The 72,089-nt window shown below is 42.9% G+C and overlaps 3 protein-coding genes across 5 annotated transcripts in view; 2 read left to right on the top strand and 1 right to left on the bottom strand.

Annotated features, from left to right (window-relative positions):
• The window catches only part of LOC109894218 (protein FAM193A-like), a 46,776-nt gene extending 30,068 nt beyond the window's left edge, over positions 1 to 16,708 (top strand). For 2 of the 3 annotated variants that reach the window (XM_031828513.1, XM_031828511.1), the window contains 8 exons: positions 1,538 to 1,754; positions 2,557 to 2,880; positions 5,468 to 5,768; positions 11,379 to 11,565; positions 11,905 to 12,282; positions 12,628 to 13,495; positions 13,679 to 13,760; positions 15,706 to 16,708. In XM_031828513.1, the coding sequence (XP_031684373.1) occupies positions 1,538 to 1,754; positions 2,557 to 2,880; positions 5,468 to 5,768; positions 11,379 to 11,565; positions 11,905 to 12,282; positions 12,628 to 13,495; positions 13,679 to 13,760; positions 15,706 to 15,799 (2,451 nt within the window). In that variant the 3' untranslated portion in view covers positions 15,800 to 16,708. The remainder of the gene's footprint in view (positions 1 to 1,537; positions 1,755 to 2,556; positions 2,881 to 5,467; positions 5,769 to 11,378; positions 11,566 to 11,904; positions 12,283 to 12,627; positions 13,496 to 13,678; positions 13,761 to 15,705) is intronic. The other variant, XM_031828512.1, reaches the window with a different exon arrangement.
• Positions 16,709 to 23,077: 6,369 nt separating this feature from the next.
• Positions 23,078 to 32,539, bottom strand: LOC109894217 (TNFAIP3-interacting protein 2). The gene is made up of 6 exons (XM_020487518.2): positions 31,804 to 32,539; positions 30,821 to 31,126; positions 28,727 to 28,816; positions 27,798 to 28,127; positions 27,354 to 27,476; positions 23,078 to 24,850 (listed from the first exon to the last, which is right to left on the bottom strand). The coding sequence occupies exons 1-6, from the start codon at positions 32,143 to 32,145 to the stop codon at positions 24,557 to 24,559; spliced, it is 1,485 nt and encodes a 494-aa protein (XP_020343107.1). The 5' UTR covers positions 32,146 to 32,539; the 3' UTR covers positions 23,078 to 24,556.
• Positions 32,540 to 50,285: 17,746 nt separating this feature from the next.
• LOC109893863 (glycoprotein hormones alpha chain 2-like) lies at positions 50,286 to 52,132 on the top strand. Its single transcript, XM_020487065.2, has 3 exons — positions 50,286 to 50,376; positions 51,483 to 51,658; positions 51,858 to 52,132. The coding sequence occupies exons 1-3, from the start codon at positions 50,286 to 50,288 to the stop codon at positions 51,924 to 51,926; spliced, it is 336 nt and encodes a 111-aa protein (XP_020342654.2). The 3' UTR covers positions 51,927 to 52,132.
• Positions 52,133 to 72,089: the final 19,957 nt, after the last annotated feature.

The raw sequence follows: 72,089 nt of genomic DNA, 5'->3' as shown, positions 1-72,089 counted from the left end.
ATTTCTTTTAGCTAAATATGCAGGTTTAAAAATACATGTATATACTTCTGTGTATTGATTTTAAGAAAGGCATTGATGTTTATGGTTATAGGTACACATTGGAGCAACGATACGCATTTCATCGATTATATGCAACGCAGGACACGCTAGATTAACTAGTAATATCATGAACCATGTGTAGTTAACTAGTGATTATGATTGTTTTTTATAAGATAAGTTTAATGCTAGCTAGCAACTTACCTTGGCTTACTGCATTCGCGTAACAGGCAGTCTCCTCGTGGAGTGCATTGAGAGGCAGGTGGTTAGAGCGTTGGACTAGTTAACTGTAAGGTTGCAAGATTGAATCCCCCGAGCTAACAAGGTGAAAATCTGTTGTTCTGCCCCTGAACGAGGCAGTTAGCCCACCGTTCCAAGGCAGTCATTGAAAATAAGAATGTGTTCTTAACTGACTTGCCTAGATAAATAAAGATTAAATAAAGGTGTTAAAAATATTTTTTTAAACGGACAAATCGGTGTCCCGAAATACCGATTTCCGATTGTTATGAAAACTTGAAATTTGCCGTAATTAATCGGCCATTCCGATTAATCGGTCGACCTCTAATATCTACTATGAGGGATTGCAGCTTGGTTGTGCCAAGTGTTGTTGTAAAAAGCTGTCACTATTGAAAAAATCCTGTGAGCCTAAGGGTCCAAGGAAATATAGTTGATTGTGTCCTTATTGCATTTATTGGCATTACTTTGGCAGTTTTTTTCACAGACACAGAATTAATATGGGCTGAGGGTCCAAGCACCAAAGGCCACTTTCCCGGACCCAGATTAAGCGTACTCCTGGACTAAAAAGCAAGATCAATGGAAAATGCTTTTTAGTCTAGGACTATCAATCAATCACATTTATTTGGCTAGGAAAAACTCTCTCAATAGGCAGAACCCTAGAGAGGAGCTAGGCTGGAGTCATCAGGCACACAGAACCACTGATAAGACAGGATAAATACACCAGGTAGGATAAACTGAACCAAGCCCCCTGGCACAGACTATTCCACCATAGATACTGCACCCGTCCTAGGGTCGGCATGGTGGCGCACTAGTAAGCCAGTGACTCAGCCCGCGTAATTTGGGCAGAGGCAGAGAATCCCAGTGGAAAAAACCTTGAAATCAGCCCTAGCCTTAACAGGAAGCCAATACTGGAGTAATATGATAAAATGTTTTGATTCTAGCCAAGATTCTAGCAGCCGTGTTTGGCATTAACTGAAGTTTATTTAGTGCTTTATCCGGGTAGCCGGGGAGTAGAGCATTGCAGTAGTCTAATCTAGAAGTGACAAAAGCATGGATGAACCTTTCTGCATAATTTTTGGACAAAAAGTTGTCGATTCTTTTTAAGAAGATGGAGAAAAGCTGTTCTTCTTTAAAATATTCTTAATATGTTCTTCAGAAGAGAGGTCAGGGTCCAGAGTAACGCCAAGGTCCTTCAGTTTTATGAGACAACTGTACAACCATCAAGATTGTAAGATCAAACGGAACTATTCTATCCTGTTCCTAGCCTCTCCCCCCTTCCCCCACATCGAGCCACACAGGGCCCAAGCAGCAGGCCTTCAGCCCCTCCCTACCGGACCACGTCTACCAGAACTGCTTTGGTGGAGGCGCTGGCGACTGGAACAGCTCGCTGCAGTGCCTCTCGCTCAAGTTCGAGAACATCTGCGATGCTGCCATGATGAAGAATTGGAACCCATCAGTGCTGCTGCAGGAGCCCCTGCCAGGTGAGAACATACCTCTTCATCTAGCCCATGGACGACCAACCTTCCTCCTGGAGAGCTGGTGTAGGGTGAAACCGCTCTTTGACGCTGGTACTGGGTCTGTTTAGCATTTTCCGCACTAATGGTTACAGTTAAGATTGGGGGAGGGAAAGCTGATCCTAGATCTGTGTGGGAACTTTACCACGGAGCTAGCTACCCTACTGCAGACTTTCACTACAAAACCTAATATAGCCCGCCTGATTCTACTAACCAGCTGCTCACACGGAATAATTCATCTTAATTAGCTAAATCAGGTGTGGTACAATGGGGGTGGAGCAAAAGCCTGCATAGTTCTCCAAGAGAAGGATGATTCTGCCATCCCTGATGTAGGCTAAAGGAGGAGGGGCTTATTTTATTTCAGCTCCCAGCTCCATTGCCTTCAACTACATGCCTGATCTTGTTGTAAGAGTCCCATTCCACTCCCATTTCAGCCTCCTTCCCCCAGCTCCTCCTCCTTCTGACTTGGTCTCTGTAGTTTACACAAGGATGGATCCCGACAAGGTTCAGTGTTCATTCTACTATAGTAGAATTGTTCCACCCTCGTGCTATAGAATTCAATGTACTCTTGAACTTTGTGTACAGTGACAGCCATCCTTATTGTTTGTCCGATGTTCTTTCTCACCCGTCTAAATCTTTAGACTTACACAGGATCTTACACATGTTTTGTGCCAGGCCATCCTTGTAAATAAGAATTTGTTCTTCATTTACTTGCCTGGTTAAATAAAGGTGAAATAAATACAAATAAAATGTTTGTCTTCATCTCCAGGGGACATGCTGGGATCACCCCACCACCCCAGCGTGCCCCTCCCCTCCTCGGGCTATGGGGACCATGCCCACACCGCCTCGGCCGAGTCCACCCCCCTTCACCTCCCCCCTCCCTTGCCGTCGGAGCAGCAACAGCCCCTGCCCAGGGAGAGGAAGAACACCGCCAAGAAGAAGTGTCTCTACAATTTCCAAGATGCCTTCCTGGAGGCCAACAAAGTGGTGATGGCCACCTCTGCCTCCACCGCCTCAGTCTCCTGCACGGCAACCACTGTCCAGTCAAGTAATAATCACATCCAAGTTTCATCTAAAAGACCCAACTCCTTAGGTAAAACTGAAGAGGAGGTGGAGCGCAGCTTTGGGCTAGCCCGATGGCACACTGCTACACTCCAATATCCATACTAACACACCACCACATGCATACGTTTGGTTAATTCTAAAGGCGTCAGCATGCTTCATAACCGAACTAGTGTGCTTGCGTACTCCCTTAAAAGATCTTCGCTTGAAATATTTGATAAAAGCAGCAGTAGTACTGTTTGTCCATTTTGAGACGCTGTAGTCAGAATTCATCTAAGAACTCAAGAAATCCGTCCATTCATTTTGACGTTTTTGACGAAAATCTTAGTCGTGCAATTTTACATTTAACTAAGATGTTTGGTGCAGCATTTCTCAATTAAAAAGTATGTTGTAGAAGGACAACAAAGACTTGAAGAATACCTACTGTTGACCAATCACCAACAAAGGGGCGTAGACTTCGGCTACCGACTTCGTTTTGCCTCAACAACAAAAAATAATAGTGCCCGAACAAACAGTCCAAAACAAACAATAATATCACAATGTCTTCATAATACACTCTTGCATGCAGAAGCTTTAAGAAGTATGTTAGTGTGGGTATTGGAGCAGAGCCATATCTGCATAGTCTAAAGTCACTTCATCTCCATGTCTTGTTGATCTGTACATAGTGGGGCAAAAAAGTATTTAGTCAGCCACCAATTGTGCATGTTCTCCCACTTGAAAAGATGAGAGGCCTGTAATTTTCATCATATGTACACTTTAACTATGACAGACAAAATGAGAAAAAAAAATCATGAAAATCACATTGTAGGATTTTTTATGAATTTATTAGCAAATTATGGTGGAAAATAATTATTTGGTCACCTACAAACAAGCAAGATTTCTGGCTCTCACAAACCTGTAACTTCTTCTTTAAGAGGTTCCTCTGTCCTCCACTCGTTACCTGTATTAATGGCACCTGTTTGAACTTATCAGTATAAAAGACACCTGTCCACAACCTCAAACAGTCACACTCCAAACTCCACAATGGCCAAGACCAAAGAGCTGTCAAAGGACACCAGAAACAAAATTGTAGACCTGCACCAGGCTGGGAAGACTGAATCTGCAATAGGTAAGCAGCTTGGTTTGAAGAAATCAACTGTGGGAGCAATTATTAGGAAATGGAAGACATACAAGACCACTGATAATCTCCCTTGATCTGGGGCTCCACGCAAGATCTCACCCCGTGGGGTCAAAATGATCACAAGAACGGTGAGCAAAAATCCCAGAACCACACGGGGGGACCTAGTGAATGACCTGCAGAGAGCTGGGACCAAATTTACAAAGCCTACCATCAGTAACACACTACACCGCCAGGGACTCAAATCCTGCAGTGCCAGACGTTTCCCCTTGCTTAATCCAGTACATGTCCAGGCCCGTCTGAAGTTTGCTAGAGAGCATTTGGATGATCCAGAAGAAGATTGGGAGAATGTCATATGGTCAGATGAAACCAAAATATAACTTTTTGGTAAAAACTCAACTCGCCGTGTTTGGAGGACAAAGAATGCTTAGTTGCATCCAAAGAACACCATACCTACTGTGAAACCTGGGGGTGGAAACATCATGCTTTGGGGCTGTTTTTCTGCAAAGGGACCAGGACGACTGATCCGTGTAAAGGAAAGAATGAATGGGGCCATGTATCGTGAGATTTTGAGTGAAAACCTCCTTCCATCAGCAAGGGCATTGAAAATGAAACGTGGCTGGGTCTTTCAGCATGACAATGATCCCAAACACACCGCCCGGGCAACGAAGGAGTGGCTTCGTAAGAAGCATTTCAAGGTCCTGGAGTGGCCTAGCCAGTCTCCAGATCTCAACCCCATAGAAAATCTTTGGAGGGAGTTGAAAGTCTGTGTTGCCCAGCAACAGCCCCAAAACATCACTGCTCTAGAGGAGATCTGCATGGAGGAATGGGCCAAAATACCAGCAACAGTGTGTGAAAACCTTGTGAAGACTTACAGAAAACGTTTGACCTCTGTCATTGCCAACAAAGGGTATATAACAAAGTATTGAGAAACTTTTGTTATTGACCAAATACTTATTTTCCACCATAATTTGCAAATAAATTAATTGAAAATCCTACAATGTGATTTTCTGGATATTTTTTTCTAATTTTGTCTGTCATAGTTGAAGTGTACCTATGATGAAAATTACAGGCCTCATCTTTTTAAGTGGGAAAAAATTCACATTTGGTGGCTGACTAAATACTTTTTTGCCCCATTGTATGTGACAAAGTGGGGGGAGGGGTGCTTACGGCTAGCAGTCACTAGCCCCAAGGCTGCGTTTCAATGGCCTGAATTAGTTTCTTCTCATTGACATCTCCTTGATCTGTACTGATGTCACAGGAAAGCTGCCTGAGAAAGGGAAAGTGTTTGCAGTATTGATTGTAATTTAACATGTTCCAAATACACAATAGACACGCAGAGGTCAGAATATACCTGATGACACAAAAACATGGGTGTGACTTAGTGTTGATAGATTGTAAATGTATTTCCTCCATTGAGGCATTTGAGATGACTTCATGTAAATTGTCTCCGATCTTCACTGACCAGCTGCTGAATGTGCATCATTTCTGTCTCTGCCAGGTGACGTATTTCACAATATAGGTAAAGAGGACCATAGGCAACAACCTGGCCCTATCGCCCCTAGGAACGGCCCCACGGCCTCCCTCCCTCCCCTCTCATCTGGCCCAGCCCTGCCACCTGCGCCTGGTAGCACCGCCCAGCACCACTACCCCAGCATGGGCTCGCAGCCCTTCCTAACGACGGCCACCCCAACCCCAGGCTTCATGGAGGCCCACCACCAGGGCATGTGCCTGTCCCCAGCCGAGCCGCCTGCCGCTGCCCCAGCCGACGGGGCCATTAGCGCCCCGCCCAGCGTGTGCAGGTCATTCCCTTGTTTAAGTTTCCTTTTATCACAAATCTAAGATCAGATTAACCTACTCCTGATACTAACATTGACCATTAGAGTGATGAGAAAATATCAAGGCCTGAGCATACTGCAAGCTTTATTTTCAAAGCCTTTTACATTTTAATTCAGCTCGTGTCATGCTTTTTGCGACCTGCAGAAAACGACTTGGAAGACGATGACCAAAAAATGTATAATCCTCAAAGGTTTCAGCGAGAAAGCTATGCTACTGTCAATAGAGCTCTGTGCTTTTTAAATTGGAATTATTAGGTTACAAAATCTGACGTTTTGGATATAATGATATTGTAATGACCCTGGGTTTATAAGCGCGGATATCGACTCTGCCGCTCGAGTGTGCTTTTGCGGCACAGTTGATGGCGCACTAGACTTCGGGCTAGAAGGTCGAGGGTTCGAGACCTGCTGTTTCATTACATTGGTGTCGGAAGTGGGATCGGACCTTGCATCCACGACTGCGTGTGTTTGGCCGGTGAGCACGTTCCTATAAGACGTTGAGTCTCAAGCTATCGTGAGGATGCGCTCTTTGAAAGGAGGGATTCGTGTAACGACACTGGGTTTATAAGCGTGGATATCGACTCTGCTGCTCGAGCATGCTTTTGCGGCACAGTCGATAGCGCTCTGGACTTCGGGCAAGAACCCTCGACCTGCTTCCTGCTGTTTCATTACAATATGTTAGAGAAAAAACCCACAGAACGATTCAGAACAGGAAGAATCATATTTGTCTTGGTAAACTGTAAAGAAGGCAAATGTCACCACGAAAGTGCGTTTTCACCTACTCTGGGCAGAGTAGGTGGATACCCTAGCCTGTGTCAGTGGTTAGGCATTGGCATGTCAGTCTTTTTTTTTTTTCATTAACTTCTCTGGGATATGCGTCCCACCTCGCCAACAGCCAGTGAAATTGCAGGGCGCCAAATTCAAAACTATCCCATAATTAAAATTCCTCAAACATACAAGTATTATACACTTCTTGTAAATCCAGCCACAGTGTCCGATTTCAAATAGGCTTTACGGCACACTTAACGATTGTTAGGGCAGCACCTAGTCACAGAAAACCATACAGCCATTTTCCAGCCAAGGAGAGGGCTCACAAAAGTCAGAAATAGCGATTTTAAATTAATCACTAACCTTTTGATCTTCATCGGAATGCACTCCCAGTAATCCCAGTTCGACAATAAATGTTTGTTTTGTTCGATAAAGTCCATCATTTATGTCCAAATACCTCCTTTTTGTTTGCACGTTTAGCCCAGTAATCCAAATGCTCAATGCGCGATCGCTTAGTTCAGACAGAATGTCAAAAAAGTTATATTACAGTTCGTAGAAACATGTCAAACGATGTGTAGAGTCAATCTTTAGGATGTTTTTATCATAAATCTTCAATAATGTTTCAACCGGACAATACCTTTGTCTTTAGAAATGAAAAGGAACGCAGCTACCCCTCATGGCCAAGCGCATGATTTAGCTCATGGCATTCTGCAAGACACCTGACTCAAACAGCTCTTATTCTCTCCCCCTTCAGAGTAGAAGCCTGAAACAAGGTTCTAAAGACTGCTGACATCTAGTGGACGCCTTAGGAAGTGCAACTTGACCCCATAGACACTGTATATTCAATAGGCAATGACTTGAAAAACTACAAACCTCAGATTTCCCACTTCCTGGTTGGATTCTTTCTCAGGTTTTTGCCTGCCATATGAGTTCTGTTATACTGACAGACATCATTCAAACAGTTTTAGAAACTTCAGAGTGTTTTCTATCCAAATCTCTAATTTATATGCATATTTTAGCTTTTGGGCCTGAGTAGCAGGCAGTTTACTCTGGGCACCTTATTATCCAAGCTACTTAATACTGCCCCCCAGTCCCAAAGACTAATATTGCCCATTTAATTAAAGTCTGATCCTGTATCAGTTGATAAGGCAAAACTTCTGCCTACTTACCGCTTCATGGCTATTGGAGAGCATTAAATTGTAACCACCCACTGATGCTTTGAGTGGGCTTCTACACAGCTAGGTCTTACTCATAACCAGAACATTGGAAGCCCATCGCTCCCTTCTATACTTCATAAAATGGATGAGCTACATGCCAACGTCAAGTTCCAATGGGCGTACTGAGAGGCCAACCTGATCTGTCTTAATGAAACATGGTTAGATGACACGTCAATGACTCAGAACTGAGCTTTGCTGGATTCGGAGCACCATACAGGCATGACCTAGACATGGGAAAAGCGCAGAGGTGGTACATTTCTATGGCAACGAGTCATTCAGAACTAACTTGCTCCGGGTCAGGCTAACTCCATTTACCTTGAATGAAGTGTCTGAGCTGTGGTTTGAGGACCAATGAAATCATAATCCCTCCCTCTCTGAAAGATTGTCATCATCCCCTTTAATTGAAGAAGATGACTGAGTAAATATTGTATTTATTATTTTGTTAACTATAGTAATGTTAGAATACCTAGCACATTATACATTTATTAATGACAAAATGCCTTTGAAACTTCACACACCTTTGTATGACCTAGGCTAATATAATTATTTTAGGAGTGGGGGGGGGGCTGCTGTTGCATTGATCAGCACACCAAAGACAACATTAAAGCTACGTAATATTTTTTTAATTTTTTTATTTATCTGTTATTTTACCAGGTAAATTGACTGAGAACACATTCTCATTTACAGCAACGACCTGGGGATTAGTTACAGGGGAGAGGAGGGGGATGAATAAGCCAATTGTAAACTGGGGATTATTAGGTGACCATGATGGTTTGAGGGCCAGATTAAAAGAGACCGCACTTCTAACGGCCTATTTCACACCATAGCCTGCTGAATTTGCAAGATAACTCTAAATTAATTTTGATTTGGGCACAAATAAAAATGTGGCACTGAATCGCCCATCGCTTTTTAGATTTTTCAGCATTGTCTTAATCACAAATTCGGTGTTCGACTCGCCACGTGCTACATCCCTCATAGAGTTTAGCGGCAGGCAACCGAGCAATATCCACTGTCGTAGTACGAATGAAGTCTCAGCTGGAGTGTGAAGCTAACTGACATTGGCTAGCTTTATAAAAGCCTGAGTAGATCTAGCTTGCATTGTAGTATATTGTACCACTCTGGAATCGCACTGCTCATCAGATGTGGCGCTACTATCCTTCTTCTTCAGACCAAAGTACCTGCCCTGTGAATTCGATCAGTTCTTTATCATTCTTGTCTATGTACTACCCACAGCCAATGTTACTTGCACTGCAGATGTTATCTCTTCTTGCGTGCAGCGCATAGTCAAAATCACCCGGACTCCCTGATTTTAGTAAAACTGGGTGTTTTCAACAGCTCTACTCTCAAAAAGACTATTCCTTCTTATCAGCAATATGTTACATGTGCAACATGGGGTAGTAAAACACCAGTCTATTCAGAAGGCTCCTCTACTCACTGCGGCTCATAATGCAGTCCACCTCATACCAGCCTACCAAACTAAACTACAGAGAGGGAATGGTCTATAAATCTATAAGTCAAACAGTGGAAGGAAACATCCAGGACAGTGCTGCGAGACTGCTTTGACAGCACAGATTTGGACTGTTCTCAGAAAATGTCACACTGGATGAGACTTTAGAGGCTTTGTCTGATTTATATAAGATACAGTGGTCTCTTCAAAAAGTGTTTTCAAATAATATTTCCTGCATTACAAAGGAACCGGAAATGACATTAAATGAGAAAATAAATAGCATTTTCCTCTGGTAATAGGGATGGAATCCAAGCGTATTCAGCTGAAGCTGAACAGACCAATAAAATAAGCAAAAAGGGTTACAAAGAAAAGGGTGAAGGATTAGATTAGATGGAAAGATGAGGGGTACTTGGAAGGGCCTAAAACCCTCTCTGGACTACCAACTAACCACACTGAGCTCAATGTCCAATCATAGAGTTTTCCAAGAGTCTGAACACTTTTTATTCTAGGTTAGATAGTCTGGACTTCAGTACTGAGGAGGATGAGCTGTTGTGTTAATTTTTATCTTTAGCACAAGGGAAGCTCATTTGGTTATAGAGGAAGCATATGTTGATAGGGAGTTAAATCAAATGTGAGTAAACAAAACTGCCCCAGATAACATCAGCAACTGAATTCCTGCCACAAGGAATTGTCAGGTGTGTTCTGTGAGCTGTTCAATCGCTCACTGAGGGGGAGCATACAGTACCAGCCCTGTGGAAACCATCTATCGTACTCCCAGTGCCCAAGAAGATCCGCTCTGCTGTCCTCAGCGATTTCCAACACCTGTCATAATGAAAAATGTGTTTGGTTCTCTCCCACATACAAACCCCCTTCAATTTGCCTATAAGCAATGGGGTGGATGATGTTCTTGTGTTCCTACTGTACTACACCTTGCTAAGTCCTATGCCTGGACAGTGTTTCTGGCCTTTTCCAGTGTTTTTAGCACTGTACAGCCATATCTAATGGGTCAGAAACTTTTGAATATGAACCTAAAAAAGTCCTAAAGTCCTAAACTCATTCTGTGGATTTTATATTTTTTGTCAAATAGACCACCGTTGGTGAGATTCAACTGTGAGTGCAGCATAGGGCTCAATCATCTCTCCTGTCCTGGTTACACTATACGGATGACTGTAGGAGCACCTGCCCTGAGCAGTACATAAAATACTCAGATGACACTGCTAATCTTTGCACATCTGATTCTGATGACCTGATTCAGTCCACAGTGGACAAGTTTGACCTCTGGTGCTGAAATCCAAAGACCTAATCATGGACTTTAGGAAGCGGCCGTCTAGCTGATCATGCCGTCGAGCTCCAAGTCAATCACCATCAGTACAATAGTTAACAACAAGCTGAACTTAGGAGCCAACTTTGGGACAGTGTTATCTAAATACCGATCCAGACTGTACTTCCTTCGTAAACTTAGAAGGCCTGATGTAAATCTGTTTGTCCTTTTACAGATTGTTTTATTGAGCCTGTCTTAACATTTAGTGTAGTAGCCTGGTTTGGCTCCCTCACATGGGCAAGTCAGAATACCCTAGAGAGTTGTGCAGGTCAATGGTAAGATTGTCGGGAGAAGGCAAAAGGCTTGCCTATATTTACAAAGAGCGCACACATAAGAATGGTAAAGAAATCATTTTGGATCTTACACATCCACTGGACAACCAATATGCACTACTGCCATCAGGGAACCGGCTCAGGACTTTTACCTCTTAAAACCAAGAGCGCTACTAACAGTTTGTATCGGTATCAGTACGGTGTTTAAGTGAAAAATGTATTTGTGTGACTTACAGTATATTTATCTTGTATAGCACAGCTCTTTAATGAAGTAGATATTTGTGCCCGACATTTATCTTGCTTATACCTTGTAAGCATTTGTATCAGTCGTGTGTGAATGTTGCTCGTTATGTTTACTATAGATCTTTGTCTTATCCGACTTGTCAGAAATGAGGTTCCTTCTGGTAAAAAAAATACATTCAATTGGAAGCACTTTATTTGACAGTACAGAATGTTCCTATATTTATTGGGTGAAATTCACCTACCGGGGCTTCAACTGCTACATATTGGCATGACATTGACATTTTGACCTTGGCGTTTGACCCCGTCTAGTGACCCCGAGTGTGAGGGCCACCGTTGTGAGGGAAACGGGGCGTACGACCACCAGGGCTACGACGGGGAGGAGAGCCAGGATGAGGACAGCTGCTCGGAGCACAGCTCCTCCACCTCCACCTCCACCAACCAGAAGGAAGGGAAGTACTGCGACTGCTGCTACTGCGAGTTCTTTGGCCACGGCGGGGTGAGACATGCACACATACGCATATACTCATGTACTAATATGAGTATATTACTATGTATCAACTTGCAGAAAAGTCAGAAACAGAAGTCTGTAATAGTATTTACTGATATAGACTGACATTATGTAGAATACAGTATGTAAATCTTTACTAGAATGGCCTGCTGGACACTGTCTAGAGAGCTGGCACTTTCAATAGAACTTTTGATTAGGTCCCTGACACATTTGACATTGTATGGGGGTAACTCACCTCAGATAGTTTTGAGGGCTCTGATATTCAAACACAATTCAACTCGAAACTACCAGAATAATCTAACACTATTTCCTTGTTTCCTCCCCTAGCCCCCGGCGGCGCCCACCAGCCGCAACTACGCGGAAATGCGCGAGAAGCTGCGCCTCCGTCTGACCAAGCGGAAGGAGGAGCAGCCCAAGAGGGAGGAGCAGCCAGCCGTGGTGGAGCGTGACAGCGCTGCCGATGGCATGGAGGACCCCCGGCGCGTGGAGGACCCCCGGCGGGTGGAGGACCCCCGGCGGGTGGAGGACCCCCGGCGGGTGGAGGACCCCCGGCGGGTGGAGGACCCCCGGCGGGTGGAGGACCCCCGGCGGGTGGAGGACCATCGGCTGGTGGAGGACCTGCTGCAGTTCATCAACAGTGCCAGCGACAACAAGCCTGCCTCCAGCTCCAAGGCCGCCAAGCGGGCCCGCCACAAACAGAAGAAGGTAGTGATTTAAAGAGTTTTACAACATATTGAAGGTGTTTCAAGTGTTACCCCTTGTTGTTTAGACGACAGTGTTGTGTTTAAAGTGTCACTTTAAAGTAACAGTTCACCCCAGGCATTTTAACCTCCAAAAGTGGTCTATAGTTGCACTGATAATCCACACATGATATGTTTTAGTATTTGATTTTGGGCTGAACTAACCCTTCAAGGTTTAATTTTAACATTGGTGCAAAGGAATTAGTTGAAAAGGGGAGTTGGTTCACACCATCGTTTTTTTGTTATTAAATGAAGCAAAGGACCAACTGGATATGAACTGTGTGTGTGTGTGTGTCTGTCTGTGTGTCAGATGGAGGAGAAGGTGCGTCTGGAGGCGGAGGTCCGCGAGCAGCAGGAGCGGCGGCGTCAGGAGGAGGAGGCTATCCAACGGGAACTCCTCCGGCTGCAAGAGTTGCAGCACCTCCGCGCCGCCAAGAAGAAAAAGGATAAGGCCAAGGAGCTCGCCACCCCGCTCCCTGCCCCCGTACCTCAGAACAACCCCCAGCCCCTCAAACAGACGGCCCAGAACGTCCTGGAGAACCTCCGCAACGGCAAGAGCCAGCTCCTGCACAGCCTCATGCGCCTCCCTGGCCACAAGGATCCCCGAGTGGAGCACCGACCCCAGCCCCGGCCTCCCCCCTCACAGCACAGCCCAAAGAGCAGCAGGGAGAAAGCCCTTACTCCGGCCCTTTTCACCCAAAATGCCCCCAACTCCCCAGTCCAGTTTCTTCTCAACGGCTCCTCCGCCGCACGCCAACCGACGGAGGCCAATGGCAAAGCCAAGCCAAAACAGCAGCAGCCAATCGGGCAATCCGCCAGCGAGACAATGATGGTCAAGAAAATGCCAGAGGCGACCACCACCAACGGTACACCACAACTACCACCAGACGTCAAAGTGACCCGACCCAGGCCTCCCGCAGAAGATCCGGTCGCCCCTCTGGCACCGGGACCCAGGAAGGAGGAGAGGAGCAACGGGAAAAGGCAGCACCATCAGCAGTCGGCGAGCCAGGCGAAAGAGGAGAGGAGCGGACCCTTGAAGGAGCCCTCCCTACCCCCTGCCTCACAGACGGAGCAGCCCCAGCAGAACGGCAAACTCCTCAGCGCAGAATCCCCCCAGCCCAAGGCCAAGTCCAAGAAGAACAAGAAAAAGAAGGCTGACAAGATGAACAACTCAATAGGTCAGCATGCTATGCTCTGCTAGGTTATGTTGTGCAGTTTTATTTATCCCTGTAGGATGGTTAGTTTCAGGGCTGCAGAAGTGCAGCATACAACATCCAGACATATTGAGACGGGGACAATGTGAAACATACATTTACAATCGTTAACTTGGCATTTTGTGACCGAGTGTTCTTTTATTGCAGATGACGTTTTCTTGCCCAAAGACATTGATCTGGACAGTACTGACATGGACGAGACTGAGAGGGAGGTAGAGTATTTCAAAAGGTACGGGCCTAATTCTATTCACTCAAATGACTCTTGCTTTGCATTGACTCCATAAAGCTTTGTTTAAAGATAAAAATGCTTAAATGATCCGTCCGAAAGCTTAGCTGCAAAGTATTGCAATTGAATCTGGCATGAAGTGAAGCTGGATGGTTTATAAACTCAGCAAAAAAAATAAACGTCCTCACTGTCAACTGTGTTTATTTTCAGCAAACTTAACATGTATAAATAGTTGTATGAACATAAGATTCAACAACTGAGACAAACTGAACAAGTTCCACAGATGTGACTAACAGAAATGGAATAATGTGTCCCTGAACAAAGGGGGGGGGTCAAAATCAAAATTAAGTCAGTATCTGGTGTGGCTACCAGCTGCATTAAGTACTGCAGTGCATCTCCTTGTGGACTGCACCAGATTTGCCAGTTCTTGCTGTGAGATGTTATCCTATTCTTCCACCAAGGCACCTGCAAGTTCCCGGACATTTCTGGGGGGAATGGCCCTAGCCCTCACCCTCCAATCCAACAGGTCCCAGACGTGCTCAATGGGATTGAGATCCGGGCTATTCGCTGGCCATGGCAGAACACTGACATTCCTGTCTTGCAGGAAATCACACACAAGAACGGGCAGTATGGCTGGTGGCATTGTCATGCTGTCAGGATGAGCCTGCAGGAAGGGTACCACATGAGGGAGGAGGATGTCTTCCCTGTAACGCACAGCGTTGCGATTGCCTGCAATGCCGACAAGCTCAGTCTGATGATGCTGTGACACACCGCCTCAGACCATGACGGACCCTCCACCTCTATATCAATCCTGCTCCAGAGTACAGGCCTCGGTGTAACTCTCATTATAAAAACGAATCCGACCACCTCTGGTGAGACGAAAATCGTCAGTGAAGAGCACTCTTTGCCAGTACTGTCTGGTTGAGCGACGGTGGGTTTGTGGCTATAGGCAATGTTGTTACGGTGATGTCTGGTGAGGACCTGCCTTACAACAGACCTACAAGCCCTCAGTCCAGCCTCTCTCAGCCTATTACGGACAGTCTGAGCACTGATAGAGAGATTGTGCGTTCCTGATGTAATTTGGGCAGTTGTTGCCATCCTATACCTGTCCCGCAGGTGTGATGTTCCGATGTACCGATCCTGTGCAGGTGTTGTTACACGTGGTCTGCCACTACGATCATCTGTCCGTCTTGTCTCCCTGTATTGCTGTCTTCGTCGTCTCACAGTACGGACATTGCAATTTATTGCCCTGGCCACATCTGCAGTCCTCATGCCTCCTTGCAGCATGCCTAAGGCACGTTCACACAGATGAGCAGGGGCCCTGGGCATGTTTCTTTTGGTGTTTTTCAGAGTCAGTAGAAAGGCCTCTTTATAGTGTCCTAAGTTTTCATAACTGTGACCTTAATTACCTACCGTCTATAAGTGGTTAGTGTCTTAACTACCGTTCCACAGGTGCATGTTCATTAATTGTTTATGGTTCATTGAACGAGCATGGGAAACAGTGTTTAAACCCTTTACAATGAAGATCTGGGAAGTTCTTAGGATTTTTACGAATTGTCCTTGAAAGACAGGGTCAGGATGAGCCTGCAGGGTCCTGAAAAGGGGATGTTTTTTTGTTGTCGCTGAGTTTATGCATAATCTATTATGTGAATCAATTTGTCATTAAATCCCCCCAAAATGTTAAAAGAAATTACTTGTATTCCTAAGCTTATGCTTGTGGGCGTGGAGAGAAAGTGTGCACTTTTTCACCACTTCCCATAAATACAAAAGCATTAGATTGGTGGAGTCCTTTCAAATCAGTGAAGGGAAGTGAACAAATGCACACTTCAGGAGGAAGGAGAGATAATTGGTAGTTAGCTTGAGCTTACTTCCCTCCTCCAAATGCCCCTAGTGGAAAATGTTGCTTAGAGTAGATCTTTAACTCCCCATCGCTCTCCCTCCACCCCAGGTTCTGCTTGGATTCCGCCAGGCAGACCCGACAACGGCTGTCCATCAACTGGTCCAACTTTAGCTTGAAGAAAGCAACGTTCGCCGCCCACTGATGGGACCTCCCGTAGGGCAAAGAGACTGTGGCAGGAAGCAATCAGCCCCCCCCCCCATGCAAACTGCTATCACAGACCCCGTCATCACCTAGCCCTGCTGTGCCCACCCACGCTGCCTTGTTCCTTGTTGCTGTGCGGTTCTACCATGAACCCATCCTCTGGTCTGATCCTCAAGCAGAACTCTTGAGAGAATTGTTTTTTTTTGTTTTTTCAATGAAATGACACAAGAAAAATGACAAAATGCTACTTTCTACTTTTGTTTTTTTATTGCTTGTTTGTGTGCTTTTAGTCTGAGGGGCATTTCTCTTGACTTAAAGCCATGTTCTGAAATTAATTTTCTTTTTTTCTTTTTTGGGCTGATTCATAGTCAAAAGATGCTTACTATGTATGCTTTCTGAAATCAGACACACATGGAAACTTTTTTTGAGAAAAAGAGATATATCTAATGAATTAAACTAAAGCCTCTCAATCAGTTACTGTGGCTTACTATCCCCTTGTTACCCACGATTCCTCGCACGGCATCTCATTCAGTTAACTGACAAGGGAATGGGCATGGTCTGCCGCACTCTCCCTTGCCCCTACAACCTTCAATTCACTGAGAGGAACATGGCTTAATACTTGACAACGTTCTTTTTTTTGTTTTTTCAGTTCCATTTAACAAAACCGATAAGTAAAAGTGTACCTGTTTTTTTTTTTTCTTCTTTTTTCCCAATTTTTGACTTGTATCCAGCTTCTATCACAGTACTTTCAGAATGAAATTGAAGAATAGAACAATGCACACTATCAATCTGTTATAGTGTATATTGTATTAACACTGAAGCCAAACTGGCTACCTTTTAACATATTGTTAAGTAATATTAAAATCTTATCTTTCTTTTTTGAAAGATGGAATACAGTAGTATGGCAGGATGTGTGTCTTGTCTGTGCTTATTTCCTTGGTGGTGCATCTTTAATGCAGTGTGTGTGTGTGTGGGGGGTATATATTTAGTATAGTTTAATTTATTAATTTATAGTTTTTTTATTTTACATTTTCCCCAAATGTATAGGGGAGATCCATTCTCACCTTCGTACCTAGATGGTCCTCCTTTGGTGGAGATTGTAAATCATGTCCATCCGCACATTATACACTGAATTAGATTCTAGAGAGCTGTAGGCTAAGAAGATACTGTCGCACTATCATCCCCTCGATACTGAGTGACTTTAACTGTTCACCATTACCGTCCTCCTTAAGGTGATTCATATTTACTGGTTGTGCTCTCAGGGAATGTTTGGCATTTAAAGACATCACTGATGCTTCTCCATTTGGGGTGTGCAGCCACACTAGACAACGGGACAGTGAGTCACGTGGAGTACTGTGTGCTTTCCTGGATCTCTACCACTGATTGTATCAATCGGTAGTGGAGCTATGACTCAGTCCTGTGGGACCCCATATTCTCGTAGCAGTGACTGAAAAGGTAAGGGGCTGACTTGACTATCATGACAGTCAGTGGTGAAATGTGAGTTATTTGCCCTCAGTCCTCTAGAAGAACATAAGTCGCTCTGGCTCTTCGATACTCACAGGACTCACGTGGTTGATGATGGTGTTATAAAATGTACGGTTTTCCCTTGGAGGGTAAATGGTTGATGTGTGTTTGTGGAATGACGTGGTAGTCTGGTAGAAATGAAGGTCCTAGATGCCCACATACCAAACTAATGTATGACACTGTTAGCGTTGTCTGACCCTCTTATTATATTCTTATTAAATTATATTTACTCTAAATGTAATCTGTGTGAACGTGCCTTCAGAAAGTATTCACACCCTTGACTTTTTATACATTTCATCCTGAATTTAAAATGGATTAAATTTAAAGGAATTGTCACTGGCCTACACAAAATATCCCATAATGTCAAAGTGGAATAGTTTTTTGAAATTGATTACAAATTAATTAAAAATGAATAGCTGAAATATCTTGAGTCAAGTATTCAACCCCTTTTTTATAGAAAGTCTAAAGTTCAGGAGTAAAAATGTGCTTAAGTTGCATGGACTCATTCTGTGTGCAGTAATAAAATAAGTGTTAATTGCTCAAGGATTTCACCATGAAGCAAATGGTGACTTTAAAATATTTAGAGTTTAATTGATGTGATAGAAGACGGGATGGATCAACAACAATGTAGTTACTCTACAATACTAACTTAATTGACAGAGGAAAAAGGAAGCCTGTACAGAATAACATGTTACAAAACATGTATCCTGTTATCAACAAGGCACTAAAGTAATACTGCAAAAAATGGCAAAGCAATTAACTTTTTGTTAATACAGTGTTTGTGGTGAGTAACACATTACAGAGTACCATTCCATATTTTCAAGCATAGTGGTGGCTGCATCATGTTATGGCCATGCTTGTAATTGTTAAGGACTGGGGAATTCTTCAGGATAAAAAATAAACAATGGTGCTAAGCACAGGCTAAATCCTAGAGGAGAACCTGATTCAGCCTGCTTTCCACCAGACACTGGGAGATGAATTCACCTTTCAGTAGGACAATAACCTAAAAAAACAAGGCCAAATCTACGCTGGAGTTGTTTACCAAGAAGACCGTGAATGTTCCTGAGTTAGTTTTAACTTAGATCTGCTTGAAAATCCATGGCAAGACTTGAAAATAGTTGGCTAGCAATGATCAACAGCCAATGGTTATCTAGCAATGACAGAGCATGAAGAATTTTGGGTAAATGGGTAAATAATGTACAACCCAGGTGTAAATCTCTTAGAGATTTATCCAAAAAGACTAACAGCTGTAATTGCTGCCAAAGGTGATTCTAACATTTATTGACTCAGGGGTGTGCTAATTTACAAACATTTATAAAAACATGTTTTCACCTTGTCGTTATGGGGTATTGTGTGTAGATAGGGGAGAAAAAAACAATTTAATCAATTTTGAATTAAGACTGTCACACATCAAAATGTGGAATACCTCAATGGGTATGAATACTTTCTTAACATACCTAAAATGAATGCAGTGCACATTCATAGGGGGCCCAGGAGGATGTGCTCTTGAAATGACAAACCACATGATTTTTAGCCCCCAATGGCAACCCCCATTCATTTTATTTTCTCTTTCAAATGACACCTACAAAAAGGGACCTTTTTGAGGCTCTCTGTCATCTTCTGAACTTCCTTTGTTTTTTGTTTAGCATCCTGCCAAGCGCCATAGTGCGCGGTTGAGCAAGCACCCTTGATGTCACATGACACCAAGCGAGATTCGTTCAACAGTGCTTGATCATCTGAGCTAATTTCCATATGAATAGCTAGACAAACTAGTTATTAGGTAGATTAGCTCTCAGTTTTACTGTATGAGGTACTGCACATTTGCACTAAGGGTTCACTCAGGAATGAGGTCACAGTCACACAATAACCAGTATGTGCTTCCTGTGAGGCAGACTTCCTGTGAGGCAGACTAACACCTACTTAAAACTGACAGGTATAAGGCTTTATAACTTGTTATAAGCATGTATGAGCCTTTTTGATGTCGTATTATAAGGATAAAAAATATATTATGTCAATCTTTGTAGCAAATTTTCAACTGCCTCAAATGACTAATGGGCCATACATGTTTATGACAGGTCTTACAGTGCATTATAACCGCATTGTAAGTAAAGTGTTCTCATAACATTACATACTCATCAAATATAGTTTTTTCCCCCATAAACTTAATTCTTAAAACTACCTACCTCTTTAAAGAGTATCTTAAATAAATCCCACAGCACTTGTCTTTTCCTACTTTGATGAAAACTACTTTGTTGAGGGTAAATGTACTTGCAACGATTGTCATATGTTGTTGTCTCACCTAGTTTAAGATTAAGATTAATGCACTAATGTAAGTCACTCTGGATAAGAGCGTCTGCTAAGTGACTAAAATATAAAACAAGTTGGAGGGACTTAATCAAACATTTCAAGAGAGGAAGAGGAATTGAATAACAATGACCTTAACAGTAGGACATTCTCCCTTATTGCTTGCTTCCTCATATTTTTCAAGGATCAACTGTTCTTATCACAGATGGGTTTCACAATGAATAGTCACTATTCATACGCATTTGTCAGATGAAAGAAATGCGGGAAATTTTCATCAGAGAGAAGTAAAAACATTATGGATTGAAGAGACAGCACAGCTGAAATTAGTAATTGTTTATTACTGTAATGAATAGCTGACCGACTGACTGCCTGCCTGTACAGTGTGTTTGCTATCAATCACCAATGATGTAAGAACGGACATCTGCTTTTGAGTAAGCGAGGGCATACAAGAAAGACTACCTGAACTAGACAAGGACATTAACATTTGCTCTGGTATTTGTGAAACACAATTACTGTAAATTATACATTGATGAAAGTATAATTTATTTCCTTTTTCAGGAATCCCTCGGTGTCCAAAGTTCACGAAAATGAACATGTATGATACATAATATATGCCGTTTAGCAGACACTTTTATCCAAAGCAATTTACAGTCATGGGGCGGCAGGTAGCCTAGTGGTTAGAGCATTGGACTAGTAAACGAAAGGTTGCAAGATCAAATCCCCAAGCTGACAAGGTAAAAATCTGTTGTTCCGCCCCTGAGCAAGGTAGTTGTTCCTAGGCCGTCATTGAAAATAAGAATTTGTTCTTAACTGACTTGCCTAGTTAAATAAAGGTAAATTAAATGTATACATTGCGTATGGGTGGTCCCAGGAATTGATGCTAGAACCCTGGTGCAATTGCCATGCTCTAACAACAATTTTTTATATAACTAAAATCATTTTTAAAACCCTATCTGCATCACTATTACTTTGAAGAAACCTGACAATCCTTGGCTTTGGCCTCCGCTTTGGTCTCTATCCCTAGCCCGTGATGGCTGGGGTTAAAAAATATCATGGTGCTATTGAGTCTACACAGGGAAGGGCTCTAACTATGACAGGGGCGAGAGGCAATAGGGATATTAGAGGGGATCAGACCTGAAGGTTGCCTGTAGCTTGTAATCAGTAGGGAGGGGGTTCATTATTATACTCTACAATGGCGTTTTGTACCAGCAAGTGAAAAATCACTCTAAGCCAATGAACTGGCCTTTCTTATAAAATAAACACTCCACTTTCAAGTGAACCAGAGCGCATAGCAAACAGTACGTGTTGGGAATTCCCTTTATGGGAATTTCCCATAATTTTTGGATACACATGAGATTAAAGGCCACATTTATCCATTCTGTAGTCTGTCTAGATAAGTGTCAGGCTAAGTTTTCCCATTGCTGAAAAAATGCATGACTTGGACAGATCTCGTAGACATCCGGTTAATGGAAACCTAGTGGCGCCAGGAACTGTTTTGCCACGTCATCTGACTTGAAATTCATGGATTTGTAAATGTAGGTAGTCAGCCATTGTTTCTATTAAAAGGTCGCTGAGTTCAGCTAAAGGGATTTGTGACACCATATTTTTTCCACTCCATGCAGGTGGACTGTGTGTTCACATATAGACCAACCATGCATTTGTGTGGGTGTTTGGGGGGGGAAATTCCTGTCAACCCCAACCATAGCTTATTTGGGGGCCGTGTGTGTGACACTATGTGTGTGGGTCTTATGCAACAGTCAAATAAGGATTCCTGTACAAAGCTACAATCTGAAACACAACCAATTGAATTCTTGAATTAAACTTCTCATAGAATCACCCTCTTTTTACTGAACAGATGTAAATGTGTGAGAATGATAGGAACTGGTCCAACCACAAACATCTTCCCCAGACTGCATATGAGTATGTGAGCATGCGGCATGCTATGTCATCTTGAGACTGGCTGAGTCTCACATGACACCCTATTCCCTGTTTAGTGCATTACTTTTGAGGGAATTAGTGCACTATATAGGGAATAGAGTGCCATTTGGAACACAGTCTGTGACTTAGCTCTTTGGAGGACTTTGAAACTTCTGATGGAGTTTCTATCTCTTTCAGCTGCTGTAGTCCCTTGACACAATTAGCGAGGCCTTTCTTGTAGGTTACAGTTCCTATAAGTGAGGCCCCATCTGCATCTGTATAGCAAGAGTGACCTCGTGTCTGTACTCTCTATATAGGACATAGTTATTAAAGGCTGTTATGGACACTTTTTAGAGTTTAGAAGTTTAGAGTTTAAAATTCTATTGAATTCTGTTTTACACTTATTTGTGCCGGTCTAATTCTTAAAATGGAAAAGCAGAATCTGTGCGCTCTCGGATGATGATAATAATAGTTCATATGGTGCTCTTTGACGTTCCAAAGTAATACCTATTACAGGCTTAAAGAACATGTTGTATATACTATATGTGACACTATAATCCTCCGTAGGCAGTCATAATACACAATATCAATATCAGCCATAATTCATTAGGCTAAATCGTCAATAGAAATGTAGAAAGGTACAAAAACAAAGTAACACCTATACCTCTTTGAATTGCAAAGTAATTGAGTAGGTTTTTAAATTGTGTTCTAATCATACCAGAACACAGAACACTGTGACATGGAACTCTCTCTCTTTCAAGATAAACTAGGACTACAATAACAATGGAGCTTTGCAATATTAAAGCTGATCTACCCACTAAATTCATTTTTAAAAACAATGGAGCTTAATGATCCAGTGATCTGCTACTTTAGTGTCTCTAACACAGAAATACATGGACAATACACACACACACAAAGACCTTGTTTGGTGCTTCATCTGCCACCCCTTTAAATAGCGACTTTATAACAGGGAATGTCCAGTTCCCTGGATATTGTACCTGTAACAACTGGTCCTGGACTTTTGTTGTTTAGCTCAAAATGACTTAATTGAGAACTAGTCTGAAGACAACTGATCCCAAATCAGTAGTTAGGAGCAGGATGTAACCAGAGCCTATGTCTCACTGGTCTCTAGTCCCCTTGCTGTGTTCACTTCAGCCACACAGGACAGCTGGGAATGTGGCACTGACACACAGGACAGCGTGCCCATTCAGGCTACTCTGGGAAGGGGTTTTCCAAAGTGTGTACAAACATACACACAGTCAGACAAGGAACGTACAGTCACACAAATGCGCACATACGAGCACACATACAGACACACACGAATGCAGATACAGACGCGCGCACACATGTACACACACACTTTGGGTCCTGTGGGACCTGAGTTTCAATGGTTAATCTATGGTCAGAGCCTCTCGCTGTCTCATACTCTCACTCCTCCTGACTCTGCACCCCAAACTATAATTTGACAAGCAGTTATCCACCAAGCAAACAAAAATCCAGCAAAAGTTCCTCAAGCTCACAAACACTCCAGATGATTGGTCAAACAACAGTTTTTTTATTACAAAAATATCCTTTCCATTAAACAGGTTAAAACAGATAATCACATGTTGTTTATAAATCAATGACTTCAAGAAAAAATAAAACTTTTGTCAGTTCAGAGGTAATTTCTACTAATGTAGTTTCAAATGTCAGATCTGAAATGGCACTTTTTTTTAAGGTGCCATGTTATGGAGAATTTGTCTCCCACACGGTCTTATCTTACCAGGATGTGGGAAACATACTGCTTTGGTGTGCCAGGATTCAGACGACACCTCAAAACATGATGGCGATGTTCATTTTGACCCAGCACTGTAAAGATTTGCCAATTTGAAAAAGCCCCACTAATAGCGAATAAATATTCAATCGTATAGAATACTGTGAATACATATTTCCAGGCACATAGGTGAATATATATAGGTTCAATTGAAAATAGATTACTTACACAAAACATGTCAACAACATCAAAATATACAGTCCAACAAATAGCACCATGGTAACGAAAGGCAACGTTCATACATGATCTTAAACCAGAAAGAAGCTTATGCATTTCAAATCCAATAAATGCATCTGTACATTAACGATTACTTTGGTAAACAGGTTAGGAAAGTGCAACAGATTAACAATTTGATGCCGGAATATTGAATTGAGGTTTGTGACATTCAAATATTGCAATTAACATCCAATTTTCCATCTAGATTTTCTACAGACCACGCAATCAGAAACACACCCATGCAGTATCATGTGATAATTGACATGGATCATGTAGTCAAACATGAGTGGCTTTGCACTGGAAATCGCTTCGGCTTGCCAAACCAAAGCTATTTCACAAAAACATTATTTTACACACTTTTTCCACTGGTATTTATCAGGTCCTTACTGGGAACTCAACCCATTCAAATGGTGGCCAGTGGTGTTTGTTGTTACGAATCCGAAAGAAACAAAACAGGTAATTCAAAGTCATTACTGTGTTATTTTACCATGTAGTTTCCTGGTAAATACCTGGCTTTTATGTACTGTAAAATAAAGTTCTACCAATATTTCTCCCACTACGACCACCAAGCTAGTACTGACACTCCAACTCTGCATCGATAATCTATTAGATTCTGTCCTTTAACAACCAAAAAACATGGTAGCGTCTGAAGTCCAGGTAGTACCTCCCTGTTTCAGTCTGTTTTCTTCCATTTTAGTGCCTAATGAACACAGCTAGTCAGTTTTCTAAGCTCCCCAGTCCCAACCCTTCTTAGGGCGAATGTAGTGCTTTTTCTTCAGTGCTCAATTATCATCAGTTAGTGATATTTGTCTTAACACCCCCGTGGGGTGGGCAGGGTAGTAATTCTCATAGCTTGGGAGTAGGGCAAAGTTGCCCCTAGACACTGATCTTGGGTCAGTTTTGCATTTACCCCACTTTATGGTTTTGTTTGGGAAACGGAAGCTGATCCTATATCTGTACCTAGAGGAAACTTCACGCCGGAGCTCATAGTCTGGCACACTCCTCGCAGTGATTGAGGTACTCCACCGTATGTGCGTCATCATACGTGGTGAAGCATCGTGGGCATTGGAGATCCGACGAACCCTGGCACTTTGTCCAGGTAGGACTGGGTGCTAATACCGCCAACGTCGCCCCATGCGATGTCCCGCTTTGAAGTTTTGTTGCAGGTGGATCAACGCTGTTCCTCTGCAGTGGTTCGGCCGAGTCCGTGCTCATACGTGGGGAGATCCGGTGTCCCATATGGACTCGGAACGTGGAGTCGACATCTCTAGTAGGGCTCTGGAAGAGAAATGAATGATGATCATGAGTAAAAGTGTTCCTTCCCATAGCCAAACTGGGCATAGTAGCACTTTGAGGATAATGTAAGAAACACTTCATACAAATAAAATGATCACTATATCATTATTATTATTTTAGGAAAGTGCCCTTTGTTGTTCCCTAATGTGATGGCTGACCAATCAGCCTGTTACCAACCCTTAGTAAACATTTGGAAAAAATTGTGTTTGACCTGATACAATGCTATTTTACAGTAAACAAGTTGACAACAGACTTCCAGCACGCTTATAAGAAAGGACATTCAACAAGCACAGCATTTACACAAATGACTGATGATTGGCTGAGAGAAATTGATGACACAAATATTGTGAGGGCTGTTTTGTTAGATTTCAGTGCTGCTTTTGACATTATCAATCATAGTCGGCTATTGGAAAAACGTATGTGTTATAGCTTTACACCCCCTGCTATATTGTGGATAAAGATTTACCTGTCTAACAGAACAGAGGTTGGTCTTAAATAGAAAGCTCTCCAACATAATCCAGGTAGAATCAGGAATTTTTCAATCTTTTTTTTTTAAGGGGTGGATCAGCTTAATATTGCGGAAAGAATGTTGCTTCCAATGTAATTGTCTGCATAATTTCCAATCCCCCATATTTTTGGGGTAAATATATATATCCATACACGCATGCATACATATACACATATATACATACACATAGCTATATAGACATACATACTTTTTTAAAAAGAAGATACCTTTATTATTATTCCCCGCAAACCCTACCGCCGATCCCCCAATTGGAGTAAACTAATAAACACTTCTGCTTTTACCTTCAATGTATACGTATTATACACATTTTTACAGACAGTCTACTTTACAATAGTTCTCTCTTGTTTGTTCTTAGTCCTTCCTCTATTTCTGATGTCCATCCAGTTTGATTTCTATTTGTAACTATGCTATATACATTTTACAGATCCCGTATGCTTTACATTGTTTATCTTGTTATTAGTCCCACCCTTCAGCTCCATTCAACCCCTCCCATCTATCTCTCAACATCATCCATTTCGGATTTCTATTTGCCATATATTTTTCAACTGTGCTGTGATGCTTCACAAAATAATTGAGCCTTCCTATTCTCATAGCTTCTACAGATTGTAAATTAAAAATGAAAAAGATTTGCTAAAATAATTATTATATTATTGATTGATTGACTATGGCTTTTCACATCTGTAGCGTTAGTTCTAGGCAAATGTTGCAATTCTTCAGCCATTCCTGGACCTGTGACCAAAAACGAGCTACATATGAACAGTACCAAAATAAATTATCTAATGACTCTGCCTCCTCACAGCAGAATCTACAGAGCTGGGAAGATTGTATCCCCCATATATATAACATTATATTAGTTGCAAGAAATTTGTATAGTAATTTAAATTGAAAAATTTGAAGTTTTGAATCTGGCGTTGTTGCGTATCAATTCATAAACCATGTGCCATGGAATGGGTACATCGAAAATCTCTTCCCAACTATTTTGCAATTTATATGGCACAGCTGTCAGTTTTTTGGTCCTTAAATGAAATTGGTATATGTTTTTATTTATCACACTTTTCTTTAACCATTTATGTTCTTTAATACAGGGACGACATACAAGTTCCTTACTTTTTTCCCCTTCTACTTGCCTCTTCCATTTTTATGGTAATGCTGCAATTAATTGGTTGTAATTTTGGGTAGAGCAGACATTTCCATATGTCTGTGTTAGCTGCATGTGACAACTCCACCAGTCCTATTTATGAAATCATTCACTAAAATTATACTTTTTTTTTCTCTTCGATAAATACAGTTTTATTTTTTTTGCAATTAAGTATATTTTAATTTAACCACAACATTTTTTGTACTATTTGTTCCGCCCTAAAAGTATTTAGTCAGCTACCAATTGTGCAAGTTCTCCCACTTAAAAAGATGAGAGGCCTTGCACAATTGGTGGCTGACTAAATACTTTTTTGCCCCACTGTAACTGATGCAAGCAGTAGAATCAGATTTTTTAAAACAGGTACCAATACACCTTATGGAACAGCGTGGACTGTGAAGAGACACACACAAAGGTACAGACACACGCATACAAGTGCTAGCACACGTATATTGTAATATTGTTGTATTATACATTTTGTATTGTAGATATGTAGTGGTGTAGTAATGTTATATGATGTAATGTTTTATCTTTGTTTTATATGTAATGTAAGTGCCTTAATGTGTTTGGACCCCAGGAAGAGTAGCTGCTACCTTGGCAACAGCTAATGGGGATCCCTAATAAATACAAATACTGCATCTTATTAGCCGTTAGCAAACTGTATGAAGAACATGTCTGTCGAAACATCATTGTATCATCAATCCTCAATAAATGGCAAATAGGGGTCGGACATAAAAGCTTCCTTTTCATGGATATTTTTTGTCTCCTGTAACACATTTGAATATTATGTATGTTAGTAATGACTGTGTGTGTGGCCTTACCTGTGCCTGTGTGTGTAGCTGCTCTTGTAGTTGAGATACTTCCTCTTGCAGGTCCTGGATCCTGCCCTGCGCTCTCTCCCTGTCTGCCCGCTCCGACTTAAAGTCATCTGTGTAGATGAGAACCTGTGAAGGAGAGAGGGAAAGGGTGATGGTGTGTGAGAAAGAGAGAGGGGTATGTTTCTGATTCAACTGAATAGGGTAGAACTGTATGTGAGAGAGAAGAGGGAGAGGTTTCTGGATTCAATGGGGTTTTCTTTAAAGACTGTGCTATGTGATGCGTGGATTCATGTGTACAGAGAGAAAGAGAAGGAAGAGGGAGGGCAAGAGTGGGGAGACAGAGGGAGAAACAGAGTGAGATAGAAAGCGAAAAAGAGAGAAAGAGAATGTGAGAGAGACAAAGAGAAAGAAAGAGAGAGGTGTCAGGCGATCCTACACCACACTAACCTGTTGCTCTAGCGTCTGGATGCTCTCCTGGTATCGTCTCCTGTTCTCATCCAGCTCTCTCCCCAACCTCCCACAGTCCCTCATCTTTTCCTCCAGTAGGCCGTTGAGCCTGGCTATCTCCTGCTGAAGCAACCCAGCGTTGGCTGAGGACAACTCAGGTAACAAGCCCAGGCCAGCCCCAGGCTCTTGTGTAGGCCTGGGCCCTAGCCTAGGCCCCACACCTGGAGCAGGGCTGGAGGTAGCAGACTCATTCAGCCTCTTACACAGGCTCCTCACAAACTCTTCCCTGCTAGAGTCATACTTTTGCCATTTGGAGTTCAGACCTTCCACCTGGGAAAATGAAGGAGGGAGGGGAAGAGGGAGACATTAGTCCCAAACACGTACACACACTTGTGCACACAGCTTCTTACACACACACACGGCTGTTCAAATTTGGTTCTTTCAAAAAAATATAAAATATTTAACCTTTATTTAACCATGCAAGTCACTTAAGAACAAATTCTTATTTTTACAATGACAGCCTACACCGGCCAAACCTGGACGACGCTGGGCCAATTGTGCGCCGCCCTATGGGACTCCAAATCACGGCCGGTGTAGTGATACAGCCTGGATTCGAAACAGGGTGTCTATAGTGACACCTCTAGCACTGAGATGCAGTGCCTTAGACCGCTGCACCACTTGGGTTCTGATAGCCCATTTGCTATGACAATGTTGGATTACTACAGTCTGCAAACACACTAGAGTAATTACTATAGTATACATATACAACAGTTTACTACTGTACATACTACAGTATACTACAGTCATGTATATTAAATACTACAGTATTCACTGTTGTGTTTTTGCAGACTTTACAGTGAATACCATAGTATACTATAATATTTGTTCATGTAGGTAGAAGTGAGTTTCTACAGTGTGTTCCTGCTTACATATGCCACTCTTTGCTTTAGCTGTTGGTTCTCTTCTTGGAGTTTGCTGACCAGAGTGTCACCACGACCCGCTTCCGTATTATCCGACATCTGACCATGAAAAGGGGAAACAAGAGCTCAAAATGATACTGTTTAGAAATACAACAGAATCAAACACTAACAACTTGGCTGAAAAGCACATAATGGCAGAGACAGAGAGAATCCAAACTCTTTAGTACACAAACCTCTTTTGGTTGAAATTTTTGGTTTTGAAAGACAGTTACAGTGAAAAAGCTTTTCCCAGTGAGCACATACGTATTTTCAATGTATTTTGCTGATGGGGATGTTGTTTGGATGTAGCCACTGCTGTTCCAATCTCTCAGTTTGAGTTCAGTGCTTGATTGTGGGCTTTTGGGTTCGATTCCCGCATAGGCCACATATACTGAATATAACATTCAGTATATACAGTTTGTGGATATGAGTTAGTTCTTTACACTCGTACCCTTCTATGGGTTCAAAATAGCGGATTTGGGTGATGATAAATACATAAATTGGAATGCAGCGGCTGTACACTAACATGCTATATGTGACGTCAAAGCGCAAGGTCTCTGCTTCCCAGTGCAGTATTGGTTTTGACTGACAGCGGTTCTGAACATGAACAAGAAGTTACCCCCATATCTCCCACAAATTGTGTCGTCTGAGTGAGGGAAAGGCTGTCAATAAAGAGTACTCTTATGTACTTTGAAAAATTAGACGTTAACAATTATACTACCACTTTGGTGTCACACAAGCAAGCCAAACACCCGTTAGTTCAAATGTGCACTTCCCCATTTCATATCACAGAACTCATGTAATATACAATGCCAACGTTTATGATCACTATGCTGATGTACAGTTACAATATGTCATGGTGTATTACGAAGACATTTGCCGGGAACTCGTAATTCTATTCTAGTCGCACCAAAATGCCAATTTGCTTTTCTGAATGGCCTTGTGAAAGCACCGTAAGATCATATTTCGTAACTTAGCTAGCCATGTTCGCAATAGAACACACTTTCAAATGATGCCCACCTGACCAGATTGCGTAAATAACAACAGTAATTGTGTAAAGGCAGAGATCCAGGGCCGAGTTCCAAAGAAAACAACTACTGTACAAGACAGCTTGCTCTGGTTCTTCAACGGTACAGCTAGGAGCGCTCAAAATATCACCTTATAGTTGAAGACTCTTCTTTGAGTCATAAAAGTGCACTGAAATTAAGTAGGAACTATGCACACTTTGGAGAAACCAGTTAAACCTCTCACTTGTAATTTATTTGTCTTATGTTGCACCTACCCCAAATGACCCTAAATATCCTTATCATGCTACCAGAGTATTTTCAGAGTTCATTTTATTTATTTAACTAAGCAAGTCAGTTCTTATTTTACAATGACAGCCTAGGAACAGTGGGTCAACTGCCTTGTTCAGGGGCTGAACGACAGATTTCTACCTTGTCAGCGCAGAGATTTGATCAAGCAACCTTTCGGTTACTGGCCCAACGCTCTAACCACTAGGCTACCTGCCGCCCCCAATTGGGGCAAACAGAACAGTAAATGTAAAACACACATAAAATCAACACAATAATGTTTGGATTCAGTCTTGTGTCAGATTAACTGTTTTGTCATCACCTTTAGTCTAATAATTATTTTCCCATAATCTCCAAACTGTTCCCTTTTGATTGCTACCAGGGTTATGCATACTCTTTCCACGTTTCTTCGGTTAAAAACATTTCAATTTAGCCCAATCTATATAGGCCAATTCCTACGAGTGTAAGGGGTTAATTGTAATTTGCATTGGATAAAAGCGCTTGATAACCATGATACTACACACTTATTTTAAGCTGGGTGGGTCGAACCCTGAATGCTGATTGGCTGACAGTCGTGGTATTATCAGACCGTATACCACGGGTATGACAAAACATGTATTTTTACTGCTCTAATTACGTTGGTAACCAGTTTATAATCCAGGGCCAATCCGCGTTGCGTTGTGCATAAGAACAGCACCTAAGCCGTGATATATTGGCCATATACCACATCTCCTTGGGCCTTATTTCTTAATTATACAACCTTCATACACACCTCTTTTGCCTTCTGCTGCATTTTCACCTCCTCTGTCACTCTCTCTCCTCCCTTCTTCTCTCCCTCTAGTCGGCCCAGTAACTCTTGACACACCCTGACTGTGGCTCCCAGTTGGCCCCGGAGCTGGTCGGCCTCTTCAGCCAGCGAGGTGCACAGAACTGCACGGGTGGCCTGTGCTCGGTCCCTCTCGGCCAAGGCAGAGCGTAGCCTCTGGATAACCTGGTCCTTCTCGTGGTCCGGTTGACGGGTCACACTCTCCAGCTCTCGTTCCTTCTCCCTCAGCTGCTGTCGCAACCTCTGTATCTCCTTCAGGGGTGAGAGAATAGAATAGAATATAATAGGCTTGAGTGTCAAATGTGAGTCAAATTCCAAAGATACTTTTTCAAATTATTATTATTTTTGATGGACAATATAGCTTTTTGTAATGTTTAATTGTATTGAATTATGACTTTTATGTGATACAGATTTGTGTTTGTTTCGTGAAGTTAAGGCGAAACAACACTGTCACCTGCACCCCCGCCACACATTGAAATGGAAAAGAGAGGTTATTGCTATAGCAACATCCTCTATGCACTGCAAGGTGGTTTTGAAGCAGGGACATTTCATTAAGCCTAGTTGGCAAGTTTGGTGGTTGGTTAGGCCTACATTAGTAGTATTTCCAATAGACCTCAGTTGTGAACTAGTGTAGGGTTAGGGTTATCTCAAACCAAGTGCATATAGGCATGGTGAAGGCTAGTGGCTATTTTCAGAGAAGACCATTTACAGTAGGCCTAAAATACCCTTCTTTCATAATGTGCAAATTGAAAATGAAAGAAAGGACATATCTGTCATAAAGGATCGTTTTTAATAATTGACGTTGAAATTTCAAGTAGGGCTATGACCTAATGTTAAAAGGCACAACTATGTTTCACAGGGTTAGTCTAAATATTAAATTCCACATGATACACATTTGGAACACATACAATTCAGTAAATTCTACTCACTTCTTGGCTCAACTCTGCTTGCTGAGCCGTATTCATTTCTGTGTCTTTCCATTTTTGCTTCAGTTTGCAGATTTCTTTGCATAAACTTTCCAGCAAAGATTTGGACGGTGCTATGACAACATGGTCATACCCTTCCACATTGATCCAGGTATTCTCGTATTTGCCCAACCTAGCCTTTAAATCTGCGATTAAATTGTCCCTTTTGTAGATTTTCTTACTTAATGTGTCAATCTCCAGCAGAGTTTCGTGGTAGAAAGTATTCAATGTATTGCAGCTCCTTATCTTTGCTTTCAGTGTATCATTATCCAAATTGACATCCATCGCGTTCCTTATTCCAGTCATGTTCCTTATTCCAGAGGTAACACCTTTGCTTCTGATAGATGGGGATTGGGAAAAATCTTCAATATTCCATCAATTTCTTAATAAATGATTTTGCTTATTGGTTCGATAGAGTTCGTGTTCGTAGTTTATGCAACATGTCTTCAAAATTAGACTGAGGAGGATGTCAACTATGTAGCCTAAAGGATGTGGCTCATCTGAATTTGGAAAGAAATAATTCCGACAACTGCAGGGGATTTCCTAGAGGGACTTCCCCTAAACAATAGGCGGACTTTTCTTGTACTTTACTTTTTAACAACGTCGGGTAAATTGACAACTCCTTTCCGAGTTGTTCAAACATCCATTCCAGTAACAATCTAAATAATATGATTTCGTTAATCGTCTAATAATAAAGTAGACTGGACTAAATTGACAGTTTGACAGGAGTAAAATTTAAAAAACGCAGCTGATATAACTATTTGCACATGCGTACAACATTTCCGGTAACATACTAGACTACCTCCCTCTTGTGATTTGCGTAAATCCACAGATCATGCAATTCTGGTTTTGACGGTTTCTAAACATATGGCCTTTGCTTGAGTAATCCGCCTTGGTAAAAAAAAATCCGTGAAGCAACTCTGTTTTATCGGATGGAATGTAAAATGAGTTGCCGGTAGCTCTATTTTCCTGAATTAATGACAATTCCGAATAATTTCATGAAAGGTTGTCTGCTATTATGTAGCCCTAATCTGGTGTGTTTAATTCATTTGTTTACAAAACAGATGTTTTATTCAACATTATGGAAAAGCGTCAGTTGTAAATGTGCCAGCAGTGGGACGTAGGCTAGCCTATACATGAGTTTACCCGTAGGCAATGAATTATCAACCTCAGATCTACCTAGCCTACATTGGGATTTTGACCAAAAGTCTGTGGCCAGTACCTGTATCGTACCTTCGCTTTATTAGCAGGACTGAGCTAACCGGCTGGGTGAAATCAGCAATGGAATGTTGTGGTATTTAAAGCAAACATGTATCCATTCTGCAAGCCCAGTTCGTAATGATACATTGTAACAACGGCCAGGTCGCACCAGACGAGAAACAAATCATGTTATTTTTTTTAAATCGGCCACCAATTTCAAATTTATTTTCCTTGTCGATGTAGGCCACTGACCTAAAGAAAGTAAGATCTGAGTGGTTAACAGCTCATCACAATTTTCTAGGCACTGGGGGCCTTAAGTACATAAGTAAAACTACTTTGAAGTACTACTGAAGTAGTTTTTTGGAGTATCTGTACTTTACTATTTATATTTTTGCCAACTTTTACTTTTACATTCCTAAAGCAAATAATGTACATTTTACTTCATACATTTTCCCTGACACCCAAAAGTACTCGTTAGATTTTGACAGGAAAATGGTTCAATTCACACACTTGTCAATAAACATAAAAACTAATCTGGTTTGTTAAATATTATGAATTTTGCGCAAAACTCAGGTGCTGGTATTTTTCCATGGGATTCTGAGAAAAACCATGCTTCCACGAACGGCATATCAATGAAGAGATATGTGAAAAAACACCTTGAGGATTGATTCAAACAACGTTTGCCATGTTTCGGTCGATATTATGGAGTTAATTCGTAATTACAATATAGCAATTAAACACTGGAATGGTAGATCGGCAGAAGATGAATGTGCAAGTAGAGATACTGGGGTGCAAAGGAGCAAAATAAATAAATACCAGTATGGGGATGAGGTAGGTAGATGGGCTGTTTACAGATGGGCTATGTACAGGTGCAGTGATCTGTAAGCTGCTCTGACAGCTGATGATTCAAAAATGAGTCAAGCATCTACAATTGGTTCAGACAACAGACAGATTTATTTAAATACCCTTATTATCAGGTAAGACGACTGAGAATTTACTACATTTTACAGCAACAACCTGGGGAAGAGTTTCCACTGGGAGGAGAGTGGATGAATGAGACATTTGGAAGCTCGGGATGATTAGGAGGCCATGGGTGCCACATTGGGAATTTAGCCAGGACACCAGGGTTAATACCCTTACTCTTAGTATAAGTGCCAAGGGATCATTAGTGACCACAGAGAGTCAGGACGCCCGTTTTAAAGCCCCATCCGATAGACTGCACCCTATGCAGGGCAATGTGAACTTCACTGCCCTGAGGCATTGGGTTCTCCTTAGACCAGTGGGAAGAGTGCCCCATACTGAACCTCCAACACCATATCCAGCATATCCAGGACCGACTCTGCTCAGGTTCAGAGGCAAGCCTGCAGTGGGATGCAGGGTGGTATACTGGTGGATAACCCAATATCCCACAAGTTGTTTATTACAGGTTATAGGTCTACCCTATAACACACACCCCCCCTGGTCTATGCCTATGTTCTTTCGAGGTGGAGAGAATCATGGCATCCCAATGATCTTTAATGCGGTTAAGTTTATGCAAGAACACTGATGGATTGGTAATTAATTGTATTTTAATCAGTGATTATTAGATAAATTACACAATAATATCGACACCATTCTGATTACAGTGCAATACAATTCGAAAATTGCATTTAAAATACAGCAAATATCACAAAATACAAAAAATACAATACAACTATACAGTACCAGTCAAAAGTTTGGACACACCTACTCATTCAAGGGTTTTTCTTTATTTTTAATATGTTCTACATTGTATAATAATAGTGAAGACATCAAAACTACAAAATAACACATATGGAATCAAGTGGGAAACCAAAAAAGTGTTAAATGTATGTTTGTTTATTCCATGTGTAACTCTGTGTTGTTGTGTGTGTCGAACTGCTTTGCTTTATCTTGGCCAATGTCGCAGTTGCAAATGAGAACTTGTTCTCAACTAGCCTACCTGGTTAAAAAAAGGTGAAATAAAATAAAATAAATAAAAAACACCTGTATTTGTGGAGTTTCTCCCAATCTTCTCTGCAGATCCCCTCAAGGTCTGTCAGGTTGGATGGGGAGCGTCGCGGCAATTCTATTTTCAGGTCTTTCCAGAGATGTTAGATCGGGTTCAAGTCCTGGCTCTGGCTGGGCCACTCAAGGACATTCAGAGACTTGTCCCGAAGCCACTCCTGTGTTGTCTTGGCTGTGTGCTTAGGGTTGTTGACCTACTGGAAGGTGAACCCAGTCTTAGATCCTGAGCACTCTGGAGCAAGTTTTCATCAAGGATCTCTCTGTACTTTGCTTCGTTCATGTTTCCCTTGATCCTGACTAGTCTCCCAGTCCCTGCCACTGAAAAACATCCCCACAGCATGATACTGCCACACCATGATTCATGGTGCCAGGTTTTCTCCAGACGTGACACTTGGTATTCCGTTTTTTTTTTTCTTCAGAATTTGCAAATAAATTCATTGAAAATCCTACAATGTGATTTTCTGGAATTTTTTTTCTAATTTTGTCTGTCATAGTTGAAGTGTATCTATGATGATAATTACAGGCCTCTCTCATCTTTTTAAGTGGGAGAACTTGCACAATTGGTGGCTGACTAAATACTTTTTTTGCCCCACTGTAGGTGGCGGGTTGTACAGTCTATCGGCAGGATATTACAGCAGCCTCTGGCAAGACACGGGGCGGGGGCCTATGGATATTTGTAAACAACAGCTGGTGCATGATATCTAAGGAAGTCTCTAAGTTTTGCTCGCCTGAGGTAGAGTATCTTATGATAAGCAGTAGACCACACTATCTACCTTGAGAGTTTTTATCTGTATTTTACATACCACCACAGACCACAGACCAATGCTGGCACTAAAACCGCACTCAATAAGCTGTATACCGCCATAAGCAAACAGGAAAACACTCATCCAGAGGTGGCGCTCCTAGTGACCGGGGACTTTAATGCAGGGAAACTTAAATCAGTTTTACCTAGACTCATACAAAGCTCTCCCTCACCCCCCATTTGGCAAATATGATCATAATTCTATCCTCCTGATTCCTGCTTACAAGCAATAGTTAAACAGGAAACACTAGTGACTCAGTCTATAAAAAAAGTGGTCAGATGAAGCAGATGCTAAACTACAGGACTGTTTTGCGAGCACAGACTATGTTCTTCCGATGGCGTTGAGGAGTACACAATATCAGTCACTGACTTTATCAATAAGTGCATTGAGGACGTCGTCCCCACAGTGACTGTACGTACATACCCCAACCAGAAGCCATGGATTACAGGCAACATTTGCACTGAGCTAAAGAGTAGAGCTGCCGCTTTCAAGGAGTGGGACTCTAACCTGGTAGCTTATGTCGTGTCTTTTGCTATGCCGGATTAAGTGATATGACATGCCATTCTATAAAATAATTTCTCCGTAATTAATATCACTTGTTTGAGCTAATCATGTAAATGTAATTAACTAGAGAGTCGGGCACCACAAAATAATATTTATAGAGCTGTTATCTTCTGAATAAACTCTTAAAGACCTAGTAATATTTTACATCAATAGCAGTCAATATTAATTGTCATCTTAATTCAGTCTCATCTGAAAGTTGTAACCCTGGCTCACAAGTTGAATCAGCAATACAAAATTGGGTTGAATTATTTATTTACTAAATACCTAACTAATCACACAGAATTACACATACACATAATTAAATCATAACTTGATTACAAATTACGTCATAAAGGAAAACGTCCCTAGCGGGCGGAACAGATATGACAGCTTGTTACACAAAAGAAAAGGGGCTGGGTTTGAGTGAAAGAGCGGGAAGACTGAGCAACAAAGGGAAGAAGCTGTTCTATCGCAAATACAGTATCTTGTGCATTCTAAATTACCGCCCATTTGGAAAAGGAAAATGCAATAAATATTTACTCAGAGCTGCGCTTCGGTAGGTTGGTGGTAGATGGAAGGCCGTGTTGCCCAACCGAGTCCTTTGAAGAATGTCTCTGGTTGTCAATTGTATATGTTGTAGTAACGTCGTTGGGTGATAGACGGGATACTCTGTCTGTTCCTTCCTAACCCTAGTTTGCATCTGCTGTTGCTAACCTAACGGCTAGGAGGTATCACTTCTGTAGTGAATAAGAGTTCAAAGTTCATACCATTCACAACCAAAGCTCACACTGATGTTGGCTTCGTTCTGTAGTTATTATCTGAACCATTCTGACATAGGACCATCATCCTCACGTCCTCGGAACAGGAGGTTATATTGTCGTCAAGGGCTTATATAGGAAGGGAAAAGTTTTATAGCCCATGTCTTCACAGGGGCGGGCCACTGATTGAGCAGAGCCCTATCTTATGAAAACCCAAATCTCACATTTTAGAAGCTAAAATCACATTTCATCCCATCACAAATCATTTCATATTCAAACATTTAAATTGAACAACAATTCCATGTGAATCCGATAACTCTGATGTGTAGACTTTCCACTGTAGAGTTTATGTCATCTTATCATTGATGAGAATGTCTCAGATGACAACCGAACTGACATCATATTCATTAAGTACCACCGCATATGTTCAATTAGTCGCATTACCAGAATATAGTTCATTTCCCCCCACCTTCTGATGTTCCCAGAATCTCTATGTTAACCAAGGGTTTTGCAAATGTAACATTAGTAGGGTAGAGAGAGGAAAAAGGGGGGAAGAGGTATTTATGACTGTCATAAACCTACCCCCGGGCCAACGTCATGACACTTATAAGAAATGCCCTCCGACGAACCATCAAACAGGCAAAGCGTCAGTACAGGACTAAGATCGAATCGTACTACACCGGCTCTGATGCTCGTCGGATGTGGCAGTGCTTGCAAACTATTACAGACTACAAAGTGACAGTGACACAAGCCTACCAGACGAGCTAAATAACTTCTATGCTCGCTTCGAGGCAAGTAACACTGAAACATGCATGAGAGCATCAGCTGTTCCGGACAACTGTGTGATCAAGCTCTCCGCAGCCGATGAGGGTAAGACTTTCAACAGGTCAACATTTAAAATGCTGCAGGGCTAGACGGATTACCAGGACGTTTACTCCGAGCATGCGCTGACCAACTGGAAAGTGTCCTCACTGACATTTTCAACCTCTCCCTGACTGAGTCTGTAATACCAGCATGTTTCAAGCAGACCACCATAGTCCCTGTGCCCAAGAACACAGGGTGGTATGCAGCTGGATAATGGTTTCAAATACATAAAACACATGGATTCCAGGTGTTTGTTGCCATTCCATTCGCTTCATTCCAGACATTATTATGAGCTGTACTCCTCTTAGCAGCCTCCTGTGATTTAGCAGTCTTATGGCTTGGGGTTAGAAGCTTTCTCGAAGCCTGATGGTCTGGGAACCGATGCTCCGGTATCGTTTGCCAGATGGTAGCATAGGGAAGAGTCTGGCTTGAGTGGCTGGAGTCTTTGGCAATTTTTCAAGTCTTTCTCTGATGGACCCTTTTCGGGTCAATGACGAGCTAATAGATTCTAAATGTGCGGACAAAATATAAATGTCAAACTAAGATTTTGACAGGCTTAGTATTGTGTAAAAATGCGTTCTTATTATAAGTGTATGACATAACATGACACAGGATATTATGACAAGTGCATTGCACGACTAACCTTTTGAACATTTTCATCACTGCCTTGGCTTTTGTCTCTTGTATCCTCAATAGTATTGGGGTCAGTCTGTTGAAACAAACCAACAGAATATACAGTAAATGCAACCATTGTCATTTGCCTGACATATTGTAAATTGATTGCATCCTTCTAATTTAATTGTTTTGATATGCACTGTGTGGAATTATATCATTCTGAGGATCTTTATCCTGTCCTCCAGTGATTGGCTCTCACTCTCCCCCAAGAATGGCTCTTGGAAGACTCTGTGAAGGGGAACAGATTACAACAAAATGGACCAAGGAGGTATTTTTCAATGTATTTATTTTTGTATCGACTAACAGCCCAAGTATGTGCACCACCAGAACAACCCACATTAAATACTAGTTTACTATAGAATACTACAGTACTTACTGTAGAATTCTATAGTAAACTGTAGGATAATGTAGAATACTATACTACACACTGTAGTATCCCTCAATCATATGTAGTACTTACTATACAACATTGTAGTATACTTTACAGTATTATCTGCAAAAATCTATGTGGTAAATACTACAGTAATGTCTGCAAAAACACTACAGTCAGCAAAACATACTGCACTTTTTATACTACAGTATTTAATTAGCATTTACTCTGCCCATTCCACTCCCCATATAGCAATATAGCAATAGTATATTAATGTCTGCAAAAACAGTACAGTATATACTACAGTATACTACAGTCTGCAAAAACACTTCAGTAAATACTACAGTATAATACCATCTGCAAAAACACTATATTAATTACTATAGTATATACTACAGTTTTATTTTACTACAGTGTTTATACTATAGTTTACTGTGAATACTACAGTATACAACAGTAAACACTACAGTGAATACTATAGTATTTATACCATAGTATACTTAAGCAACAAGGCCCTGGGGGGTGTGGTGTATGACAAATATAAACACAGCTAAGGGCTGTTCTTATGCAGGACGCGATGCGGAGTGCCTGGATACAGCCCTTAGCCGTGGTATAATGGTCATATACCGTAAACCCCCGAGGTGCCTTGTTGCTATTATAAACTTGTTACCAATGTAATTAGAGCAGTAAAAATACATGTTTTGTCATACTCGTGGTATACGGTCTGCTATGTCACACATGTCAGCCAATCAGCATTCAGGGCTCGAACCACCCAGTTTATAATATAGTATTTCTTCATGTGGAAAGGATAATACTTGAGTAGGAATACTGTTGTTGTCACTCATCTCTGATTTGGATTCCAATAAATCAGACTCTGAATTCTGAAACCCAATTTAACAAAGATAGAATATTCAAGATTAGAGCCACTTGATAAAGGAGAACAGGGGTGACATTATCAAGCGTATGTATCAAGCGTCTGAGAGTATGCTGATCTATGATCAGTTTTGGCTTGTAGATCCTAATGAATAAGATTACATGGACAATGTGGACCTGATCCTAGAACAGCAATACTGCTCTGAAATGCTGTGTGAATACGGCCCCAGATACATTCTAGGCATTGCTTGAATGGTCAATACTTTTGAGTAGAAAAGAATACACCTGTTTTAATTAAAAGATGAACTTACTTGGTCATCTGAGGTACTTTCTTCAGAGCTCTATAAGAAAAGAGATTATTATAAACATTTATATGCATTACAATGAATAAACATAGTATATTTATGAATATTTAAAAAGTATAAGATGCCATGCCATGTCTTATTCATGGCGGTAATTATAAAGTGTAACGGATATGTGTTACATAAAGACCTATTCTGATTTTCGCCAATGCACTCACACTTGTATGTTTAACATCACCTGGTGACATTTTAATGTTATTCCATTCAACCCATCTCAAGCTCTGTGTCACTTTGTGTCAAGTGTCACTTTGATCTGAAGATTGCGAGGCAGATGAATTTAGCCTTTGCGTTTGAGTCTGAAACACAATGCCAGCAGAAAACCGCAATGCATTTAATGACAATCTGTGTGCCAGCATCGACAATCAAATCAAATCATGCTCATTTAAAATCTTAACAAGTCCACCATTGCCCAAACAACCCATTGTAAGTAGAGAATATGGGTGTATACAGTGCAATGAGCTCTACCTCGAATGCTATCTAAACTTGAGGTTTGGCACAGGAATGATGAACTACCATAACTGTCAGATCTTCTTACTTGGACTGCGTGATCGCAGTCAACAGGCTTGCGTTTGTGTGCATTTTTCAGACCCACACCCCAACACAACAATCAAACTGCAGATACTTTTGATTGTTTGTTTTGATAGCACTTACCACCTTTGATGAATCCAGTTCGCTCTGCTCCAAAATAACTTTGTACAGAAGCTGTAAAAAAAACATATACAGTAGGAGTGTCACGTTCTGACCATAGTTCTTTTGTGTTTTCTTTGTTTTAGTGTTGGTCAGGATGTGAGCTGAGTGGGCATTCTATGTTGTGTGTCTAGTTTTCCCATTTCTATGTTTGGCCTGATATGGTTCTCAATCAGAGGCAGGCGTTAGTCATTGTTTCTGATTGGGAACCATATTTAGGTAGCCTGTTTTGTGTTGTGTTTTGTGGGTGGTTGTCTTCGTTTGTTAGAACAGAACGGTTTCGGTTTTTTTCACATTTGTTGTTTTGTATTTTGTAGTGTTTATCGTCTTGATTAAACATGATGAACACTAACCAAGCTGCACTTTGGTCCTCTCCTTCGTCCACAGAAGAAAGCCGTTACAAGGAGAACACAATATGTGAGAATACAAAAATAATACAAATGTCTGATGTGTTAAATCTATTTCAACTCATCATTTACATTTTTATTGTGAATAAATTAAGATTGTTCAATAAAAAACAAGGGTACTACCAAGCAAAAAATTACTATTGTAATCTTAATTCTACAATGAACACAGAATATTAACATTGTTGATTTTAGTGACTGTGGATTGATGCATTAACCGTACTGGAATTTAAAAAAATATTTCAAATAACATGAATCAAGCATCTAAATAAAACCATTAATATTTGTCGTAGGTGTGCTGTTAAAAGAAAAAAGCATAAAAATGTTGCCAACTGTAGTGGAAATTTCCTGTATTTACCAAATCATGAGAGCAAACCACACAAGTCAGAATTATCATGAAGTCCATCTTTAATTATTATGAGCGCCATCACAACCCTGTGACTCTCAGATCCATTCAGTGTCTATAAATGAATTCTCTGAGAGTGCTTACACATTGCAACTGAGATCCTTTATAGCAAAGACACACATAGCCAGACAGCATTGGCTATAAATTATCATTCAGCTTTGGTCTCCTAAACTATGTTCCTATCTCGCTCTTGGTACCACTCAGGACCAACACCATTACCTCACCCAATGGCATATATCAAATACACCCCCTCCTGGACAAGATCACAGAGACAGTGAGCCTCCTAGGCCATATACTAAATCAAGATAAGGGCAACCTCAGAGGGGACATGTAAATAGTTAGACACATTCCCATAAGAAGACAAGCCTAACCTCTCCCCAAAGGGAAAAGTAGGGAGTGACTGGCACACAGATATTGTGGAGCCAAGAGATAATTGGTTCCCCCTCAATCCCCCTCAATCATCCCTTCGCATGGTTTAAAAGATACCTTTACATATGAAAATTAATAAAACATCTTATTTATAAATGTTACCTAAATGTTTCTGATTCTGCCACGACACAACCCAAACAAGTGAGTCAAATCAAAATGTATTTATCACATGCGCCGAATATATCAGGTGTAGAACCTTACAGTGAAATGCTTACTTACACGCTCTAACCAACTGTGCAAAAAAAAGGTGTGTGTGTGTAAGTAAAGAAATAAAACAACAGTAAAAATACATTTGAAAATAAGAGTAGCAAGGCTGTATACAGACACTGGTTAGTCAGGCTTATTCAGGTGGTATGTACATGGTTAAAGTGACTATGCATATATGATGAACAGAGTAGCAGTAGAGTAAAAAGAGGGGTTGGCGGGTGGTGGGACACAATGCAGATAGCCCGGCTAGCCAATGTGCGGGAGCACTGATTGGTCAGGCCAATTGAGGTAGTATGTACATGAAAGTATAGCTAAAGTGACTATGCATATAAGATAAACAGAGAGTTGCAGCAGCGTAAAAGAGGGGTTGGGGGGTGGCACACAATGCAAATAGTCCAGGTAACCATTTGGTTACCTGTTCAGGAGACTTATGGCTTGTGGGTAAAAACTGTTGAGAAGCCTTTTTGTCCTAGACTTGGCACTCCGGTACCGCTTGCCATGCGATAGTAAAGAGAACAGTCTATGACTGGGGTGGCTGATGTCTTTGACAATTTTTAGAGCCTTCCTCTGACACCGCCAGGTGTAGAGGTCCTGGATGGCAGGCAGCTTTGCCCCAGTGATGTACGGTCGGAGGCCGAGCAATTGCCGTACCAGGCAGTGATGCAACCGGTCAGGATGCTCTCGATGTTGCAGCTGTAGAACCTTTTGAGGATCTCAGGACCCATGCCAAATCTTTTTAGTTTCCTGAGGGGGAATAGGCTTTGTTGTGCCCTCTTCACGGCTGTCTTGGTGTGTTTGGACCATTCTAGGTTGTTGTTGATGTGGACACCAAGGAACTTGAAGCTCTCAACCTGCTCCACTACAGCCCCGTCGATGAGAATGGAGGCATGCTCGGTGCTCCTTTTCCTGTAGTCCACAATAATTTCCTTAGTCTTGGTTACGTTGAGGGATAGGTTGTTATTCTGGTACCACCCGGCCAGGTCTCTGACCTCTTCCCTATAGGCTGTCTCGTCGTTGTCGGTGATCAGGCCTACCACTGTTGTGTCGTATGCAAACTTAAGGATGGTACTGTAGTCATGCCTGGCCATGCAGTTGTGGCTGAACAGGGAGTACAGGAGGGGACTGAGCACGCACCCCTGGGGAGCTCCAGTGTTGAGGATCAGTGGCAGATGCATTGCTACCTACCCTCACTACCTGGGGGCGGCCCGTCAGGAAGTCCAGGATCCAGTTCCAGAGAGAGGTGTTTAGTCCCAGGTTCCTTAGCTTAGTGATGAGCTTTAAGGGTACTATGGTGTTGTAACGCTGAGCTGTAGTCAATGAATAGCATTCTCACATAGGTGTTCCTTTTGTCCAGGTGGGAAAGGGCAGTGTGGAGTGCAATAGAGATTGCATCATCTGTGAATCTGTTGGGGCGGTATGCAAATTGGAGTGGGTCTAGGATTTATATGATAATGGTGTTGATGTGAGCCATTACGAGCCTTTCAAAGCACTTCATGGCTACGGACATGAGTGCTACGGGTCTGTAGTCATTTAGGCAGGTTGTCTTTGTGTTCTTGGGCACAGGGACTATGGTGGTCTGCTTGAAACATGTTGGTATTACAGACTCAACCATGGACATGTTGAAAATGTCAGTGAAGACACCTGCCAGTTTGTCAGCACATGCCCGGAGCACAAGTCCTGGTAATCCGTCTGGCCCCGCAGCCTTGTGTATGTTGACCTGTTTAAAGGTCTTACTCACGACGGCTACGGAGAGCATGATCACACAGTTGTCCGGAACAGCTGATGCTCTCATGCATGCCTCAGTGTTGCTTGCCTCTAAGCAAGCTTAGCTCGTCTGGTAGGCTTGTGTAACTAGGCAGCTCGTGGCTGTGCTTCTCTTTGTAGTCTGTAATAGTTTGCAAGCCCTGCCACATCCGACGAGTGTTTGAGCCTGTGTAGTATGATTCAATCTTAGCTCGGTATTGACGCTTTGTCTGTTTGATGGTGCGTCGCAGGGCATAGTTTGATTCGCACTGAGATCTACCTTTTAGCTCAGTGCGAATGTTGCCTGTAATCCATGGCTTCTTGTTGGGGTATGTATGTACAGTCACTTTGGGGACGACGTCCTCAGTGCACTTATTGATAAAGCGCGTGACTGATGTGGTGTATTCCTCAATGTCATCGTAAGAATCCCGGAACATGTTCCAGTCTGTGATAGCAAAACAGTCCTGTAGTTTAGCATCTGCTTCATCTGACCACTTTTTTATAGACCGAGTCACTGGTGCTTCCTGCTTTAATTTTTGCTTATAAGCAGGAATCAGGAGGATAGAGTTATGGTCGGATTTAGGAAATGGAGGGCGACGGAGAGCTTTGTACGCATCTCTGTGTGTGGAGTACAGGTGATCTAGAATTTTTTCCCCTCTGGTTGCACATTTAACATGTTGATAGAAATTTGGTAGAACTGATTTAAGTTTTCCTGCATTAACGTCTCAGGCCGCCTCTGGGTGAGCGGTTTCCTATTTGCTTATTTCCTTATACAGCTGACTGAGTGCGGTCTTAGTGCCCGTATCTGTTTGTGATGGTAAATAAACAGCCACGAAAAGTGTAGCTGAGAACTCTCTAGGCAAGTAGTGTGGCCTGCAATTTATCACAATATACTCTACTTCAGGCGAGCAAAATCCAGAGACTTCCTTAGACTTTACAAATATGCACAGACCTCCCCCTCGTCTTACCGAACTGTGCTGTTCTATTCTTCCGGTGCAGCGTATATCCCGCTAGCTGAATATCCATGTCATCATTCAGCCACGATTCCGTGAAACATAGGATATTACAGTTTCTGATGTCCCGTTGGTAGGATATTCGTGATCGTACCTCGTCTAGTTTATTGTCCAATGATTGCACATTGGCGAGTAATATTGACGGTAACGGCAGCTTTCCTACTCGCCTTCTGCAGGTCCGGACGAGGCAGGTCCGGCAGGTCCGGCTCTTAGTCCTCTGCGTCGCTTCTTTTCGCGAATAATTGGGATGTCTGCCCTTTTAGGTGTTTGGAGAATATCGTGAGTGTGAGTCCTGCTTGTTATTGAAAAAATCTTTGTCTAATCCGAGGTGAGTGATCGCTGTCCTGATATCCAGAACCTCTTTTCTGCCGTAAGATACGGTTGCAGAAACATTATCTACAAAATAATTTACAAACAACGCGGAAAAACCTACATAATAGCATAATTGGTTAGGAGACGGTAAAATGTCAGCCACCTCCTCCGGTGCCATCTTGAGCCAACAGTCTCTTAGGCAGTGCAATTCATTTTCCACATGCAGTTTTTTCATATACATTTTATATACTATAGCTACATTCACTCTATATACTACAACAATACACACTCCACTGTATAAATCCCGTGTTAAACCTGTGTATTGTGTATGTGTTGAAATCAGCCACGGTCCTTTACTTTTTCCCCAGTTCCACCAGAATCAGATGCTTCTAGCTGTAAACACAAATCTGCCAATGGTCCATGTACAGGGTCCAGTAGTAGTTTGGAACACCAGGCACTACTATCCCACTGGATGTTGAGACAATATGAGCGGGATTAAGTGGATGTGGTGAGTCGAAGAGACAGACACGGCTATGTAGTAACCAGAATCCTCAATTGACATGATCGCCTCACTTCCTCCCAGCCAACTCAGCTTCACCACACTTTTTGTGAAAGTGCATTGGTGCCGGATACCAAATGCACACACACCACACGTGATTCCAAGAGCATGACCACATCGACCACACCATCTTCTCCACCATTATGGCCTTCTACATCCCAATGGCCTCATCTTCATTTTCAACTATAGGATCTTCATCGCGGCCTGGACCTTGTACCACAAGCGAAGCTCCTCATGGACCCTGTGCAACTTCAGTTGTTGCCGTGTCACACCAATGCTTCTCTAGGACTGCTTTCAATGGCTATGTCTGGACTGATTGTTAATCGGGCTGTAAACAATGTATTAAAGATGCTATGCTATACCATTGAAAATGTTAACATTTTTGGGGAATAAAAGCGAGTTTCATTTGTACTGAGAAAATTGTAGATTGCCTTTATCCAGAGCGGTTTTAGAGAAAGGTAAATAACAGATAATTTACAGAATGTTACCAGTAGTGTAGTGGATTTTTTCAAATCAAATCAAATTTTATTGGTCACATACACGTGATTAGCAGATGTTATTGCGGGTGTAGTGTAATGCTGGTTTGCATAAGCGTTTACCCACATTTTGTAGAAAAATGCATTGAAAGTTAAGGGAGTGCTACTTTACTCACACTGGCAATCAGTGTCGACCCACATAATTATTTACCACTACATCATTGAATGTGACAATAACAAAAAATGTACTGTGCTATGCATTTAGCTGGTTTTCATCTTTCGTCTTGTTAATGAAAACATCAATAATAAAACACCTTAGCAATTAGTCTTAAGGTTTTACAGTAGGCTATACAATTACCGTTTTGAGTGGAGAAATACAATGACAGTAAGAGTGCAGGATTGAAGAACAGTTATGGCTCATGACATGGTTGCACCATAAGCCTTTAAATCTCTGCGATTTCATGTGCCACCCTCCATGCATATTGAGTTACATCTGCCAGGGCCTAGTCTCCAATGCAACCAAGGTCGGGAAATTTTAAAACACAGGTGAACGGAAGGATGAAAAGATACTATGTTGTAGCTGTTCTTACGCTGAACAAAAATATAAACGCAACATGTATTTGTATTTATATTTATTCAGGATCCCCATTAGCTGCTGCCAAGGCGGCAGCTACTCTTTCTGGGGTCCGGCAACATTAAGTTATATACAGTTTAAAATCTTACATGACATTACATTTCATAACACTTTACCCAATACATTTAGTGTGTTCCCTCAGGCCACATATTTACATATTTACAATACAACATCCATGTGTAGGTGTGTGTAGAGTGTGTCCCTTATCATGTATAAAGTGTTGGTCCCATGTTTATGAGCTAAAATAAAAGATCCCATATGCACAAACATATGCACAACGTATTTCTCAAATATTTGGTGCTCACATTTGTTTACATCCCTGTTAGTGAGCATTTCTCCTTTGCCAAGATAATCCATCCACCTGACACGTGTAGCATATCAAGAAGCCGATTTAATAGCAATAGTGGCAGCTTAAGCTGGGATCAATAAACGGCCACTCTAAAATGTGCAGTTTTGTCACACAACAACACCACAGATGTCTCAAGTTTTGTGGGAGCGTGCAATTGGCATGCTGACTGCAGGAATGTCCACCAGAGCTGTTGCCAGATAATTTAATGATCATTCCTCTACTATAAGCTGCCCCCAACACTGTTTTAGAGAATTTGACAGTACGTCCAACCGGCCTCACAGGCCCAGACCATTATTCCTCCTACACCAAACTTTACACTTGGCACTATGCATTGGGGCAGGTAGCGTTCTCCTGGCATTCGCCAAACCTATATTTGTCTGAGACCAGCTACCCGGACAGCTGATGAAACTGTGAGTTTGCACAATCAAAGATTTTCTGCACAAACTGTCAGAAACCATCTCAGGGAAGCTCATCTGCAAACTCGCCGTCCTCACCATGGTCCTGACCTGACTGCAGTTCGGTGTCGTAACCAACTTCAGTGGACAAATGCTCACTTTAAATTGCCCCTGTCATGCTGGAGAAGTGTGCTTTTCACAGATGAATCCCAATTTAAACTGTACCGGGTAAATGGTATAATTCTCTACACTGTACTTGCTTGTTTTGTCACATAAACTGAAATTAGGCCAACTGTAAGAATCTTAGCAAACAGAAAATGGCGGAGCGATTTCCGCATGGTGCTCATTTAATTTAGAGTACACATTCATTAGCATAAATCTAATTTAATTGAAGATACACTGACTCATTAATGTTATTACATTAATATAAACATATCATTGAAACGCATCTCTGAGGTAAATACAGTACCTGGACACCTGCTCATCAGACATCTCATTCCAAAATCATGAGCATTAGTATGGAGTTGGTCCTCCTTTGATGATAAAACAGCCTCCACTCTTCTGCAAAAGCTTTCTACTAGATGTTGGAACATTGCCGCGCTAACATTCTTCCATTCAGCCATAAGAGCATTAGTGAGGTCGGTCACTGATGTTGGGCAATTAGACCTTGTTTGCAGTTGGTGTTCCAATTCACCCCAAAGGTGATCGATGGGGCTGAGGTCAGGGCTCTGTCTAGGCCAGTCAAGATCTTCCACACCGATCTCAACAAACCATTTCTGTATGGACCTCACTTTGTGCACGGAGGCACTGTCATGCTGAAACAGGAAACTATTTCCACAAAGTTGGAAGCACAGAATTGTCTAGAATGTCATTGTATGCAGTAGCTTTAAGATTTCCCTTCACAGGAAATAAGGGGCCAAGCCCGAACCATGAAAAACAGCCACAGACCATTATTCCTTCTCCACCAAACTTTACACTAGGCACTATGCATTGGGGCAGGTAGCGTTCTCCTGGAATTCACCAAACCAGACGGTGAAGCGTGATTCATCACTCCAGAGAACGTGTTTCCACTGCTCCAGAGTCCAATAGCGGTAAACTTTACACTGCTCCAGACAACGCTTTACATTGTGTGAGGCAGCTCGGCCATGGAAACCCATTTCATGAAGCTCCCAACGAACAGTTTTTGTACTAACGTTGCTTCCAGGGGCAGTTTGGAACATGGTAGTGAGTGTTGCAACTGAGGACAGACGATTTTTACGCGCTACTCGCTTCATCGCTTGTTGGTCCTGTTCTGTGAGCTCCTCGACAATTCCACTTCACAATAACAGCACTTACAGTTGACCGGAGCAGCTCTAGCAGGGTAGAAATTTGACAAACTGACTTTTTGGAAAGGTGGCATCCTATGATGGTGCCATGTTGAAAGTCACTGAGTTCTTCAGTAAGGTCATTCTACTGCCAATGTTTGTCTATGGAGATTGCATGGAGGTGTGCTCGATTTTATACACCTGTCAGCAACGGGTGTGGCTGAAATAGCCGATTCCACTAATTTGAAGGGGTGTCCACATACACATTGGCTATCTGTTTGGTTCTCTGAGAGGATAGCATTATTTAATGTACTGTATTAATTGCTTTCACTGATCTTAGCACTGCCCCAGATGATAATAAAGCATGGCCAGGGACTAGTCCCCCTGGTTTATATAAGAGACCCCATTTATTTAATGGGAAATCTTTAACTTTTATTGTGTAGTTTACATTTTTACTTATTTTGGGGGGTTATAATCCAGCATGGAAAGATGAATCAGATATTCAAAGTATTAAAAATGTCTTTAGATGTATTTACAAGGCAAAGGACCATGAGCATAAGTTAAACTAATGAACTAATGATCCTGCCTCGTCTTCCGCACGACAGAACAGCAGTTACCTAGCAACATCCCACCTGTTTAAGGGATTAGAAGCTTCCATCCATTGTCAGGATGGAAGTGTGTTTTGACTTTCGACTGCGTGCGCAGTTCCTTTTTTAATCTAAAAGATTAGAGCAGGTAGCCAAGTGGCCAATGCTCACAGATATCACTGATAAGGTGTAGGGGTTTACCTAATCCCGGTCGAGCACATGGGCAGAGGGACAGCGGTATAAAAGTTAATGGAGGAAGAAGTAGGGTCTACACTGAACACTGAACAGGCTTCCACCAAGAGAAACATACACAGTTAATGCTTTTTCCATTCACTATGTTGTGTTTCCAATGTAGTGTTTCACTGCTGTTTTTTGTGTTCATTAGTTTTCAACTTTTGAGATGAATAAGGCTGGTTTTGAATGATTTTGTTCATGTTTCCTGTCAGGATATTGCCACCTGTCACAAAAATGTGCTTGTTGAAATCAACTGGAGTATCCCTCATCCTGTCCATACTTCTATTCATCGCAGACTCTTACCCAAGCAGCGACAAGACAAACAATAAGTTTTACGTTACAATAACTATTTTTGTTGATGGTTTATGTGTTCTGGAAACACAATGACCAGTGAGTTGTTCTGTTGTCATTATAGCGAGAGAATATAAATTGCTATATTACCTCCTTATTCCCAAACTGTGGAAGAGAGCCCTAAGCCCTGAGTCCCCTAAGCAAGCTGGTCCTGGGGCTCTGTTCACAAACACAAACACACACTACAGAGCCCCAGGACAGCAGCACAATTAGACCCAACCAAATCATGAGAAAACAAAAAGATAACTACTTAACACATTGGAAAGAATTAACAAAAAAACAGAGCAAACTAGAATGCTATTTGGCCCTACACAGAGAGTACACAGCGGCAGAATACCTGACCACTGTGACTGACCCAAAATTAAGGAAAGCCTTGACTATGTACAGACTCAGTGAGCATAGCCTTGCTATTGAGAAAGGCCGCCGTAGGCAGACTTGGCTCTCAAGAGAAGACAGGCTATGTGCTCACTGCCCACAAAATGAGGTGGAAACTGAGCTGCACTTCCTAACCTCCCGCCCAATGTATGACCATATTAGAGAGACATATTTCCCTCAGATTACACAGATCCACAAAGAATTCGAAAACAAATCCAATTTTGAAAAACTCCCATATCTACTGGGTGAAATTCCACAGTGTGCCATCACAGCAGCAAGATTTGTGACCTGTTGCCACGAGAAAAGGGCAACCAGTGAAGAACAAACACCATTGTAAATACAAACCATATTTATGCTTATTTATTTTATCTTGTGTCCTTTAGCCATTTGTACATTGTTAGAACACTGTATATATATATATATATATAATATGACATTTGTAATGTCTTTACTGTTTTGAAACTTCTGTATGTGTAATGTTTACTGTTCATTTTTGTTGTTTTTCACTTTATATATTCACTTTGTATGTTGTCTACCTCACTTGCTTTGGCAATGTTAACACATGTTTCCCATGCCAATAAAGCCCTTGAATTGAATTGAATTGAATTGAGAGCCACAAGGAAGAGATTGGTGATGCATGGTGCAGCTTAAAATCATACTATTCAATAGATTCTCAATTCATTTTTGTCTTCATTATCTTCACAGTGGGTTGTGAGGAATGCACACTGAAACCGAACACAATATTCCCCAACATCATGCAGTGTACAGGTTGCTGCTTCTCCAGAGCTTATCCAACCCCACTACGGTCAAAGCAAACCATGCTGGTCCCCAAAAACAACACCTCTGAAGCCACATGCTGCGTTGCAAAAGAAGGGGAAAGGGTAAGACAATATTTAGCTTTTAAGGTAGTTGGGATTGATATTCTCTGCTACACAGTTTGATCATCTGACACGACGACATTCCTAGTATAACGCACATGATCTAAACGTATAATTTAATAACAACTCAAATTATCCTGAATGTTTTTATTTTAAACCATCTATCTTTCACTTGATTCTTTCTCTCGTTCTCCTCTCTCAGGTCACCACCAAGGATGGCTCACCGGTGACGAATCACACAGTGTCACTGCAGCACCTGTTATTACCATAAATCATAAACTGTCTGTAAGGGCTGGAAATCTCCTTGTCGTAGAAGTAAAAGGTTGGCAACAGATTATATATTTTGCGCTACTTATTACTGAAGTTCTTTGTGTTTTAAGAGAAATCCCATATTAGGAAATCATTGTGATCCACAAAAGGTAATATACTGCGGATAATATTTATAGTGCTCTCATGGTTGCAATGATATAAAGCTGTATTCCTGTACTGTGTTAATTAATTGTCTGAATTGAATACGGATTAAAATGCAATTAACATGATTGCTTCACTTCCTCCCAGGCAACTCGCTTCATGTATTGGTGCCGGATGCTGAATACACACACACACACACACACACACACACACACACACACACACACACACACACACACACACACACACACACACACACACACACACACACACACACACACACACACACGCTTGTAAAAACAAGCGTGCCCACTCCAGGTACGGGAGATGGAAGGTCAAATAAGAACATATCTCCTTCCTGTGAAACTTTTAAATTTCTTCAAAGAAATACAGTAAATACACATTGAACATGCACAGATCATCATTCCAGCCATGAGCCTGTCCTCCTCATTTCTCCCACCACTGGCCTGCACTGGTTGTGAGTGGCAAATCGGGCTGTTGACACACAGAAAACAAAATGGCTCAGAATTTTTTATGCTTTTGGAATCTTTGTCTTAACAAAAAATATGAATGTATGAACGACATTTCATACATTTTTTGTTGTTGTTGGTCTCTGGTAAACATCCTAATTAAACATTTTAGATTAACATGTCACCACATATCTTTTTGGAAACAGTTAACTTATTGTAAGAATTAATTGCACAAAACGAATTGCTTAATTATATGAAATGGGATGTAAAGGAAACATTCTTAGCTGACCACTTACTTTTGGGGTGACTGAGAAACTTGATACAGATGGACATCTAGTGGTGCAAAGTGGCAACATCAACACTTCATCCTCGCTAAATGAGCCATGTTATAATTCCCTGCTGTAGGGTGTTTGCCTTTCACGTCGGTGACCTGGTTTGCTTTCCTACCCAGCTGTTTGCTAATTTGGTGTCAGAGTGGGATGCGCCTTCTCTGTTCGGAGGGGTCAGTTTAGGAATGTTTGCTACATGAGCCACATTACAGTTAACCCTATTGGCGTGAGTTAACCCTATTGGCGTGATGCATAGGCTGTTTGCCTTTCCCACCAGCCACCTGTGTGCACTTCCCTGCTCCGCTGTTGATTGCAGTAAATCAAATAAAATCAAATAAAATTGATTTGTCACATACACATGGTTAGCAGACGTTAATGCGAGTGTAGCGAAATGCTTGTGCTTCTAGTTCCGACAATGCAGTAATAACCAACGAGTAATCTAACTAACAATTCCAAAACTACTACCTTATACACACAAGTGTAAAGGGATAAAGAATATGTACATAAAGATATATGAATGAGTGATGGTACAGAGCGGCACAGGCAAGATAGATGTAGATGGTATCGAGTACAGTATATACATATGAGATGAGTAATGTAGGGTATGTAAACAAAGTGGCATAGTTTAAAGTGGCTAGTGATACATGTATTACATAAAGATGCAGTAGATGATATAGAGTACAGTATATACGTATACATATGAGATGAATAATGTAGGGTATGTAAACATTATATTAAGTAGCATTGTTTAAAGTGGCTAGTGATATATTTTACATAAATTCCCATTATTAAAGTGGCTGGAGTTGAGTCAGTGTGTTGGCAGCAGCCACGCAATGTTAGTGGTGGCTGTTTAACAGTCTGATGGCCTTGAGATAGAAGCTGTTTTTCAGTCTCTCGGTCCCAGCTTTGATGCACCTGTACTGACCTCGCCTTCTGGATGATAGCGGGGTGAACAGGCAGTGGCTCGGGTGGTTGTTGTCCTTGATGATCTTTATGGCCTTCCTGTGACATCGGGTGGTGTAGGTGTCCTGGAGGGCAGGTAGTTTGCCCCCGGTGATGCGTTGTGCAGACCTCACTACCCTCTGGAGAGCCTTACGGTTGTGGGCGGAGCAGTTGCCGTACCAGGTGGTGATACAGCCCGCCAGGATGCTCTCGATTGTGCATCTGTAGAAGCTTGTGAGTGCTTTTGGTGACAAGCCGAATTTCTTCAGCCTCCTGAGGTTGAAGAGGCGCTGCTGCGCCTTCTTCACGATGCTGTCTGTGTGGGTGGACCAATTCAGTTTGTCTGTGATGTGTACGCCGAGGAACTTAAAACTTACTACCCTCTCCAATACTGTCCCATCGATGTGGATAGGGGCGTGTTCCCTCTGCTGTTTCCTGAAGTCCACAATCATCTCCTTAGTTTTGTTGACGTTGAGTGTGAGGTTATTTTCCTGACACCACACTCCGAGGGCCCTCACCTCCTCCCTGTAGGCCGTCTCGTCGTTGTTGGTAATCAAGCCTACCACTGTAGTGTCGTCCGCAAACTTGATGATTGAGTTGGAGGCGTGCGTGGCCACGCAGTCGTGGGTGAACAGGGAGTACAGGAGAGGGCTCAGAACGCACCCTTGTGGGGCCCCAGTGTTGAGGATCAGCAGGGTGGAGATGTTGTTACCTACCCTCACCACCTGGGGGCGGCCCGTCAGGAAGTCCAGTACCCAGTTGCACAGGGCGGGGTCGAGACCCAGGGTCTCGAGCTTGATGACGTGCTTGGAGGGTACTATGGTGTTAAATGCTGAGCTGTAGTCGATGAACAGCATTCTCACATAGGTATTCCTCTTGTCCAGATGGGTTAGGGCAGTGTGCAGTGTGGTTGAGATTGCATCGTCTGTGGACCTATTTGGGTGGTAGGCAAATTGGAGTGGGTCTAGGGTGTCAGGTAGGGTGGAGGTGATATGGTCCTTGACTAGTCTCTCAAAGCACTTCATGATGACGGAAGTGAGTGCCAAAGGGGCGGTAGTCGTTTAGCTCAGTTACCTTAGCTTTCTTGGGAACAGGAACAATGGTGGCCCTCTTGAAGCATGTAGGAACAGCAGACTGGGATAAGGATTGATTGAATATGTCCGTAAACACACCAGCCAGCTGGTCTGCGCATGCTCTGAGGGCGCGGCTGGGGATGCCGTCTGGGCCTGCAGCCTTACGAGGGTTAACACGTTTAAATGTTTTACTCACCTCGGCTGCAGTGAAGGAGAGTCCGCATGTTTTGGTTGCGGGCCGTGTCAGTGGCACTGTATTGTTCTCAAAGCGGGCAAAAAAGTTATTTAGTCTGCCTGGGAGCAAGACATCCTGGTCCGTGACGGGGCTGGTTTTCTTTTTGTAATCCGTGATTGACTGTAGACCCTGCCACATACCTCTTGTGTCTGAGCCGTTGAATTGCGATTCTACTTTGTCTCTATACTGACGCTTAGCTTGTTTGATAGCCTTGTGGAGGGAATAGTTACACTGTTTGTATTCGGTCATGTTTCCGCTCACCTTGCCCTGATTAAAAGCAGTGGTTTGCGCTTTCAGTTTCACGCGAATGCTGCCATCAATCCACGGTTTCTGGTTTGGGAATGTTTTAATCGTTGCTATGGGAACGACATCTTCAACGCACGTTCTAATGAACTCGCTCACCGAATCAGCGTATTCGTCAATGTTGTTGTTTGACGCAATACGAAACATATCCCAGTCCACGTGATGGAAGCAGTCTTGGAGCGTGGAATCAGATTGGTCGGACCAGCGTTGAACAGACCTCAGCGCGAGAGCTTCTTGTTTTAGCTTCTGTCTGTAGGCAGGGAGCAACAAAATGGAGTCGTGGTCAGCTTTTCCAAAAGGAGGGCGGGGGAGGGCCTTATATGCGTCGCGGAAGTTAGAATAGCAATGATCCAAGGTTTTACCAGCCCTGGTTGCGCAATCGATATGTTGATACAATTTAGGGAGTAGGTATATGTAGGTATAATACATGAGTTTAATACAACATGAGTTGAAACAAGGGGACAACAATCAGCATAGAGCAGAACTCCAGTTGTTCCATTGTTAACCTCCAATAGAATGGCGTAATACAATTGTTATGGAATCGACTAGAACAGTGGTTCCCTAACGTTGTATTGTCCCGTACCCCTTCAAACATTCAGCCTCCAGCTGCGTACCTCCTCTAGTACCAGGGTCAGCACACACTCAAATGTTGTTTTTTGCCATCAATGTAATCCTGCCAAACACACACTATACGATACATTTATCAAACATAAGAATGAGTGTGAGTTTTTGTCACAACCTGGCTCTTTATTTAACCATATTACATATAAAACCTTATTTGTTCATCGAAAATTGTGAATAACTAACCACAGGTTAATGAGGAGTGTGTGCTTGAAAGGATGTACATAATTCTGCAATGTTGGGTTGTATTGGAGAGAGTCTCAGGCTTAAATCATTTTCCACACGCAGTCTGTGCCTGTATTTAGTTTTCATGCTAGTGAATCCACTCTTACATAGGTATGTGGTTGCAAAGGGCATCGGTGTCAGTGCGATTTGCCAAGGCAGTGTCAGCCCGATTTGCCAACAGCCCGATTTGCCAAGGCAGGATACTCTGAGCGCAGCCCAATCCAGAAATCTGGCAGTGGCTTCTGATTAAATTCAATTTTCACAGAACCGCTTGTTGCAATTTTGATGAGGCTCTCCTGTTCAGATATAAGTGGAGTAAGTGGAGTAAGTGGATTGGAGGCAGGGAATGAAAGGGATAACGAATCCAGTTGTTTGTGTCATCCATTTCGGGAAAGTACCTGCGTAATTGCACACCCAACTCACTCAGGTGCTTCGCTATATCACATTTGACATTGTCCGTTAGCTTGAGTTCATTTGTTAATGCAGACAGAGAAGAGCTCCAACTTCTTAATCATAGCCTCAATTTTGTCCCACATGTTATCACCAGATCATTCAGGTGAGAGAAAAAAAACAGCCAGATAGGCCAGTCTTTTGAGAAAATCGTCATCATGCAAGCAGTCAGACAAGTGAAAATTAGGGTCAGTAAAGAAAACTTTAAGCTTGTCTCTCAATTCCAAAAAAATGTGTCAATACTATGCCCCTTCATAACCAGCGCACTTCTGTATGTTGTAAAAGTGTTACATGGTCGCTGCCCATATCATTGCATAGTGCAGAAAATACACGAGAGTTCAGGGGCCTTGCTTTAACAAAGTTAACCATTTTCGCTGTCGTGTCCAAAACGTCTTTCAAGGTGTCAGGAATTACATTGGCAGCAAGAGCCTCTCGGTGGATGCTGCAGTCTACCCAAATGGCGTCTGGAGCAACTGCTTTGCATGTGCTTTACCACTCCACTATGTCTCCCTGTCATGGCTTTTGCGCCATCAGTACAGATACCAACACATCTTGACCACCAAAGTCCATTTGATGACACAAAGCTGTCCAGTGCTTAAAAAATATCCTATCTTGTCGTCCTGGTTTCCAGTGGTTTTCAGAAGAGGATGTCTTCCTTAATTGACCCCTATAAACGTAACGGACATATACCAGAAGCTGTGCTAAGCCCGCCACATCTGTTGACTCATCCAGCTGTAACGCATAGAATTCACTGGCTTGTATGCGAAGCAGTAATTGCTTCAAAACAGCTCCTGCCATGTCACTGATGCATTGTGAACAAGTGTTGTTTGATGAAGGCATTGTCTGTATAGTTTTTGGGTGTTTTGCCCCAGCATTGTCCCAGCCATATCCACGGCAGCAGGAATAATTAAGTCCTCCACAATAGTAATGGGCTTGCCTGTCCTAGCCACTCGGTATCTCACCATATAAGACATTTCTAGTGTCTTCTTAGTAATGGAATCTCTTGCAGTAATACATGTCTTACTACTTGAAAGTCAAAGTGAATGTTTCATCGAGTTGTGAGATAGTACTTTTGCACGTATAACACACTATGGCTGAGGAAAGGCACTACTCCCAATATAAGTGAACCCCAAATCAATTAAGTTCTCATCATATTTGTGCCTATTCGATGGTCCAAGGTCCCTGTCTGTTGTTCGGTGCTTTCCCGGGTTAGGGGGCAGTAGCTCTTCGGCTACATCAGATTCACAACTATCAGTGTCCATGCCAGCTGGACTAACAACAAATGTAGAATTACTGATGCTAGCATTGGATGTGCTCGTGGAAGCAGAACAACTTGTGTCATCAACAGGTGCAGGTGTAGTACTGCTGGTAGTAGCAGTACTACCAGTAAAGCTGGTATGTGTCTCTATGGACCCGGGCCTTTTAAAAATAATTTATCAATTTTCGAGCAAACGGAATGAGCAGCAGCTATGTTTGGCTACATACGGACCATAAGTGGAATTCCGGCGAGAGCGTAACCGTTAATGTGATTGGATGTTAATTATTTGACTAGGCTACCTGTGTTTGAAATTGTGTTGTTATTTTGCTGAACACTAGATGATGATCAGGTGATAATAAAACCTCACCCAAATGTATAGCCCCGTTGGAAGATATAAATGTATTTCTTAAAAAAAAATGTGAATCACATTATTATTTGGCGTACCCCCAATGGCATTGCGCATTCCCAGGTATGGGAATACCTGGACTAGACAAACCTACTATTACACCATACTCGCGAAGTCTATGGTCTCTACACTCTAAAAATGAGGGGTCCAGCAAGGGTTCTTTTAAGATCCTAAAAGTTCTCCAAGAAGGTTCTCCAAGAAGCCCAAAGGAGGTGGGGTTCATCGAGGAACCTCCTTAGTTGGTGGGGATTCTTGTAGAAACCTAACTGCCCAACTGAAACATTTGGACAGCAGGTGCAGGTACTTAACTAAAAAATGGAAAGATTGCCTCAATGTAAGGTAAGGTTTCTCCCTTGATAAATTGATATTGTTTTAGGATGATACCATTTATATTTGTGTCTTTGTACAAATGGTAGTGTTGTTTGACACTTTCTCCATTTAAAAACTATTTCTAAAACAGAAAATGGACACAATTCAATAGATATCAATCAACAAAGAGGTAAGAATATGTTAAAGGCTATAGCTGCATTGGGTGCAGATGAGTCTGAGTCTGAGTCTGTCTGAGTCTGCAGGTATACTGACCAGGAGGCACACAAAGGTATGCACAATTTGTATTGGTATGTTGTGCAGATCATATGTATCATCTACAGTTAATTTTGTTTTCTCCAAAACCTTATAGGACCCAGTCACAGCAGCCTCCTTATGGACAAGGTATTTGTATAAAAAACATGATGAAAAGTTTTTTTTTTCATTGTCACAACTTCTGCCGAAGTTGGTCCCTCTCCTTGTTCGGCGGTTGAAGTCGCCAACCTTCTAGCCATCGCTGATCCTCTTTTAATTTTCCTTTGGTTTTGTCTTGTCTTGTATCACACCTGGTTCCAATCCCATTCATTACATGTTGTGTATTTAACCCTCTGTTCCCCCTCATTGTCCTTGTTGGTGATTGTTTTGTTTGTAAGCATTGTGCAAGATATGTTCTGGTGTGCGACGGGTTTTGTACCCACTTGTAATATTTTGTATATTTTGGTTTTCTGAGTTTTTGAGCACTTATTAAACTGCTCTGTTTTATAAGTTCAATCTCCTGCGCCTGACTTCCCTGTCACCAGCACACACCCTACCACCAGCATGTACCCTTACATTCATTCACATTTGTACATCTGTATAATTGCAGTTTTTTTTATTCACACACTTCCCCCTCCCTACGCCTCTGATGAATATAACAGGAAACCTGCTTGATCACCATGCACTGTAAAATCATTCTGGCTATGGATACGGAGAACATCAACACATTAACATGAACAAGCAAAAGGATATATCCATTGGACTTGGGCCTCAGCTGGGAGTTTACCTCATGTTTGGATTTTTACATTTTGCTTTGCCACTAATATCATAATAAAGACTGACAACTGAAATATTGTGACATTGTTGTTATTGTTATGAATATTATTAATAATAAGGGAGGGGGGAGTTAAAAAAATGTACCCAAAAAGGTTCTTTGAGGATCCATTAAAAGGGGTTCTTTTAATAACCATTTTAAACATTTTTTTCCCGAAGAACTTATAGAGGATACCCCACAGTTTAAATTTGAAGAACCCCTGAAGCATACTCCAGTGTAGGCTTGCCTAGTTGTCCGGTAACCTGACTAAGTGTGTGCATTGACGTAAAAGTATTAATGGGAGGTCGGTGTTGGATGTGGGTGTACCTGGGGGACAGCGTGTTTGCTTCCCGGAGATTCAGGTGGACAGCTCCGGCGTGACATGTAACCCACGTACTCTCCCTTCATATTGCCCACAGTAAGCCTCAGTCATCAGGCAGTATTGGTTTTGGTTACGTTCAGTATGCTTCTCCTGTTTTGTATTATCTTCATGATTATTATTATTAAACTCAGCTTCTGCACCTGTTTCCTGACTCCCTGCGTATGTGGTAAAGAACACTGCCTCTTCAAAAGAGTAGAATCAGCAGAAGATAAGGACATCTCTCAGATGGTCGCCGAACAAGGACACCTAATCCGCCAACATCACGATCAGCTGGCGTAACTGGGTGCGGCTATGGATGAGGTCCTCCACCTCCATACCGTCTTGATATCACCCGAGAAGATTCACCTACAACTAGCGGAGGGCCTTCTACCACGAGTCATCCTAGTGAGCCAGTACCCCAGCCTACCAGTCCGTCCAGGTCAGTGATTCCCAACTGTCCCTACCAGACAAGTATGACGGGACTCTTTCCAAATGCCGTGGCTTCCTACTCCAGTGCTCCCTCTATTTCGCTCATCAGACAGGAGCCCCCACCAGGGAGAGGTCCATGGTTGCACGATCATTTCCCTGCTGACTGGGCGGGTGTTGGAGTGGGCTATGGCTCTCTGGGAGAGAGGAGAGGAAGAGCTAGGTTCCTACGAGGGGTTCATGGCTCTCTTCAGGGCACTGTTCGACCATCCTCTGTAGTGCAGAGAGGGAGGTGAGCAACTACTCCAACTCGGGCAGGGTGCCCAGACCGCTGCAGAGTATGCCCCCACCTTCCGGACCATGGCAGCCTCCAGTGGATGGAATGAACTGGCACTACACACCCTTTTCCGAAAGAGGACTGTGCGAGGAGTTGGCGTGCAGAGACGACAACCTTTCCCTGAACGCGCTCATCACGATGGCCATCTGTTTGGAAAACCTTCTTTGGGAGCGCCAGTGCTCTCCTCACCCTCCTCCGTTGTCCATCCTGGGGCAGAGTTGAACCCATGGAGATAAGGGTCACACACCTCCCTGCGGCAGAGCAACATCGCTGAAGACAGATGGAGCTGTCTGTGTCCCTATTGAGACGGAAGCCACCGTCTCCAGCTCTAATGGACTCTGGTGCAGCGAGGAAATTCGTATTTACAATGAGGGCCTACCAGGGAACAGTGTGTTAACTGCCTTGTTCAGGGGCGGAACAACAGATTTGACCTTGTCAGCTCGGGGATTCAATACAGCAACCTTTCGGTTACTTCAGTACGCCTAGCGCTCTAACCACTAGGCTACCTGCCGCTCCAAAACTGCCTCTGTCAGAGCTTCCAAGGGAGGGTTCTTCCAATACTGAAGCGTATCCAACTGCCAGAGCTTCTCTACATGGCTGAAGAGCTCTGCAGATGGAGATACGAGGAACTTTGAAGTGCCTATCTGAGTCTTGATCGAAGCAGGTCCGCCACGGGGACCCAAATGCACTGGATCTGTATAGGTGATTAGATGGGGATAGTCTGATCTGATGAGCAGTAGCGGCTGCGCCTGATCCAGCGATTGAAGGGGAAGGCCCTCGAGGTACCGATACCTTTTCTGAAGGGCTTCGACAGGGTAGGTATGCGGTAGGTATGCGGTGCAAGGCCCAACTCTTCAGCTGTGAAGGGTCTGTGGATGTCAATGGACATGTTTGGTTGAGTAACAGGGGCCACAGAGAATGACACATAAGCTCCATGGATGACTTGTATATCTTGACCCACTGTACGAAGTGCCAAGTCCTCGGGATTGCCTTGGACGCCAAGCTGCCCTACTGCTTCGTGTAGAAGTATAGTGCTCTCCGACCCGTCGTCTAACAAGGCGTACTTGTCAAGTGACTTGTTGCCGCTCCGCAAGATGACTCAACTCATCTTCAATAACACCTTGCTGCTGCCAGAAGGCCAATCAACGTAGAGGGTCTTTGCAGTGGAGTTCACCAGGCAAATGCTCTCTGTTGGCACCTTTGTTCTGGCGGTCTTCATACTCTTCATGCTAGCGTTCTGTAGCAGTCGGGATAGTGTAGACCTTGTGGAGAATCTCAAGATACTTCTTTTTTTTTTTTTTGCTTACCCCCTTTTCTCCCCAATTTTGTGGTATCCAATCGTTAGTAATTACTATCTTGTCTCATCACTACAACTCCCGTACGGGCTTGGGAGAGGCAAAGGTCGAAAGCCATGCGTCCTCCGAAACACAACCCAACCAGGCTGCACTGCTTCTTTAATACAGCGAGCATCCAACCCGGAAGCCAGACGCACCAATGTGTCAGAGGAAACACCGTGCACCTGGCGACCTTGTGCACTGTGCCCGGCCCGCCACTGGAGTCGCTGGTGTGCGATGAGACAAGGATATCCCTACCGGCCAAACCCTCCCTAACCCGGATGATGCTAGGCCAATTGTGCGTCGCCCCACAGACCTCCCGGTCGCGGCCGGCTGCGACAGAGCCTGGGCGCGAACCCAGAGTGTGCCACCGGGAGGCCACGTCAAGATACTTCTTCTCGAACTTCTTAGCCGTGAGAGTACACTGAGCTGCTTGGTGTTCGCATCCACAGGAGCTGAAACCTGGTTCATTGATTCATGTAATGCTGCATGGTGTTGCAGAACGGAAAATGCTTCTTTGGCATCTCCCCTGATCTTTCCTCTGGAAGCTGGTTCTGCGCAGAGACTTTGGCTTTGTCCTTTCTCTGCTCACCTCCGTGGAGGATGGTGGTGGTCTTGGGGAAGGATTTGTCTTCACGCTGATCTCGGCGTGAGCTAGGGTGGTCCCTGCTTTGGTTGCTACTGAACGTGTCATCTATTTGCACTCTCACCTCATACTCGAGCCACTTTGCCAGCTGAAGGAGGGTTGGAATGGGTGTCTTGATGGGGTTCACACATCTCTTGAAGCTGGCTTTTAGATTGTGTGGTAACTTAGCTACAAGGCATATGACATGTGAGCCACACCTCAGTTCTCCCTGTCCATCTCTCCCTAGCTGATCCAACATGCCAACCAAGGCACGCACTCTGAGTGGGAATTTTCAGAATGCCTTGGTGTCACCACTCTTGGTGTTGCGGCCATCCATTAACCCTGCGATGTGTTGGAAGGCAAGCTGGTGGGGCTGGCCATACAGTTCTGTGAGGGACTCCATGGTGTCACTGTATGGGTACCTGCTGTTGCTGTAGGAGTCAGAAATTAGCAAAGCCTCTTCCAACTTCAGGTGGTCTACCAATATCTGAAACTTGAAGCACTCTGCATCTACAGGCAGCACATTGTCAAGGGCCACCTTCAGCCTTGCAAGCTCTAGTGGATCTTCATTGATGAAGTTGGGGATGGTACGAGTTGGGCCACGGTAGGCACGCTCCCGGCTGGGTGGAGAAGGTGTGCAGTAGCGGGCAGGTGAGTGCCGACAACAATCAGGTGAGCAGACCCACCCGGCGATGGTCAGGCAAGTAGTCGTAACGGCGATGGTCAGGTAAGGGCTGACGACAACGGTCAGGTGAGTGGTCACAGCGGCGACAGTCAGGTGTGGGCTGACAATGGCAATCTGGTGTAGGCTGACCGCAGCGGTCAGGTGAGTAGTCGCTACGGTCAGGTGAGTAGTTGTGACTGCCAGGCGGCGGCAGTCAGGTGTGAGTCGATAATGCTGATCAGGTGTAGGCTGGCCGTAACAGTCAGGTGAGTAGTTATGACTGCCAGGTTTGGGCTGACGACAGCGATCAGGTGTAGGCTGACCGCAGTGGTTAGTTGAGGGCTGATGTTGGCGATCATGTGAAGTCAGCCCTTTAGGTGGTGCTGTAGGGCTACGAGTCCTGCAATGAGATGACGACCGGTCTCGCTGGTGCGATGGCTCTCGACGGCGAGGGGTTGACTGAGTAGATGATGACGATGACTGGCCTGAGAAGGAGAGCCCTCTGATCCCAACGTTTTCAATGAGCTGCTCTATCTACCTTTGTGACTGCAGTAAATCATCTCTGGTTGGCACCAACTGTGCCCGCTCAAGCTGACTTTGATGATGACAATATCTAGCGGAGGTGCGCCTGCTATGGGGGGCCAGTGAGTTGGCAACCGATGAAGGTGAGGCTCCATCCTCTCTGTTGCGGGTCAGCCTGGGTAGTGACTGTTGGGGATCCATTGAAGCGGTTGAATTAAGCTCTTCCTATAGTTCCCGTATCTCCTGTGTCAACTCCTCAGTTTCCTTTCCTATCAGCTTCAGACACGTTATGACTATTTTGGAAGAAGAACAGGTTTCTCTCTCATCATGTACAGGAGGGTAGCTGCTACTGGTCATGGGGTGAGAGTAATTAATTCCACTCACAGCACCCTCTGCTTGTGGTCCCTCGTTGGAGTGGTGTGTTATTGTGTGTGTGTGGGGTTGTCTGCCTTGACTCGAAGCTTACCTCATAGCCGACCAGACAATGTGGGGAGCGAGTCTGAGGCGGCGACGAACCACAACTTGTGGAGTATCTTCTCTGGTGACTGGCATCCTTGGACTCTGGCAGACACTGCATCAGGCCTGTAAGGACCATGAAAATATCAAATAAAATCAAATGTTATTGGTCACATGCAGATGTTAATGGAAGTGTAGTGAAATGCTTGTGCTTCTAGTTCTGACCAATCAGTAATATCTAACAAGTAATCTAACAATTTCACAACAACTACCTTTTACACACAAGTGTAAAGGAATGAATAAGAATATGTACATATAAATATATGGATGAGCGATGGCCGAACGGCATAAGCAAGATGCAGTAGATGGTATAGAGTACAGTATATACATATGAGATGAGTAATGTAAGGTATGTAAACATTATATTAAGTGGCATTGTTTAAAGTGACTAGTGATGCATTTATTACATACAATTTTTAATGAATAAAGTGGCTGAGATTTGAGTCAGTATGTTGGCAGCAGCCACTCAATGTTAGTGATGTCTGTTTAACAGTCTGATGCCCTTGAGATAGTTTTTTTCAGTCTCTCGGTCCCAGCGTTGATGCACCTGTACTGACCTCGCCTTCTGGATGATAGCGGGGTGAACAGGCAGTGGCTCGGGTGGTTGTTGCCCTTGATGAACTTTTTGGCCTTCCTGTAACATCGGGTGGTGTAGGTGTCCTGGAGGGCAGGGAATTTGCCCCCGGTGATGCGTTGTGCAGACCTCACTACCCCCTGGAGGGCCTTACGGTTGTGGGCGGAGCAGTTGCAATACCAGGTGGTGATACAGCACAACAGGATGCTCTGGGTTATTTATGAATTAGAAGGACCAATAAAAAGGGATAAAAACATAGGTGCTGGATTTTAACTCCAGCGGAACAAGGTTTGAGATTGTTCATCTCAAACCTTTCTCCAAGAACGTGAGTTGATTATGATCTGTATATACAACCAAGTCCCCCCCTGCCCAGGACGCATATACTTTATAGTGCCTAGCGACCTATACCAGAACCAGTCAGTCAGTCAGTCAGGAAAGCTAAGACCAGCTTCTTCAGGCAGAAGTTTGCATCCTGTAGCTCCAACTCCAAAAAGTTCTGGGACACTGTGAAGTCCATGGAGAACAAGAGCACCTCCTCCCAGCTGCCCACTGCACTGAGGCTAGGTAACACGGTCACCACCGATAAATCCATGATTATCGAAAACTTCAATAAGCATTTCTCAACGGCTGGCCATGCCTTCCGCCTGGCTACTCCAACCTCGGCCAACAGCTCCGCCCACCCCGCAGCCCCTCGCCCAAGCCTCTCCAGGTTCTCCTTTACCCAAATCCAGATAGCAGATGTTCTGAAAGAGCTGCAAAACCTGGACCCGTACAAATCAGCTGGGCTTGACAATCTGGACCCTCTATTTCTGAAACTATCCGCCACCATTGTCGCGACCCCTATTACCAGCCTGTTCAACCTCTCTTTCATATCGTCTGAGATCCCCAAGGATTGGAAAGCTGCCGCAGTCATCCCCCTCTTCAAAGGGGGAGACACCCTGGACCCAAACTGTTACAGACCTATATCCATCCTGCCCTGCCTATCTAAGGTCTTCGAAAGCCAAGTCAACAAACAGGTCACTGACCATCTCGAATCCCACCGTACCTTCTCCGCTGTGCAATCTGGTTTCCGAGCCGGTCACGGGTGCACCTCAGCCACACTCAAGGTACTAAATGATATCATAACCGCCATCGATAAAAGACAGTACTGTGCAGCCGTCTTCATCGACCTTGCCAAGGCTTTCGACTCTGTCAATCACCATATTCTTATCGGCAGACTCAGTAGCCTCGGTTTTTCGGATGACTGCCTTGCCTGGTTCACCAATTACTTTGCAGACAGAGTTCAGTGTGTCAAATCGGAGGGCATGCTGTCCGGTCCTCTGGCAGTCTCTATGGGGGTGCCACAGGGTTCAATTCTCGGGCCGACTCTTTTCTCTGTATATATCAATGATGTTGCTCTTGCTGCGGGCGATTCCCTGATCCACCTCTACGCAGACGACACCATTCTATATACTTTCGGCCCGTCATTGGACACTGTGCTATCTAACCTCCAAACAAGCTTCAATGCCATACAACACTCCTTCCGCGGCCTCCAACTGCTCTTAAATGATAGTAAAACCAAATGCATGCTTTTCAACCGATCGCTGCCTGCACCCGCATGCCCGACTAGCATCACCACCCTGGATGGTTCCGACCTAGAATATATGGACATCTATAAATACCTAGGTGTCTGGCTAGACTGCAAACTCTCCTTCCAGACTCATATCAAACATCTCCAATCGAAAATCAAATCAAGAGTCGGCTTTCTATTCCGCAACAAAGCCTCCTTCACTCACGCCGCCAAGCTTACCCTAGTAAAACTGACTATCCTACCGATCCTCGACTTCGGCGATGTCATCTACAAAATGGCTTCCAACACTCTACTCAGCAAACTGGATGCAGTCTATCACAGTGCCATCCGTTTTGTCACTAAAGCACCTTATACCACCCACCACTGCAACCTGTATGCTCTAGTCGGCTGGCCCTCGCTACATATTCGTCGCCAGACCAACTGGCTCCAGGTCATCTACAAGTCCATGCTAGGTAAAGCTCCGCCTTATCTCAGTTCACTGGTCGCGATGGCAACACCCATCCGTAGCACGCGCTCCAGCAGGTGTATCTCACTGATCATCCCTAAAGCCAACACCTCATTTGGCCGCCTTTCGTTCCAGTACTCTGCTGCCTGTGACTGGAACGAATTGCAAAAATCGCTGAAGTTGGAGACTTTTATCTCCCTCACCAACTTCAAACATCAGCTATCTGAGCAGCTAACCTATCGCTGCAGCTGTACATAGTCTATTGGTAAATAGCCCACCCATTTTCACCTACCTCATCCCCATACTGTTTTTATTTATTTACTTTTCTGCTCTTTTGCACACCAATATCTCTACCTGTACATGACCATCTGATCATTTATCACTCCAGTGTTAATCTGCAAAATTGTAATTATTCGCCTACCTCCTCATGCCTTTTGCACACATTGTATATAGACTCCCCCTTTGTTTTCTACTGTGTTATTGACTTGTTAATTGTTTACTCCATGTGTAACTCTGTGTTGTCTGCTCACACTGCTATGCTTTATCTTGGCCAGGTCGCAGTTGCAAATGAGAACTTGTTCTCAACTAACCTACCTGGTTAAATAAAGGTGAAAAAAAAATGAAAATAAATAAATAAAAAAGCCTCTTTTTCGATCGTTGTGTGAGGCTGTTGATGCTTATTCAGTTTCTTTGAAAAGTATGCTATGGGGCAGTGGTCACCAACCTTTTACTGAGCCAAGATCTCTTTCAAAATACAGACCGAGATCTGCCGTTCAGATAAAAAATAAACGTAAGCCTATGCAACATTAACTTATTAAAAACAGTGCTGCAACAATGAGGTTTATGCATTAGGCTATAAGCTCAATACATTATCACTGCATATTGGCTATTATTGATGTTATTGCTCTCTTTTTTTTATATATATTTACAAACGTGAAGTATATGATCACACTGGTAATAGATCATTTGTTGTATTACTTGTGAAGAAATACATTGAAATCATTATTATTATTATGTTTTACTGGACTGGTGGTGCCTGCATCGGATGGTCAGTCTCAGGAGAGAGAGAGAGATTTAAAAAAAAATATACTTCTTGAAATTAGAAAGATACAAGCTGTTAATAACAATGCAAGTCAATCGATACACTTTGTAGCATGAGTGGACAGGGAGAGGGCTTTTTATGGCATAAAAATGTTGAATAAAGTGTTGACAGTACTGATTTAATCTTAAACATTAACCGACTCATTATAACAGCAGCACTTTGCTTTATTCGTTTACAGTTTCTCTCTAGTCTCTCTTGAAATCTCACACAGTAGAGTCAACTTCTCTATGTGCTTGTGGAAGCACCAGACACAGTGATCTGAGCAATCTGATTGGCCACTGGTAGGCCTATAGGTGTACTTGATTTGCTTTCAGGGCCAACTGAGTATGCAGAGTTTGTACTAGTTCAAAATGGTTAAAATGGGAACACTTTGACTACCCAACGCGCAGGGCTGCTGAATCAAATGCTCCTACAGCAAGCAGCCAGAAACAAATACAAAAATAGGAACACAAGGCTTTCTTGTTGGGCTTTTTACAGAAATGTTTGGCGATCGACTAGGAAAGCCGACCAGTCGATCGCACTCGACTGATTGATAACCACTGCTAATAACCTGTTCGAATCCAGATGAGTCCTTCTTCAGCAACACATCCCCTACCCCCACATCACATGCAACAGCAAACAGCTTGAATGGTACTGTGAAATCTGGCGCCCCATACACTGGCTCCCATGATAAGATGGCCATGACCTGTTCCAGTGCCTGCTGACACTGCTCTGTCCAGCAAAGCCTGGCCCCTTTTTTCAATTTGTCAGGTGTTCAGTCACCGCTGCAAAGTTGGGAAAACATCTCTGATAGAACCCACTCATTCTCAGAACTCTCAACAACTGCTTCCATGTCCGTGGCACCGGCAAGTCAATTATGGCCTGGATCTTGGCTGCCCTTGGCTTCACCTTCTGCAACCCCACCACATGACACAAAAAGGTCACATTGGGCCTGTGCAATTTCACACTTGGATAAGTTTACCACCAACCCTGCCCCCTCCAAACACTGGAACAATCCACATATATGGTCCACATGCTCTGCTCATGAGTCGCTGTACACTAGCACTTTGTCAATGTAAGTGACCACATTGCTCAACTCTGCCGTCACAGTATTCATCAAACGTTGGAATGTGGCTGGGGCATTTTTCATTCCAAATGGAAGAACCAGACACCGATACAAACCCTCTTGGTGTCACAAAGGCAGATACTTCTTTAGCATGTTCTGACAGGGACACCTGCCAGTATCCCTTCAGCAAATAAGACTTTGAGACATACTGAGCTTTCCCAAACCGATCAATGTAATCCTCCAGCCGGGGAATTGGATACAAATCGTTTAGTGTTTTTCTAAGAAATATTGACATGCTGAATGCACCGAGCTGTCTTTAAAAAAAAAAAATCTTTATTTTTGCATTTTCCAGTTAAGAACATTCAAAACAAAATTGAAAATATATTAGACAACGATAGGACAAAGTAACAGTAACAGACGAAAAATAATTATAATTATAATTATATATACAAACATACAATATGAAAAAAATTATAATAATGAGACATTGGATCACCTGCCGTAGGCTACATATTATACATTACGTGTGAAATATTATGTGAGGATTATATAGAGATTCAATCAATGAGATGTGGGGGGAGATTCTCCATATAGTCAATAAAAGGTTGCCAAATTCTGTAAAATGTCTTTAACTTATTCCTCAAGCAGTAAGTGATTTTCTCCAAAGGGATACAATTATTAACTTCCGATAGCCACATTGCAACTGGCAGGGAGGAATCCAATTTCCATTTCAAGGCAATACATTTCTTGGCAATCGCTAGCAATATTTCTGTTAGCTTTATAGTATGGCTTTGCCTAAGATTGGAGTCAGTAAAGTTGCCCAGTAGACAGACCTCTGGGTCTAAAGGGAATGCAACCCTGTGAATTGAGGATATGGTATTGCATACCCCTTGCTAGAAACGGTGTAGTTTTGAACACTGCCAAGTGGAATGGAGGAATGTTCCTTCATCTGAGCCACATCTAAAACATAGGGAGGAGATATCAGGGTTGAACTTGTGCAGTCTAGATGGGGAGATATAGAGCTGATGGAGGAAATTAAACTGGATCAGTCTGTATCTGGAGTTCAATGTGGATGTAACACCATCCCTGCATAGGTCACTCCATAGATCCTCATCAAGATCAATACCCAGATCTTTTTCCCATCTAAGTCGGGGTTTATCTAGCTCAGGCAGTGTTAGTCCTGACATAAGAGCATTGTATGCACGGGAAATGGTCTTGAACAGTCGTTGGTCTGCGTGGCAGAGTTGTTCAATAGGTGACATCTTAGGTAGGTTCCATTGTCCCTTGAGAGTCACCCTAATAAAGTTTCGTAGTTGTAGGTAGCTAAAGAAGTCCCTGTTAGGCAAGTGGTATTTCTGTTTCAGCTGATCAAAAGACATAAGAACTCCCTCCTCATAACAATGTTCCAGAAGAGTGATCCCCTTATCAGACCATGGTCTAAAGTTGCTATTCTAGAAAAACATAGGAATCAATCTATTGTTCCATAAAGGGGTTTTAGGGGAAAGGAATCCCCCTCCTCCGAACAGCTCATGTAGTTTGCACCATGCCAGGACAGAATGTATGATTAAAGGGTTGTCTGTGATGGTTGTTATAGATTTTCTGTCCAGGTCCTGCCGTGTAGTTCTGGGCTGATCCCTCACCTTTCTCATGATTATTGATGCCCCACGAGGTGAGATCATGCATGGAGCCCCAGACCGAGGGTGATTGACCGTCATCTTGAACTTCTTCCATTTTCTAATAATTGTGCCAACAGTTGTTGCCTTCTCACCAAACTGCTTGTCTATTGTCCTGTAGCACATCCCAGCATTGTGCAGGTCTACATTTTTATCCGTGATGTCCCTACACAGCTCTCTGGTCTTGGCCATTGTGGAGAGGTTGGAGTCTGTTTGATTGAGTGTGTGGACAGGTGTCTTTTATACAGGTAACGAGTTCAAACAGGTGCAGTTAATACAGGTAATGAGTGGAGAACAGGGGGGCTTCTTAAAGAAAAACTAACAGATCTGTGAGAGCCGGAATTCTTACTGGTTGGAAGGTGATCAAATACTTATGTCAAGCAATAAAATGCAAATTAATTACTTAAAAATCATACAATGTGATTTTCTGGATTTTTGTTTTAGATTCCGTCTCTCACAGTTGAAGTGTACCTATGATAAAAATTACAGACCTCTACATGCTTTGTAAGTAGAAAAACCCACAAAATCGGCAGTGTATCAAATACTTGTTCTGTAACGATTGTCCTCTTCTTCTGACGAGGAGTAAGAGAAGTCGGACCAATGTGCAGCGTGGTAAGTGTCCATTTTAATATATAAAACTGAGAACTACAAAAATACAAAACAACAACGTGAATGAACAAATGAAAATCGAAACAGTCCCTTATGGTACAAACACAGACACAGGAAACAATCACCCACAACTCAAAAGTGAAACCAGGCTACCTAAGTATGGCTCTCAATCAGGGACGACGAATGACAGCTGCTTCTGATTGAGAACCATACCAGGCCAAACACAGAAATCCCTAATCATAGAAAAGAGAACATAGACAACCTACCCAACTCACGCCCTGACCATACTAAAACCAATACACAACAAAAGAACTAAGGTCAGAACGTGACAGTAACAACCCCCCCCCCCTCCCCCCCAAGGTGCAGACTCCGGCCGCAAAACCTGAACCTATAGACGAGGGTCTGTGTGGGTGTCTGTCCGTGGTGGCGGCTCTGGTGCGGGACGTAGACCCCATTCCACCATAGTCTTCCTCCGCCTCTTTAACCGCCTCCGTGGCCTCCGTGGTCCCGAATGGACGGGAGATTCTGGCAGC

Source organism: Oncorhynchus kisutch, linkage group LG7 (genome assembly GCF_002021735.2).
Source record: "Oncorhynchus kisutch isolate 150728-3 linkage group LG7, Okis_V2, whole genome shotgun sequence".
Taxonomy (NCBI): Eukaryota; Metazoa; Chordata; class Actinopteri; order Salmoniformes; family Salmonidae; genus Oncorhynchus; species Oncorhynchus kisutch.
This window is presented reverse-complemented; position numbering and strand designations above follow the sequence as displayed.

Excerpts from the sequence above, each read along its gene's own strand:
- LOC109893863 (XM_020487065.2), top strand. The coding sequence starts at position 50,286 with ATGTGCTTGTTGAAATCAACTGGAGTATCCCTCATCCTGTCCATACTT. Across the intron at positions 50,377-51,482 it reads AAGCAGCGACAAGACAAACA|TGGGTTGTGAGGAATGCACA; the intron begins ATAAGTTTTACG and ends TTATCTTCACAG. Across the intron at positions 51,659-51,857 it reads TTGCAAAAGAAGGGGAAAGG|GTCACCACCAAGGATGGCTC; the intron begins GTAAGACAATAT and ends CTCCTCTCTCAG.
- LOC109894217 (XM_020487518.2), bottom strand. The coding sequence starts at position 32,145 with ATGACTGGAATAAGGAACGCGATGGATGTCAATTTGGATAATGATACA. Across the intron at positions 31,127-31,803 it reads AAGCAGAGTTGAGCCAAGAA|GAGATACAGAGGTTGCGACA; the intron begins GTGAGTAGAATT and ends TCACCCCTGAAG. Across the intron at positions 27,477-27,797 it reads TCCAGACGCTAGAGCAACAG|GTTCTCATCTACACAGATGA; the intron begins GTTAGTGTGGTG and ends TCTCCTTCACAG.